The sequence below is a fragment of the Pleurodeles waltl genome, chromosome 12 (assembly GCF_031143425.1).
Source record: "Pleurodeles waltl isolate 20211129_DDA chromosome 12, aPleWal1.hap1.20221129, whole genome shotgun sequence".
In the NCBI taxonomy this organism is placed as follows: Eukaryota; Metazoa; Chordata; class Amphibia; order Caudata; family Salamandridae; genus Pleurodeles; species Pleurodeles waltl.
The window spans coordinates 379,097,449-379,169,537 of NC_090451.1; positions in this window are offsets into that span (position 1 = coordinate 379,097,449).

A 72,089-nucleotide genomic window follows, 5' to 3' on the forward strand; every position below is an offset into this window, starting at 1 on the left:
CTGTTGGTGGGGTCTTGGTGTTGAAGCTGTCGTGGATGTCTGGGATCTTGCAATGAAAGAAGATGGCTAGGGAGTCGCAGAGGTCTTGCGAAGGTGGGATGTCATTAGTGCTTGAGCTGGGGATGGAGAGTTCCTTCAAGATGTTAACGAGCTCTTTGTTGTTGCATGCGTTGTTGTTGATGCGTTCTTTGAAGGAGGATCTCTTGGCGGTCCGGATGAGCTGGTGGTGCCTGCAGAGGGCGCTCTTGAAGGCCCTATGGGTGTCCGGTGTCTGTTCATGGCGCCATTTCTTCTCGAGTTTTCTGGCACGTCTGTTTGGAAGTCTGGAGGTCGGCGGTGAACCAGATGGCCTTTCTGTCGGAGCAATGGCACAGTCGTCGATCCATTGCCTGAGGTTGCGGGCAGCTGTGTCAGTGGTGTCGGCTGGTGGGGCTTGGGTGAGGGCAGAGATCAGCTGGTCTTTGGTGACCTTGTTCCAGCTGCTGCGGGGGATCCGTTACGGGTGATGGTGCGTGGTGTTTTTCTTGAATGTGAAGTGGATGCAGCGGTGGTCGGTCCAGTGGAGTTCGGTGGTATGGTTGAAGGTGACGTGGCTCCTGGCGGAGAAGATGGAGTCGAGCGTCTGTCCGGCGGCGTGGGTGGGTGACGTGATGAGCTGTTTGAGTCCAAGGATGGCGAGGTTGGCGAGCAGGGTGGTGGAGTTGCTGTCATTGGTGTTCTCGAGGTGGAATATCAGGTCTCCGAGGAGGATGTAGTCTGTACAGGCAAGGGCTTGTGTGCTGACTACGTCAGCGATAGAGTCGCTGAACTGCCGCCGAGGTCCGGGGGGGTCTGTAGACGAGGGTTCCTCTGAGGGTGGTCTTGGGATCGACGTTGATCTGGAAGTGCAGGTGTTCAGCGGTGCTGAGGGTGTCTTCGGAGTTGGTCGAGATTCTGATTGTGTTCCTGTGGACGATGGCGATCCCTCCTCCCGGTCTGTTGAATCAAATGCTACTAGTAGGCCTGCACCACTGGTTGTGCCACCCACATTAGTAGCCATGTAATCATGTCTCAGACGTGCCACTGCAGGGTCTGAGTGTGCAGTTTTAAACTGCCAGTTCAACTTGGCAAGTGTACCAACTTGCCAGGCCTAAACCTTCCCTTTTCTTACATGTGAGACACCCCTAAAGTAGGCCCTAGGTATCCCCATGGGCAGGGTGCAGTGTATGTATAAGGTAGGACATATACTAATGTGTTTTATATGTCCTAACAGCGAAATACTGCCAAATTAGTTTTTTACTGTTGCAAGGCCTATCCCTCTCATAGGTTAACATGGGGGCTGCCTTTAAAAATGATTAAAGCGTAGATTCCCTTTGGGAGCGGATAGACATGTGGAGTTTGGGGTCTCTGAGCTCACAATTTAAAAATACATCTTTTAGTAAAGGTGATTTTGAGATTGTGTGTTTGAAAATGCCGCTTTTAGAAAGTGAGCATTTTCTTTGACAGTTGTGCTATTGGCATGCTCTTTAGACAGTCAATCAATAAATCAATCAGATTATTTCTAAAGCACGCTACATACCCGTCAGGATTTCAAGGCGCTCGGGGGGAGGGGGAGCTGCTACTGCTCGAAGAGCCAGGTCTTGAGGTGTCTTCTGAAGGAGAGCAGGTCCTGGATCTGTCTTAGGTCAGACGGGAGGGTGTTCCAGGTCTTGGCGGCGAGGTAAGAGAAAGATCTGCCACCGGAGGATCTTCGTCAGATGCGGGGGACGGATGCGAGGGCGAAGTTGGCGGAGCAGAGCTACCGGGTGGAGGTGTAGAAGCTGAGTCTGCTGTTCAGGTAGGTTGGTCTGGTGTTCTGAAGTGCTTTGTGTGCGTGGGTGAGGAGCTTGAAGGTGATCCTCTTGTTGACGGGGAGCCAGTGATGGTCTCTAAGGTGGGGGGTGACGTGGCTGTGACGAGGGATGTTGAGGATGAGTCGGGCGGAGGCGTTTTGGATGCGTTGGAGGCGTTGCAGGTGTTTGGACGGGATGCCAGCATAGAGTACGTTGCCGTAGTCGAGTCTACTGGTGACGAGGGCCTGGGTTACTGTTTTTCTTGTCTCCGTTGGGATCCATTTGTAGATTCTGCGAAGCATGCGGAGGGTGTTGTAGCAGGAGGAGGAGATGGCGTTGACATGTTTTGACATGGAGAGGGATGAGTCGAGGATGAAGCCGAGGTTTCGTGCATGGTCGGTTGGTGTCGGTGGGGTGCCCAGCGAGGCTGGCCACCACAAGTCCTCCCAGGTGGAGGGGGTGGGCCCAAGGATGAGAATCTCAGTTTTGTCCGAGTTCAGTTTCAGCCGGCTGCTTCTCATCCAGTCGGTGACGGCTTTCAGGCCCTCATGGAGGTTGGTTTTGGCGGTGTGTGGGTCCTTGGTGAGGGAGATGATGAGTTGGGTGTCGTCGGTGTAGGAGATGATGTTGAGGTTGTGTTGATGGGCCACTTGTGCAAGGGGGGCCATGTAGATGTTGAAAAGTGTCGGGCTAAGGGAGGCGCCCTGGGGTACGCCGCAGATGATGTTGGAGGCTTTGGATAGGAACAGGGGAGGCAGACTCTCTGGGTTCTGCCGGAGAGGAAGGATGTGGTCCAGTCGAGGGCCTGGTCTTGGATCCCTGATCGAGGAGGCGGATTTTCAGAGTGTGGTGGCAGACAGTGTCGAAGGCGGCCGACAGGTCTAGGAGGATGAGGGCTGATGTTTCTCCATTGTCGAGATGGTTTCTGATGTCGTCTGTGGTGGCGAGGAGGGCAGTCTCGGTGCTGTGGTTTCTTCTGAAGCCGGATTGGGAGGGGTCGAGAATGTTGCTGTCTTCGAGGTATAGGGTGAGCTGTGCGTTGACGATTTTCTCAATGACCTTCGCCGGGAATGAAAGCAGGGAGATGGGCCGGAAGTTCTTCAGGTCTTTGGGGTCCGCCTTTGGTTTTTTGAGTAGTGCGTTGATTTCGGCATGTTTCCAACTTTCCGAGAATCTTGCAACTTCAAAGGAGATGTTGATGACCTTCCGTAGGTGTGGTGCGATGGCTGTGTCTGCTTTGTTGAATATGTGGTGTGGGCAGGGGTCTGATGGTGATCCGGAGTGAATAGAATTCATGGTCTTGCGGGTTTCGTCGTCGCTGATGCTGGTTCATGAGGTCAGGCGGCAGGAGCGGGTGGAGTTCGTGGAGCGCGGAGTGGGTGTGTCTGAGGTGTTGAAGCTGTCGTGGATGTCTGTGATTTTCCAGTGGAAGGCGGTGGCTAGGGCGTCGCATAGTTCTTGGGAGGGGGTGATGTCGTTGACAGTGGAGCTTGGGCTGGAGAGTTCCTTTACGATGTTTAAAAGTTCTTTGCAGTTGGGAGCGTTGTTTTCTAGGTGAGTTTTGAAGGAGGATCTTTTTTCTAGCCTGATGAGTTGGTGATGGTTGCGTGTGGCATCCTTAAATGCCGTATGGTTGTTTGGTGTGCGTTCGAGTAGCCATTTTTGCTTGAGTTTGCGACATTCGCGTTTCGAGTTTTGGAGGTCGTCGGTGAACTAGGTGGCTTTTTTGTTGGCTTGGTTGTTGGATGGTTTCCTGAGTGGAGCAAGGCTGTTGGCGCAGTCGTTGATCCATAGCTTGAGGTTGTGGGCGGCGTAGTCAGGATCGGTGGGGTTGGAAGGTGGTTTCTGGGCTAGGGCGTTGGTTAGTTGATCTTCGGTGATTTTGCCCCAGCGACGGCGGGGGGGTTGCTTGTTGAGGTGGTGTTCAGTTTGTTTCTTGAAGGTGAAATGGATGCAGTGGTGGTCGGTCCAGTAGAGTTCGGTGGTGTGGTTGAAGGTGACGTGGTCGCTTGTGGAGAAGATGAGGTCAAGAGTGTGACCGGCTGAGTGGGTGGGTGCGTTGACGAGCTGTCTGAATCCGAGTTTGGCGAGGTTGGCGGTCAGGGTGGTGGAGTTGATGCCGTTGTTGTTTTCGAGGTGAAAGTTCAGGTCCCCGAGGAGGATGTAGTCCAAGGAGGTGAGGGCGTGGGTGCTGGCAAGGTCGGCGATGGCGTTGCTGAATGGTGCCCTGAGTCCCGGAGGTCTATAGATGAGCGTTCCTCTGAGGGTGGTGTTGGGGTCAGTGTGAATTTGAAAGTGCAGGAGTTCGGCGGAGCAGAGGGAGTCGTCCATGAGGGTCTTGACTTCGAGGGTGGCTTTGTGGATGATGGCTATGCCTCCTCCGGATCTGTTGGTGTGGTCTCTGCGAGAGACCTTGTACCCGTCAGGGATGGCTATGGCGATGTCGGGTGCTGAGGAGTCATTCCACCAGGTTTCGGTCAGGAAGGCCGTGTCTGGGGTGGTGGAGTCGAGCAGGTCCCAGAGCTCGATGGCGTGCTTGCGTGCTGAGCGGGTGTTGAGGAGTATACAGCAGAGGTGGTTTGTCTTGGTCCTAGGAGGTTTATGGGTGACACAAAGGGAGCTGGGGTGTAGCCTGCATATCCTGATGAGCCATCTGTGCTAGGAGGGAGGGAAGGAGTGGCCACTCACATCTGAAAGGGCTGTGCCTGCCCTCACACAATGCAGTCTCCATCCCCTGGTGTCTGTCTGGGGCCTGGCCTGGGCAAGGCAGGTTTTTCCAAAAAAGAGAGACTTTCCTTTGAAGTAAGCCTACTTCAAAGGCCAAAATGGGTATAAGAAGAGCACCCAAAACCAGAGACTTTAGATCACTTCTGGAAATCAAGAGGAACCTCTGCCTGGAGAAGAGCTGACGTTCTGAGAAGTGCTGCCCTGCCTGTGACTGTGCTTTGTAATTGTAATTGTAATTGTAATCGTATTTATATAGCGCTTACTACCCCTGACGAGGCGTTGAAGCGCTTTTCGATGAGTAGCACGCTACTCCGGAACCCAACAAGAATTAGTGATGGATTAGTATCGTTAAATAATGAGTACAGTTTTAGTATTATTATGAGTTAATTTGAGCCGCGGATATGAGAGTTTGTTAGTTAGACTGGAGTAATGGAGGGGTGGAGGAGGAAATAAATCCAGAGGTGTTAATTGGGAGTATATCCTTCATTTACTCAACCCAAAGGCTTGGGATGAGTAAAGGGGAGTGGAGGGGGAAGAGTATGTGGAAGGGTTAGGGAGAGCATAGTAGCAGGGTGAGATGAATGCAGGAGAATTTAGTAGGGTTGTGTGGGAGGTCACAGAGGTAGAGTGAGGTTTGGTGAGTTAGATGTGGAGGGAAGAGCTTAGGCAGAGATATTTAGGAGATGAAAGTGGTAGAAGGGATTTGGGATGAGTCAGAGTGAGAATGGAGGATAGTTTGATAGAGACATGACATAAGAGTGATGAGTAGATAATTGTGATAAGATGAGAGCAAGAATTCGTAGATATCTAGTATAACAACCCCCCAAAAAAAAAAAAACAGGAGCCATGCACTGATCCACGAACATGCCAAGCACAGAAACAACATATACACATATGTACATATATATATATATATATATATACACACACACACACACACATATGCACATACAATACATAATTAGAATCATGGGTAAAAAATACTTAGTCAGACAGGTTTAAAGAGTGTGTGTGTATTTTATTGTTATGACATAGTAGCAATACATATTTTCCAAAGAAACTATAAATAAATAGAAATATACATATAATCTGAAAATAATATTTATCCACATAGGCATATGCAGTTCATAGTTGTTTGAAAAAGATGGTTATGAAGGAAAGAGCCAACTCTTGAGTAGTTTTCTGAAGACAAGAAAGTTATCTGTGGCTCTTATAGTTGGGGGTAATGAATTCCATAGTTTGGCTGCTTGGACGGAGAAGGATGTACCACCTATAGTCTTTTTCTTGTGTGGTGGTGTTCTAAGGCGGGGTGCCAGTCTTGAGCGGAGGGTTCTTTGTTGGATGTATTTGGTCATTTTCTTTCTGATAAAAAGCGGTCCTGTTCCATGTATAGCTTTGTGGGTGATACAAAGCAGCTTGAAAGTGCATCTTCTGGCAACGGGTAACCAGTGTAGTGCTCTCAAGGCAGGGGAGATGTGGGCTTGCGGCTTTATATGCAGTAGTAGCCTGGCTGTGGAATTCTGGATACGTTGTAGTTTTTTCATAACAGATAGAGATGATCAATGGTAGAGGCTATTGGCATAATCCAGTTTGAATAGTACAAGTGAGATGGTAGCTTGCACCTTGTGTGGAAATCCGAGGTGGGGGAAGATGCGTCGTAAAGTCTTTAAGGTGATGAAGCTTGTGCGTGCTAATTTGTCTACTTGGGCATTCATAGTTAACTTGGAATCCATGGTGATTCCTAGGTTTTTAACTTCCTTGGATAATTGAGGAGGTGGTCCGAGATCGTCAGGCCAGACGCACAGAGGGTCATAACTTTTCCAGTCACCACATATGAGTATTTCTGTTTTGGAGGTATTTAGTTTGAGATGGCTCCAGGTCATCCACTGATCAACGGCTCTGGGGCAACTGAAGATTTGTGAGTTTTCAATGTTTTTGGGGTCTTCTTATTTAAGTAGTATTTGTGTGTCATCTGCATAGTTGTAGCATGTGAGATGGAAATCATTGATCAGTTCTGGTAAAGATATCATGTAGATGTTGAAAAACAAAGGTGAGATGATTGACCCTTGGGGGACCCCTGCTTTTGTAAGGTAGGGTTCAGACAAGAAGGGGGGCGAGTGGATGATATTTGCTCTTTTTTAAAGATAGGAAGTAATCCAGTCGAGAGCAATCCCTTGTATGCCGGCTTCATGGAGTCTTTGAGTTAGGGCGTCATGGTCAACCGTATCAAAGGCAGCCTGTATTCCTTCTGTTTCTTGTATATGAGACAATGATGTATTAAACTGTGTTGACATGCAGTTAGAAACAAACACATAAGGACCAGTGAAGGTTTAAAAGATTTGCAAGAATAACAAGATAGCTAGACTTCGGAAGGGGATGTCAAGTGAGACCTTTCACTAGATTTAAGAGCGCTTTTCACTGAGCCGAGTTTAAAAACAACCCTGAATAAAGCAGACTTCATCCAGGGTGTGAAAACATACCAAGGTCTGGCAGAGGCATTGTGCTATAGTTGCATGTATACAGTGCTTCAGGTCCTGTCGAGATTTTGGACTGGTAGCAGGCTATTTTGTGGGATTGTTATGTTTTTTTTTGTTTTTTTTTTTTGTTAGTGTTTTATAAAGGGAGAACCTTCTACTCTGTGTCTCCAGTAGCGGAAGATAGAACCCGCTCGTCACAGCCCAAGAGTTAGGGTGGCTTGTCCTTTCCAGAAGCTGAGCTTCAACTGGGGCACCTGCTACGTTTATATTTGTAAGTGCTTCCTGTTGAGGTTTAGTTTCTGTAAAATGAGCATCATGGCATACCCAACCGGAGTATTTTCTACCAGTAAGTCAGTAAGCGTTACCTAGCATGTTTTATATGCACCGTTTATATTGTACACTAAAGCTACGTGAATGGACCACAGTGAAAACGTCTCCAGCAACCCTGTGTGTCCTTGGCAATGTGATTGTTACAAGTGCATCTTTGTAGAGATGCCCTCGTGCTTCTGCGCATCAACAACGCACCACCTGAATCGGCGGTAAACGCAGTGGGGTAGTTTTGGAAAGCTGTCCATCATCCTGGTAAAAGCGGGAATTCCTTTGCCTACTTCGAGGGTGGACGGGGCGTGGCTCCAGGAGAGGACAATAGCACCCGCGCGTCACAGTCAGATACAGATTACGCTCCAGTACATCATCAATTCCCCCCCATGAAGGATTCTAGATCTTTTTCTGCTATGGAATCTCTGAGCGCACAGCCTTGCTTTAACTTTGCCAATCCCAAGAGTTAGGGTTGCTTGTCCTTTCCAGAAGCTGAGCTTCAACTGGGGCACCTGCTACGCTTATATTTGTAAGTGCTTCCTTTGAGGATTAGTTTCTGTAAAATGAGCATCATGGCCTACACAACCGAAGTATTTTCTAAGAGTAAGTCAGTAAGTGTTACCTAGCATGTTTTTTTTTTTTTTTTTTTTTTTTACGCCCTGTTTATATTGTACACTAAGGCTACGTGATGGGTCATGGGGGAAATGTCTCCAACAACCTTGTGTGCCTTTGGCAATGTGATTGTTAATAGTGCGTCTTTGTGGAGATGTCCTCATGCTTCTGCACATCAACAACGCACCATCTGAAATCGGGGTAAACGCAGTGGGGTCGTTTTGGAAAGCTGTCCATCATCCTGGTAAAAAGCGGGAATTCCTTTGCCTACTTCGAAGGTGGACGGGGCGTGGAGCTATCCTGTAGTTGCTTCTTCTGTCTGGTGAAAGGGGACAAAGACTGGACTGTTGTTGCATTCCTGCTTGTGAAGAAATCTCGAAGGGCTTGTCCTGAGCTTACCTCCTGTTGTTGAAGTGTCAAGGCCATCAAAGAATTCCCCTGCCAGCACCTGGACTCACTGCCGAGACTCCTGCCCTGCCAAGTGGTGCCCTCTCCAGTTCCTGGGGCCTTGACAGGTGAAGCTGGCAGAGCAAGATTGAAAATCCACACACTAACCGCCGTGTGGGGAAATTTCTGACGCAACTTCCGAGATGTGGCTGAAGAAACGACGCGCTGCCGGCTTTGCGTCTGAAATCAAGGGACAGCCTGCAGTGCGGCTGGAAGATCGACACACGCGGCTGGAGAGACGACGCACCACATTGCTAACGGAGGCTGGTGACATCGCAACCCACACAGCACAATTTTGCTAACGCCGTGCGGCAGGATTTTTGACGCACACCTTGCTGGGCGCTGAAAAATTATGCAACGCCTGCCCGGACCCGAGTGCTGCCCAGATCGATGCATCACTCTCCTGCGGAGAGGAAAAAAGATGCACGCCGACCCGAGCAGAGAAGGAGAAACGACGCACAGTCTCGCTTGTGGGTGAGAAATCAACGCACTGCTTAACTTTTTTGGTGCACACTTGCCCGTGCTTGTTATTCTGACGCTAACCAGATACTTTTCAACACTAACAGTGTTTTAACTGTTTACAAAAGGATTTAAGACTCTTTTGCTTTTAAAATTGATGTTGGATTTTTGTTGTTTTGGTTTTGTTTTGTTTAGATAAATATTTCCTATTATTCTAAACCTGGGTTGTGTCATTTTGTAGTGTTTTCATTAAGTTACTGTGTGTGTTGGTACAAATACTTTATACCTAGAACTCTGATGTTAAGCTGGCCTGCTCGTGCCAAGCTACCAAGGAGGTGAGATGGGGTTAGCTGAGGGTGATTCTCCTTTACCCTGACTAGAATGAGGGTCCTTGCATGGACAGGGGGTAACCTGGCTGCCAACCTAAGACCCCATTTCTAACAGTAACTGTCTTCATTTTTAGTCATTGGATTGAAGCTTATCCTGCATGTTAAAATGACAGCCTCACAGTAGCGAAATTGCTGCTTAGGGAACTGATACCACTGTTTGAGTTTCTGATCTCTTTACAATCAGATAGAGGAAGTCACATCAGCAATGAAGTTGTGAAATTACTATGCGGAGCCTAAACATTGAGCAGAAGTTGCATTGTAGTTACCGCCCTGAAGCATAAGGACTGGTGGAACAGAGGAATGGTACCTTGAAATCAAGAATGGCGAAAATGTGTGCATCTACGAATCTGAAATGGCCAGATGCACTACTGTTAGTTCTGATAACAATGAGAGACACACCCGACAGGAAGACACGGTTGTCACCGCATGAGATCCTCATGGGCAGAGCTATGAGGTTGCCAGCGGTTCCTACAAATGCTCTTTGAGCATAACGGATGATATGGTATTGGACTACTGCAAGGGTCTGGCTGATGTGGTTCGCTCTTTCTCTCATCAGGTGAAACCCACCATACTGCAACTGTCTTAAGATCAAGGACACAACCTGAGAGCAGGTGACTGGGATGTGAGGAAGACGTGTTTGGAGTCTCGGTGGAAAGGCCCTTTCCAAATAGTTTTGATCACAACCACGGCGGTAAAGTGCTCTGGAGTTCTGAACTGGATCCACGCAAGCCATATGAGAAAAGTGGCATGCCCCTTGGTCAACGAAGAGGAGTTGTTGACACTACCAATATCAATGACCAAATCAACCTCAGAGCTGGAAAGGGGAGAAAGAGGAACTGAGCTCCGATCTGAGCAAATTGAGAACGGTTCAGTGACTCCTATGAGAGACGAAGGAGAAGACCTACAGGAAGGTGAAAGCGAACCAATATCAATTGAGGCAGCAGGAGAGTCTAATCAGAGGAGGGCTCTCCCAGAAGTAGATGATTTTGAGAGACAAACAGAGCAAACGACAGACCCCGAGCGGGAAGGAGTTAAGGTGGATCAAAGCCAATGTGGTCTGACTCCTCCTGAACCAGTTGCAGGTCTGTCAAGAGAAAGTCCTGCCAAGCAAGTAGAAGTTACAAGTTCAACACTGAAAAGAGCTTTGACAAAAGGTCCACTGAAAGGAGATAAGTGGCCAGAGTCACAAGAAAAAAGAAAGGAAGCAGTTACAGTGACAACTATTGAGGAGGAAGTAGATACGACAAGGAGAGAAGACCTGACTGAAGGAGAGTTGAATGGAGATCAAAAGTTGAAAAGAAAGAAAATTGCAAGTCGAAGGTACGCTGGTACTGAATGGGCATATGCAACAACAAGTGAATGGCAAAGAGAATTTCTGTCTTTTTGTTTTGATCAAGACATTCCAGGTCAATATTTTGGCACTTGAAGGAAACCAATGAACTGAACTGTTGAAACTAAAAGCTGAGAAAAATACAAAAAAGAAAAAGAGACTGTTGAAAGTAACTGGAAAAGGCTTTTGATAACCTGATTTGACAAAGTAACCTGATTTGACAAGCTGCTAAACCGATTTTGACAAACAGATCCTGGGCAGTGGAATGCATGACGGGTGCTTCTGCACCCGCCCACCACATTGCAGCCGGCTCCATTAGGAGCCGGATGCACTGTTAAGGCCCTGATCACCGCAGAGCCAGCGGGCAGAAATTCTGTTTCCACCTGCCAGCCCTGCTGTTAACTCCTCATAGGGCCGGCAGGGTTCAGGTTGCCTGATGGCGGGACGAGATTGGCGCGCGGCCTCCACTGCCTGCAAACTCATAGTGAGGCCCTTTGTTTGTGGGAACAAGTGAATGTAGACATATGTTTGTGTTTCAGAGTAAGTGGACACTTATGTCGAATGGACAGGATCCTGCAATTCCTGGAATTTATTACATCTGTCAGCCAAATGCTGATTATTATCTTCCAAGAGGATGGTATGGCATATTACTTGGGGATAGTTTTTTCAAAGATATTTCGACTTGAGGACTTGAAAAGTTAACGAAAATGACTGAGTTACATCACGTTAAAAAAAAGAGAGAGTCTCCTAGTATAGTGGAAGATATATTTGGGGCAATGATTCCTTTAGTAGGAATTGTTCTGAATTCTATAAAAATTCAACAGTTGTCTACTATTGTGGATAACATGTTGACAAATGTTTCAGGAGTCATGATCCTAATGGATTCAGAAATGGCTGCAGTAAGATCTATGACTCTTCAGAACCGTCTTGCGTTAGACATTCTTTTTACGAAAGATGGCAGAGTTTGCAAAATGCTGAATTCAAAGCATTGTTGTTCATATATTCCTGATAATAGCAAAGCAATTAGAAGCTTATTTACTAATCTGACTAATGAAAGTGCTGATTCCAAAGAGCTGAAAGAACAGGTGTTTGGGAAAAAGTTGGCAAAGGGTTTGCTTCAGCGGGAAATTGGCTCAGCAACATTGGAAAAGGGATAATATTGAAAATAATACAAGGATTATTGATTATTGTGATTTGCATAATTGGAGCATGGGGAGTATGTAAATTGTATCATGTGATTAAATCAAAGAAAATGAAAAATTATGAAAGGAGGGAAGAGATAAAAATGAAAAATTTGTTTAGGGAAAATTCAAGGAGGGAAAGAAGATTAAAAGGGATAGAAATGGCAAATTTGAGCTGAAGTGAAAATTTGTGTGGGAAAATGTAAATGTGATGACATATTTAGTCATCAGAGGAGGGATTATTAATGCTGAAATTGTATTAATTAATATTTATGTATTCTGAGTTTTAAATCTGAATATAAAATGAGTTAACATAGAAACTAATACACACATTTGAAAGTAGGCCTATTGGAGTGACCACCAATAATCACGAAGTGTATTTATTATTAGCTTATTAGTGTAAAACATTGAGCTTATATTTGGATTAATGTAGTAGTATGTCATATTAATGATTATATATTATGCATTTGCTTTAATAATCATAGGCCTTTATTTAGCGAGGTCTTGAGCCTAGTTGCACGGCCTCATGTCAAGTTGCATTGCTTAGACAAATTATAAAATGGCTTCTTAGTGAATTAAATAGTGATTTTCCATTGCATTGACCGAATGCTAGTAGCAGAAATTAATTCCCACAAGAACTGCTTGCTAGAATATGTTGTGCTAGCTAAAGATACTTTGTATAATCTAGTGTGTGTAAAGGCGACGTTCCCAGGAACAGACAATGGATGCACTGACTGGAGTAGAAGCTGATATAAATTTGTTACCTGATGAGCCCAACGACAAGAACAACGACGGGAACAGGAGAAGAGGAGCCAATCATCGACATATATGAACATTGGTTTACTAAATTCTTAGATTTGAGGTTCTACTTCATTGGACTAAACGTAAACGTACAATTCTTTGACCATTAGCAACGTGGGAAGTCATTTTAGGGAATCTAACTTAGCCAGACTGCAATGAGAAGAGAGAGGCCATTCTCCTCATACTTTCCTAACGGTCCTGAGAGGATAGTTATTATTCTTTCTGAACTGCATGATGAGACATTTCCTATCTTGACCTTTAATGCTCAATTCAGTTGCTTTGCTGATCGAACAGATGTCCAGTTGACGAAGACAGTTACAGCTTGCTGAACCATACTGAGGCAAGGCATAAGACGATGTTACTGATTATTATGTCTATTTGCTTTTGTCCTTAGGTACCAACTGCTAATTTTGATAGAGCCACAGATAGATGTTTTCCAAATTTGTGTTGACTAAATTGTTTTGCATGAAGCCCAAACATGCTATTCTAATCAGGTTAGTTAGGATACTCACTGATTGATGCCTGCTAAATATTAACAACAGTTGAAGTCTTTTCTTTCCTGACTCTAAATGTCTGTCATTTATTCTTGCTATTAGTTTGTACCGTGACTCTAGAATGTGTAGTGATCCAAGCTATGATTAAATTGAGATTCTTTAGAAGATTCAGTCAACCTGTATTGTTTCTGTGTGCTTATCATTTGATTTTGAGACTAAGTTATGTGACATTAGCACTGTTAATATAGGCAATTAAACTTTCTAGCCTTTATACAAAGGTGTGGTTATTCATGGCCAAGGGGTCATGGTGCGTGGAAATTATAAACTCCTAAGATTATTGATGTTACTGATTGTTATTGTCACTGATTTGTACCCTCATTAAAACCTACGCCAAAGTCAACTCGTCTTGCAGCTGTGACTCCAAAAACCTGGGAGGACTGCCTGCCATCAATAAAGATTCAAAACCTCCCGTGAATAAAAGACCTGTTCTCCCAAAGCCTCCAAAGAAGAGACTCTGAAGCCTCGGGAACCACCAAGACCTGACACCTGAAGTCACCCCTGACCTGAGGTGAAGTGGACCACCAGTGCAGACAATGTTCCCCAGGTCTCCAGAGTCTGAGACCATCATGGTTTCATCCCTCCTGGACGCCCCGAAGTCACCTGGGGCCTCTCCACGCAGGCCTCCCATCCCATGGCTTCTGGGGTGAGAAAAACCTGATGCCTAAAACAATCACTGCACCTGTCGCCTCTGGCCCAAGTTGAAGTGGATCACTGGTGTCAATTATGTCTTCCAGCCCTCTTGAGGTCAAGTTCACTGTGGTTTCACCCCTCCTGGACTCCCCAGTAATGCCTGCAGCCTCAGACTACAGAACACATCAACTGCAAGTGCTCTTGGACACAGAAACCCGACACAGAAGGACACCTCTGCACCCATCGCCCAGTCCCAGTGAGAAGAGGACCACAAAGTGCACCTATATCCCTGAGCACCCCATGTTTGTAACATACCTGTTGGGTGTCCTCGACTGACCTCCTAGCCCGAGCCTGCAGCCTTTTTCTACAGAGACCGAGTCCCATTGAAATATATTGGGCAGCCAACACTTGATTATACCTCAGCACCCAACTGCCCCAGTGCAGTATGGTGTGGTCCTGACCCTTGCCCAGGTCTCACCTTAAGCCTTGTAGATTGGTCCTGTAAGTCATCAAACAGTACATGATTTCAGAACTTGTAAGATAACAGTTCAGAACTCAGAAATTGCACTGTATACTTTTTCAAGTAAAAATAATTTCTATTTAAAAACTCACTCACCTAAACACTTTTCTCTGATGCTTAAACATAAATAAAGATAGCTGTTATTTTTATAATTTGGTGTGGATCTCCTTCTTGAGTCAAGTTTCTCATGTATTAACAATTGTGTGTATTTGATGTGTCTTACACTCCTCTGTGTTAAGCCTAAGTTCGCTCGACCACATTACCCATAAATAGAGCACTTTTGGATTGGTTAGCAAGCCCTTTCCACTAAATGGAGGACACCTGGACATCTTACCACATAAAGGGCCATCTTCCTACAAGTGGTTGTCCCTGTCCTCACCTAGTAGAATCTTTTTTAAATCCCAAACAAGTTCTGCTAGTGTTGCTGCCTTGAGGAAAATTCTTGAGGTATTTAAGAATGGATCCTTATATACCAGACTACTTTTTTCGGGTTTGAGGAGGATTACCTGACTCTGCTTTTAAGTCCACTAGAAGTTATCCAGTTCCAATTTGTCCATAGGAAGGTTTCTGGGCAAACAATAGCTTGTTCTGTCTAGGGACCTTCTACACTCTCCATGCTCAGGCATTGTACACTAGCAAACAGGAGAAATATATGTTTCAGTTGGAGCACTGGAGATCATCACAACACAATCCATTTTGCTGACTTTCAATCACTGGCTTCACTCTTCAGCCTTGCACACATGTTGCTATAATACCAGACAGCCAGTTTTTGCAATTTCTGAATAAAACACAAATTCCTTTAAGTTTTTCGCTGCTAAGCCTAACCCCCTGAATCCTTCCATGCTAATCCTTCTTTGGACATTTGGAGTAGTTTGCACTTAGGCCTCCATAACCATTTGTCCACATAAGCTGTCCACACCAAATGAGTGTACTTCTTTTCCAACATTCTGGGAATTCTAAAGGTAACGAGGGTTTGGGATTCCTTTAGAGGGCACTGAAAAATTAGGCAAAATAAAGCTACATTTTGTTTTGAGGGGGATAATCAGAAAAAGTGCTGTACCTGAAATTGTTTTTTTTCCTGCAAATGGCATCAACAAAAGGGTTTTGGTGCTAAGAGCACCACCTTCCCCGCTATCAGGAACAGGCAGTCTTGATTCAGAAAACCACATTTTTTACCACAGCTTTGGCATTTTACTGGGAGATAAGACAATTTTTCCTATTTTGTGTGCCTTCAACCTCCTTCCAGTTTATGGTAAAAATGGATGTAAACCTCATGGTGGATCCTGGAAAGCTATATGTTTCTGAAAACTAGTCAACATTTTGAATTCACAAGGGGTTATTTGTGCAGATCCTTCAAGGTTTTTCTAAAGAAACTTAGGGCCTGATTATGACCTTGGCAGATGGAATACTCTGTCACAAACGTAACGGATATCCTGGCCGCCGTTTTAGAAGTTTCTATAGGATATAATGCCCTAAGTGTTGAAAAAACAAATATTGAAAATTAGTAGCTAAAAATGGGCATTTGCGACAATGTTTTTATTTGTAACTTCTCATCACAGTTGCTGATTTACAAAATCAATATACCATTACATCTGCTAATCCCTTCTGATTGTGGGGATATATAGGGTTAATGGGTTTTCCAAGAACTCAAGGTACCCGGGGCCAACAACTAAGCTGCACCTTGCAATGGGTTTTCATTTCCTAAGTGGTATACTATAAATAGTGAAAAATAGGTATTGATTAAACCTATGTATTTCCAAAATGGGCATGCTGATCGTCATTTCAATGAAAAATCTAGAGTAGCTGCTTTTGCTGGGGAAGCTCTTCCTCAGCTCAGAGGCTATGTTTAGTTTATAGGAAATGGCACCAGAGGGATTTCCTGCGTCATGTATGAGGACGTCTTGGAGCTGTCCTCTGCACCAAAGTGGTTAAATAGAGTACACAAGACTGAACCTGTTCAGTGCACTACTCCAAATGTAACATCACAAGAAGTCCAAAACAATCCAATAAGGATATATGGTAACAAAAGTAGAATTTCTTACTGCTAGCAGTCCAAAATCCCATTTCAGACTTTAGCCTCCAGTGCTCTAGAGTTGTTATTTATTCCTGATATTCCTTCTGTACTATTCTGGAAGAAAACAATAATCTGCCCTACATAGCCTCCTCCAGATCATACTAATCCAGAGAGTCCTATGTATTCTAGCTCCCAACAAAGGTAGTTGGCCACAAAAAGGTGAGAGGAGGGCATTTAAGATAGACCAGCTACATATAGACATATTCTAATGCTTGTGATACCTTACTACATTTTCTCTGTGATAGCTTACTGCAGGGAATCTCCTTTGTGGAAGGGACTTCCAGATACATCTACAATCTGGAACAATTGACAGGGTGCCCTTGCTTGACCTTTGTCTGTGGAAGTGATGGGAGAGGGTAAAAGGTATTTTCCCATAGAAACCTCCAACCTGCTAACCATGAAATTAATAGCAAAATAGGAATAGGGGACACTTGAACAATGTATCAGTACGTTGTGTACCTTTTCGACAATGAAGACATAGACATTTAGAGGGACATTTATCACCACTTTGCACCAGGTTTGTGTCAGCACAAAATGCTGTTTGTGGATTTGCTTTCCAATACAAATCCTCATTAGTGCTGGAAACTTGCCTAAAGTAAAACAATGTATCGCTTTGTACTACTTTGCATCAAGCGGGTGTTCCATGCACATGGGCATTCCAAAACAAACCACCCATGGGTTTTGACACAAGTTCCTATCTATCAACATTAGTAGACATGGATTTGCTCCTAAAGCTTAGCCTTCTTGTGCCACTGTAACTTTTGAGAAAAGTTTTCTTTTCTCAAAGCTTTTCAAACTGTGTTTGTGTGCTGCAGTATACAGCACACATACAAAGTGGGAAAAGTATTACAGCATGGCTTTAGTACTGGAAGTTTCTTCTTCAGGTACAAAACCTATGCTTGGCAGAACACACACACCTTGGTACTATAGTGCCCACACTGGTGCATGGCAGCCACAAGAGTGTCAGAGCTGGGTAAGATAAAAATGGTCAACAATGACAAGGGAAGGGCAGTACAGAGAGAACCTGGGCAATAATTCTAACCAAAACACAAGGGCTCTCCTAGAGAATATCAAGTAAAAGTAAAACACTAATGAGTGTACAAAAGCACAATGGCCAATCAACACAGAAAATAGGATGCCTATTCAAGGAATTTGTTATCAATGAAGTCATTCATGGAAGCATTGAGCGCAGAAAACATATTTTTCAAAGAACATACATAGGGGGTCATTCTGACCTTGGCGGTCACCGACCACGGGAGCACCGCCAACAGGCTGGCCGTGCTCCCAAGGGCATTCTGACCGCGGCGGTTCAGCCGCGGCCAGAAAGGGTAAACCGGCGGTCTCCCGCCGGTTTACCACTGCCCTACAGAATCCTCCATGGCGGCGGAGCGCGCTCCGCCGCCATGGGGCTTCTGACACCCCCTACCGCCATCCTGTTCCTGGCGGGTCTCCCGCCAGGAACAGGATGGCGGTAGGGGGTGCCGCGGGGCCCCTGGCGGCCCCTGCAGTGCCCATGCCAATGGCATGGGCACTGCAGGGGCCCCCGTAAGAGGGCCCCACAAAGTATTTCAGTGTCTGCAAAGCAGACACTGAAATACGCGACGGGTGCAACTGCACCCGTCGCACCTTCCCACTACGCCGGCTCCACTCGGAGCCGGCGTCCTCGTGGGAAGGTAGATTTGCCCTGGGCTGGCGGGCGGCCTTTTGGCGGCCGCCCGCCAGCCCAGGGCAAATCTCAAAATACCCTCAGCGGTCTTGTGACCGCGGAGCGGTATTTTGACGGGGGAACATTGGCGGGCGGCCTCCGCCACCCGCCAATGTTAGAATCACCCCCATAATGTGCTCAGTGTGCCATGTGAGCAAAGAAGGACAACAAAAGTGAACATAATTAAAATTCACAAACAAACATATCTGTTTCCCATAAACCAAAAAACCTGCCAACAGCAGAGAGATAGTAATTGAAGGGGCCCATTGACAAGTTGAAGGCACCAATCAATTGGTTAGTTTTATATTTATATGTTGATGACACTTCAAACCCTTTAAACAATGAGGGGTCTCATCAGGAACAAGACAATTTAAGGACACCTAACGGTTAAAGGCACGCATAGGCCCTCATTACAACCCTGACAGTCGGTTATAAAGTGGCGGTAATACATTCAACAGGCCGGCAGTAATAAATATGGAATTATGACCACGGCGGAAACCGCTCAGAAAGACAGCCATCATCATTTAACTTTATTTGGGTAAGTGACAAACAAACCATTACAGTACAATACACAACAAAGAGAAAGCGAGCTTCTTAAAAGCAGGAGGGTACTAAAAAAGTAAAGTAAAAACACAGTTAAGAGAGACAAGGCAAGTTTAAAAAAAGCAGACAAAAAATAAACAACCAGATAAGCATCACTTAGTATAAAAGAAGGTCTACTCAACAAGGAAACTAGTTCCATGAATCAGTGATTGTTAAAGATATAATACACCAATATCTATATCCTAAAGAGTAACGACCAGAATCACGCGTCCAATTTGATAAATATACATAAGTAAGTCTAAAAGTTAATTCCCAAATCTTACTCCTTAAAATTGCTAATCTCAGATGTCAGAATAAAAAGATTTTACCATTAATAAAACTGTCTGGGTGGATGAATCACATTTTAAAATTGTCACAACATAAAATAAGTGATCAGTTCCATAGATCTATAAATAATCAATAATAAACCGAACCAATATCTATATCCTGTACAACAGAAACTACAATCATACATCCAAGTTTAATAAATATATATAGGTAAAACTAAACATTAACTACACGGTTCTGTTCCTTAAAATTGCTAATCTCAACCGCCAGATTGACTCAAGAAATCTTGCCACTGGTAGAGCTATCTGTACGGACGGATCGCATTTTAAAATTCTCTCAGCGTGAAAACAGGATCTAACCCCTAATTGTTTGCAAAGCGGGATGAGCCAAAGTGCTCTTTGTTTATGATACGCTTGACAGTGGAAGAAAACATGTGAAACGGTTTCTTCACTTTTACAACCCATCGGGCAATGTTTAGATCTATTAATTGAGCTGGACCATTTGTACATTAAACAGCACAAAGGAAGAGACCCGATCCTGAACCTAATGAAAAGGGCACGAGCAAATGGAGATAACTTTGCGTCCATAAAGGGCTCAAATTCATAATGACATTTAACAAGTAAAACATTTTTTGACATAGACAATGGGATAGAACTAGCAAATTGGCCAACCTGAACATTATGCCAGAAAGCATCCTTTAACAGCTGTGCAGCATTTTTAGGCATAGAAATAGTATCCTGCCAATAGGACCCTAAGCCAAGCCGAGAGAAAGATTGTTCAACAAAGACGCACCATTTAGTTTTAAAACTAGAATCGCGGCCCACCACATTGAGAAGGCCACAACGAAAAGGAGTTAGAGCGTCTGTTGTCCACAACCGAATACAAAACAGCAGGGGCCTTAAGGCAGCAATCTGTGAAATTGAGAAAAGATTTAGGTCCAGGCGAATGGGCAAGGATGGAGTACTCGATGGAACCTTTAGCATCATTTTTATAAACTGATTTTCCGCCCTTGCCAAATTCGCCAAATTACAGTGGCCCCAAAGTTCAGCTCCATATAAAGCTGCCCCCCCTAGCTTGCGCTTTGTATATTTCCAGGGCAGAGGATATTGCAAATTTTGGAGAACTAGAAGCAAATCTGACAATGCCACCCGCCCTCTGCTTCAGGCATGATAACGATTTTTGGCGTTGAGCATGCCAGAGATGTGAATCTTCCACTTTGATGCCTAAGTAATCAAAGGTACCCACCCTTTCCAAGGGAACACCTTCTAAATATACCGGCCTCTTCATTTTTTGCCTAATATCTCCAAAAACCATGTATTTTGTTTTTGCTGAATTAATTGATAACCCATGGTCAGTGCAAAACTTCAGAAATCTGGAGAGCACTCTAGAAAGGCCCATGGCAATACGTGATAACAGTAGGGTATCATCTGCAAACAGAAGACAAGGAATCTTCTGCCCGCCCAGACTAGGGGCATCACTTTGGCAGTCTAAGAGGTATGGCAAACAAGCATTGATAAACAAAAGAAACAAGGTAGGGGCCAAGACGCATCCTTGCCTCACACCCCGTGCAGTTGGAAAAGGATCGCCAATAGCACCCCAGCGGACTTTAGCACAGTTATCAGAATAAAGATCCTTAATGATGTTAATCATAGAGCCCGGAACACCGATGGTACTAAGGACCTCCCAAAGCTTGGCGCGCGGGACAAGGTCAAACGCAGATTTCGAATCAACAAAGGCCACAAATAAATGGCCTTTATCTGCGTCTACGGTCTTCCACTTAATGGTGGTAAATCGGAAGAGCTGATCGATGGTGCTGATCTTGTCCCTAAATCCTGCCTGAAGATGGCTTAAGACCTGATTTTTCGTTATCCATTGTTTTAATCTAGTTAGCAACTGGTACAAAAAGAAAATCTGCAAGTTGTCTAATAGACTAATAGGTCTATAATTCCCAGGGAAGCTCTTGTCTTCTTTTTTATGAACGGGGACAATGATCGCCATCTTCCACGAAACCGGATAGGATAGAGTTGCCATGGCAGTGTTCGATACCCTATTGATATATCGGGTCCATACAGGTAGGTCTGATTTATACAGATCCGAAGGAATACCATCTTGGCCAGGGGCCCTACCAGATCTTTGAGCACAAATTGCCATCTCTGTTTCTTTCAGGGTGAAGGGCGGCATTACGGACTGGCACAGTGCATAATCTGTAAAAGTACAATCAAAATCCGACTGAGAGCTATACAATTCACAAAAATAAGAGAACCAAGTTCCTGAGTCGATATGACATTCAGGAGTGGGTGACAGGGCTGGATCACTACGCGAAACCAAAGTCCAAAAGAGCTTAGCGTCTCGAGAACTAGCCGCCTTCGCCAGACACTCCCATAAATGTTCCTCATATTTGAGTTTCGATAGCGTGCGAGTAGACACATAGGGGGTCATTCTGACCCTGGCGGCCGGTGGCCGCCAGGGCCACCGACCACGGGAGCACCGCCAACAGGCTGGCGGTGCTCCCACGAGCATTCTGACCGCGGCGGTTCAGCCGCGGTCAGAAGCGGAAAGTCGGCGGTCTCCCACAGACTTCCCGCTGCTCGGGGGAATCCTCCATGGCTGCGGAGCGCGCTCCGCAGCCATGGGGATTCTGACACCCCCTACCACCATCCTGTTCCTGGCGGGTCTCCCGCCAGGAACAGGATGGCGGTAGGGGGTGCCGCGGGGCCCCTGGGGGCCCCTGCAGTGCCCATGCCAATGGCATGGGCACTGCAAGGCCCCCGTAAGAGGGCCCCACTGTGTATTTCAGTGTCTGCAATGCAGACACTGAAATACGCGACGGGTGCAAACTGCACCCGTCGCACCCCTGCAACTACGCCGGCTCAATTCTGAGCCGGCGTCCTCATTGCAGGGGCATTTCCTCTGGGCCGGCGGGCGCTCTTTTGGAGAGCGCCCGCCGGCCCAGAGGAAATGTCTGAATGGCCGCCGCGGTCTTATGACCGCAGTGCGGTCATTTGGCGGCTCCCTCCAGGCGGACGGCGCCCGCCGCCCGCCGGGCTCAGAATGAGCCCCATAGTTCTTTCTCGCATATATAATGTAATCCCGGTTCTTTGACTTTAAGGCTTCAGATAGCAGATGCTTGGCCACCCGGCACTCTTTGTCAAACCATTTGCACCTAGGAGCAGAAGATTTTAATTGGGATTTAGAAGGTTTAGTGAAAAGCTCCTTGAGTTCCGCAAAAAAACCCTCATCGGCGGACATAATTTCTGAGGAAGATAATACAATGGAGTCCTCAAAAAGTTGGTGACAGGACATCATGACGCCAAGCTTGTGATTCAGTAAGTTGGATTTCAAAAACGAGGGCCACTTTACCGCACGCCTATTAGTGGAGAATTTCAACAGATCATTTCGATCAACCAAACCAGTGGGTAGATCAAACAGGGCTATGTTATATGCAATTTGCAAGGGGTCATGGTCACTAGTACGAGGAAGACCCACCTCTATGTTAGTTATGAGATGCCAAACTCGCAAATCCAAAATGACATAATCCAAACAACTGCTATAATTTCCTCTAAAAAAAGTAGGCCTAGCAGGGTTATCGTTTGGAAATCGGCCATTTCCAAAACGGAGGCCGTATGTAAATGCAAGGTCTATTATCTGAGACACCCTAGGGGAAGGAATACGTGGCGTAGAATGAAATTGAAGTGGGGGAATGTTCCACACTACGTCCTCATCCTGAGTGGACTCAACAAAAGCTGAGCCAAGTTCAATTTGGGCGTTAAGATCACCAGCAATGATGACTCGATATTTAGAATGGAGTTCTGATAAAACATTATGCAAGCGATGAATAGTATCAGACTGTTGATTAAAAGGGCCTGGTCGGTTATAGATATTAATACACAGCACAGGGGTACCAGACCTAGGCTGAATTACTATGGCTAAAATATCACAAGAATCAACAGCAATTTCCTTGACCCTGCCCAACTCAGACAGCTTGACCCAGATACATAGACCCCGACCGCCCTTCCCCTAGGGGATTGGATTGCCTTTTTTATAAAAGAACGATAACCTTGCCTATACACACCATCCGTTGCCCAAGTTTCCTGGAACATGCAGATAGAATAAGATTCCACAAAAGCCCCCCACTCCGAATCAGGCAGTTTGCTCTTAATACCTGCCACATTCCAGGACAACAAGTATCCTGCAGAAGATGGAGTATTACAAGCAAGCGTGCCAGAATCAATGTCAGTAACTAAATTAAGATTTACTATTGGGATACAGAGTGAAGCACTTGAAATAGGACCACCTGGGCTGATTAAAGGACTTTGAGGTAATACAAGTGGACCACAGGGGATGCAAGGATTAGAGAAGCGTAGTCAATCCACATCAGATGTATCCCCTAAAGAAGCAGGGTCTTGAGTACCAATATGTTTAGGATTGTAAACCAAAGCAGCCCCATCTGCAGGGAAAGGCAACAAACCAGGTTTAGCAACAAAAACTGGAGCACTGCGAGGAATTTCCTTGGGCCTAAAAAAATGGGCGGGCAAGATCTTATGACCAATAACAGGCAGACGTTCGCTAAGGTGTATATCAAGGTCAGTTCTTAAAATGTTGCGGGCTTCCATCTGCAAAAGCCCCCTAACTAGTACAGAATTAATGAAGTTAATTTTAATGGTGTCACGTCCACCGGGACAGCCACGCACCCGAGAAGCAAAGACAAAATCAGAATGAATAATAGAAGCACAGCCCCTGGTGTGACGGATCCAAAATGCCACCTTGTTAACAAGAGAGGAAGTATCTTCTCTGATATGAGATGCAAGAGGGGGAACATTGCACAAAAAAATATAATTTGTATTAGACACATGAGTAGGAGGGGCCACAACTTGTCCAGAGTCAAAAAGGGAAGATGCAGAACGTGCTGTCGAAGTAGCCAGTTGTTTCCCATGGGTTGGCTTATTGGAGGGGGCCTTGTTAGGGTCCCCACTTGATGAAGAAATAACAGGCAGTACAACCGGACCCAGAGGGTAAGAAGATTGTGATGGCACAGGAATCAAAGTATGGTGAGGAGATGAGTCAGTTTTTTAAAGAGGTTTAAGAACCTCAAACAGTAGACCCTTTAACTCTCCGACTTCACGTTTTAAACTAGAGACTATTGTCAGCACGTCTTCTCCTTGTGGGTCACAGGAAGTGATAGCGGGTAGGGGGATCGAAGGTTGTTTGTCACCCACCAAGTCAGACTGGTCCAAAATGGAAAACCGATTAACACAAGGGATGCCACTAAGGATAGGATCAAGAGAAGTAGCATCCAAATTATCCACTAGACCAGGGGGAGATAAAGATTTAGATAAACCCAGCTGGCTAGATAAGGCAGAAACTTGCACAGGGGATTTCAAAGGCTGGGCAACAATAGAAAGGTTAGGGCCTGCTGTTAGGAATGGAAGTAAAGTCCCAGATTTCAGTCTCTTGCAGGCTTTGCCCTCTTTTTCCTTAAGAATAGATTCCACCTCCTCAATTAAGTTGTCAATTTCTCTTGAGACGCAATTTGAGTGGACTTGTGCTACTCGATTGAGTTTTAGGTTTTTAGATTTAACTCCTGCAGCATCAGGACTGGTGCGCGCCTTACGCTTCCCCATACTTGGAAAGGAAAATAAGGAAAAAAGGAAAGCCAAGAGGCTCTCACTACACTCTTGTAAGGCACAAGAAAAGAAATTTAAAAAAAACACCCAAGGGGGGTGGCCCAGCTTCGCCCGGGCACGTCCCGCGAAGCGGGCGCGCTCTTCACAGATTTAAAGGGCTCACGGCCCCGCCCTCAGGATTCCGGAGACCCGGCAGCAGTCCTCCTCCTTGAGTAAACAAACGTGTGACCCCTAGTAAACAAACAGACAGCCACTTTAACACACTGACCACCAGGGCGGAATCAACAAGCACCACAGCGGTAACCGCTAGCAGCCAGGCGGAAGACAATTTTCTGACCACTGTATCATGACCGGCCAATCTGCCACCTTTTCCAGGGCGATACCAATGACATCAAAAGCCTGGCAGAAACACTGCACAGAAGGGAAACGACTCACCTCTGGAGACTCAGGGAACAACCACGCCGCCATGGAGCCCGAGCTGCATGTCTTCCCCATGCTCGTCTACCTTCTGCTCCATTATGAACACCAACGCCAGCGAAGACGACCGCGGTGAATACTTCCACCTAGCACACAGGAGAGGGGGGAGGAAAAAGAGAGTGACACACACATGCAACACACACACCCCCAACACCATACACACAAGCAGATGCAGCAACATAACATATTTACCCCGTACCCCTCAGGAATAATGCAAAGGCAAAATGATTTGAAGAAAGTGAGTGTAATAAGATAAACTAGTATAAATGCGTGCATCCAAATCCAAATGTATATACATATTTACAAATGTAGGGACACTGCCCAGTCCTCAATGTCCATGAGCCACAGGACCACACCACATAGTCTAAGGCCCCACCTCACTGCTGCAACCCCACGGAGAGAACACTGCAGGGGCATCAGGTCGAAAATAGCCAAGCACGTCAGGGGGACAGGGAATGGGGGGCACCTCAGCCAGAAGATGGTACAACGCCACTGGTCCTGGAGGGGGCTACATGCCCTGTGCGCTGTCCTGGGGAGTGCAAGGCCACAGTCTCTCAAGTAGGTGGTTGCCCACTGCTTGGTCCTGGGGAGTGCAAGGCCACAGTCTCTGAAAAGGATGGTTTGCCCACTGCTTGGTCCTGGGGAGTGCAAGGCCACAGTCTCTCAAGTTGGTGAATAGTTCCACTGGTGCTGGAGGGGGCATTGTGCCCAGTGATAATCATCCTGGGAAGGATGGGGTGAGCGGATGGCTTTTCCAATGGTTCTGGAGGGGGCATTATGCCCAGTGAGCTTAATCCTGTAAAGGGTGGGGTGAATGGATGGCTTCTCCACTGTTTTTGGAGCGGGCATTGTGCCCTGTGATACAGATCTTGGGGAGTGCAAGGTCACAGTCTCTCAGCTGGGTGTCAGACGCAGGACTACACACTGTCTGCCAGCAGTGATGGCTGCTCAGTGGTGGCAGTGGTGGGGGAGACTCCAGGCCATCCCCTGCAGCTTCGGAAGGCTGCCCACTGGGGCTGCTGCTGCTGGCAGTGGTGCTGGTGGCGGTGCTGGCAGTGGTGGGGGTAGGCTCCAGCCCATCCCCTGCAGCTTCGGACGGATGCCCAATGGGGCTGCTGCTGCTGGCAGTGGTGCTGGTGGCTGTGCTGGCAGTGGTGGGGGGAGGCTCTAGCCCTTCCCCTGCAGCCTCGGACAGCTGAACCACCATGATTGGTGGTGCGGGCTCCGAATGAGTCCCAGCACCAGGCCTCTTGTCCTTCCTGGATGGCATTCACAATGGTTGACTGCCCAACAGAGATGGATCGCAGGAGATCAATAGCCTCCTCACTCAGGGCAGCAGGGCTAACTAGGGCATGGCCTGAGGTGCCCGTGGCGAAGGAGATGCCCATCCTCCTGGGTGAGCGGGCACGGGAAACTCGCTGAGGAGCTGCTGGGAGGACGGTTCTGGTACAGGGGGTGGCGGATGTACCTGTAGTTGGGGTGAGCACAGAGGTGTCCTCCACCACCAGGGAGCTTCCATCGGAGGAGGTATCACTGTCAGAACTGTCCCCTCCAGTCTCCGTTGTGGTGCTCCCCTTGCCCTCACCGGCGGTGGATTCGGCATTCTGGGTCCAGCGGGAGGCAGCTCCCTCCGTCGCCGGTGCCTCTGCTCCTCTGCCAGATAATGCTAATGCACAGATGGACAGGGTGACAAAACAAAAAGGGGGCAAAGAGACAATGGATACACTTGGTCAATTGGCATACACAACACACACACACAGGGAACAGTCCTATGCACTAGGCAATACACTACCAGTCACAATGCTAGTCACCAGCCCATGGGTAGGGACACTGAACGCCAATTGCAGCATACTTGAGACCCACAGACCCCTGCCCAGTAGTGGATGCCTGCTAGCTTGGTTGGAGGACTTTCACATCAGAACACAGTCCAACATTGGACCTACTCTGTAATGTCAGGCCTGGCCCAGGGGCACCCACAAGCCCACATCCCCCACCCGGATACCACCCCACCACGCACAAGTTGTATATTGGGGCACTGTAATCACCCACTTGTGGCTCTGTGATGCACCCAAGCGCCCATCCAGCTCTGGATAGGCCACCACCAGTATGTGGGCCATAAGGGGGGTCAGGGTTCGACTTGCATCTCTTCCTCGTTGGGAGGCCATCCCCAGCTGGGTCTCCGCCATCTTCCGTGCCAAGCATCTCAGGCCCTCCCACCATTTCCGACAGTGGGTGCTCCACCTGCCGTAGACCCCAAGGGTCCGCACGTCCTTGGTGATGGCACGCTATATACCCTTTTTCTGATGGGCGCTGACCTGCAGGGAAATGGACACAGGAAAAGGTATTAGTCTGACCGTCAGGACTGTTACACTCATGGCCCACCATGGCCCTTCCAATCCCCATAAGCACAGACATGACCCTCCATACATGATGCATGCTGCCCAGGGGACATCCATCCAACACCCCCTACATGAGGCCTTCACACACACCAATCCATGCAGTCATGCCCCATTCATTGTGCTCACAGTGTACTCACCTGTTGGTCTGGAGGCCCATACAGCAGTCCGTAGGGCGTAGGACCCCATCCACCAGTCGCTCCAACTCCACTGAGGTGAAGGCAGGGGCCCTTTCCCCAGTGACATGAGCCATGGTCGGTTCCAGACACAGGTCACAGCAGCACATGCAGTGTAGGTCCTGTCCTGTTGAAGGTCAGATAGCAAGTGAGTTAACAGATAGAAAATGGCAGTGACGTCCACGGCGGTGCGTACCGTCACCGCTGGTGTACATCACCATTGGCCACTGTACCCCACAGTGCCCAATGATAACCAGTGAGGAGCTGCACGGCGGTTCTCGACTGCCTCCTGCAACGGCGCACAACGTCAGTGGAATTACCTCATTTCCACATGTCCCTCCATACAGGACAGGCGGGCGCCATTTCAGGTGGGGTGCAGGCCATGGCTCCTAACTGCATCACAGTACACATATGCACAATTTAGCCCCTCACCAACAATATACTGTTACAATCATAATATGCAATGCAGTGTAGTGTTTGGAAATATGAGTTACTGACCAGCTGCTCACCGTTTTGCCCCGTAGATTGCAACCGCTGCGGATGAATAGGAGATTGAGACATCCCTCCCTGGACAGACCCCTGGTGGACTTGGCAACAATGGAGGACAGGCACATTATCCTCACTTATAGACTGGACAGGGCCACAATCACAGAGCTGTGCGCCCAATTGGAGCCTGACCTAATCTCTGCTATCCGTCGTCCCACCGGGATCCCCCCATTGTGCAGGTCCTATCTGTGCTCCATTTCCTGGCAACTTGCTCCTTCCAAGTGACAGTGGGCTTGGCAGCTGGAATGTCTCAGCCAATATTCTCAATAGTGCTGACCAGAGTGTTGTCTGCCCTGATTAAACACATGTGCAGCTACATTGTTTTCCCCCAGGTGGAGGAATTGGCCACAGTAAAAGCTGATTTCTATGCAATGGGACATATCCCCAACATTATTGGGGCAATTGATGGTACACATATTACATTTGTTTCCCCTCCCGGCGAAATGAACAGGTGACAGAAATCAAAAGAGCTTTCACTCCATGAATGTGCAGATAGTGTGCCTGGCGGACCAGTACATCTCCCATGCCAATGCAAAGAATCCTGGGTCTGTGCATGATGCCTTTATCCTGAGGAATAGCAGCATCCCATATGTGATGGCTCAACTCCAGAGGCACAGGGTGTGGATAATAGGTGAGCCCCGGTTCCCATCCAGTATATGTTGGTGTATGGGTATGGTGTGGGCCCTAAGGGCTAGTGTGTGGCTTACAGTTGTCCCTCGATATTTGCAGGTGACTCTGGTTACCCCAACCTCTCATGGCTACTGACCCATGTGAGGAATCCTAGGACAAGGGCAGAGGAACGTTACAATGAGGCACATGGGTGAACAAGAAGGATTAGAGAGGGGACATTGGGCCTCCTGAAGGCCAGGTTTCGGTACCTCCATCTAACAGGTGGTTCCCTGTGCTATTCATCCAAGAAGGTCTGCCAGATCATTGTGGCATGCTGTATGTTGCACAACCTTAATAATAATAAAGAAAAAGGAGGGACTGGGAGATTAACTGGTCCAGTGCATGTTCTCCCAATATACGTTGTGAATATAAACAAGTGCTCTGTTCCAGACAACGGGGGAGTGTACAACCCCTCTCACATAGGCACACACAATCAGAAGCAATAGCCCTCATGCATCATCATCGGGCTCTGCTCCACGCCAGACTGGCACTGCAAAGTCTGACGGGGTCCGATATGGGACCATCAAGCCATTGAGGGTCTCTTTGTGTCTCAGTGCAATTTTTTATTTTTTTTAAGTTACTGAGAGAACTGCTGGAGAGAAAAAAAGAAGATTAAAATTGGCTCGGGTACCTCCTCAGTATAAAAAAAAATATTTAATGAAAAGCGGGGACCCGGTCAAGGTTAAAAACATAGTAAAAGTGACAGGAAAATAATGATCCCACACTCTTGACATTTTCCAGGTCAAGTACATTGACTTCAACCTTACCACAAAGTCAACATGTTTCGCGCCTAAAACTTGTCCAACAGGATCTCACGGTGCTTCATCAGGACTAGAACGAAATTTCTTCTCCAGAACATCGCATGTATGAATACAATACTGTTCATAAAAAAAGAGAGCATTTATTACTCACTGCAGTTATGTGTTTACTAGCACAAAACTTGTGGAAACCATAGTCAGAAGAAGAAGTACCTCCACTGGGACTTATGGTAAAAATCAGTCAGGATATTCATGTGCTATCAAAATAAACCGCTACACCGCGTATCCCTTCCGTGTTCTGCACAACCTTGCCTTACGTCGCCAGGTCCCTTTTCTGCAGGAGGATGAGGCTAGAGATGGCCATGTGGCAGCAGTGGACCCTGTGGACAGTGATGACGAGGAGGCAGAGGATAAGGATGTGGACACCAGAAGTGCAATAATTTGTCAATACTTCCAATTACACACAGGTAAAACAGTGTAACTTCACATTTACTTGACAGTTTTGTGTTTGACATTGTCACTGGCAGCTTATTTTCCCACTTCTATGGCCAATCACTGCAACCTTTGGCATCTCTATTTGCAGATATTTGTGCCCCACTATGTCTCATAGTGTGGTGACTGCAGCCAACTACATGTCATTCCTATGTATACATTACTGTACAGTTGAATTGCAATGTTTAAACCTTGTTAAACAAATACGTAGTTAAAGCATTTGACATACTCCATACTTGTATTTTTTCAAAGGGTGTTTATTTAAGTGCTAAGAAGTAGATGGGGATGTGCAATGGGCTGGGGTGATGGTGGAGGAAAGTCCAGGATAGAGTCCAGTCTATTTGTATCACAGGTGCAGTGTCCAAAGGGGCATAGGAAGGGGAGCAACGGCAGTTCAAGGTGGACAGGGTCTTGGCAATAGTCTCTGGTTTCTGCCTGGGTCGCAGGGAACGTTTGCGGTGTGGTTCTCCTTCTGAGGGGGGATGGGTGCTGGTGGCCTGTTGGCCCTGTGGTGGGGCCTCCTGTCCACTATTGCAGGCGGAGGTGGAGGTCTGTTCATCGGTTTAGCTAGTGGTAGGGGCCCGGTGGTGTGCCACTGCTTCCCTCATAGTGTTGGCCATGTCTGCCAGCACCCCTGCAATGGTGACACGGGTGGTGTTGATGTCCTTTAAGTCCTCCCCGATCCCCAGGTACTGTCCCTCCTGCAGCCGCATGTTCTCCTGCAACTTGTCCAGTATCTGGCCCAGCGTATCCTGGGAATGTTGGTATGCTCCCAGAATCGCGGTGAGTGCCTCCTGGAAAGTCGGTTCCTTGGGCCTGTCCTCCCCCTGTTGCACAGCAGTCCTCCCAGCTTCCCTGTTGTCCTGTGCCTCTGTCCCCTTGACCATGTGCCCACTGCCACTGACCCCAGGTCCCTGATTGTGGGGTGGCCTGTGGTCCCTGTAGTGGTGGACACACTGCTGATTGTCATGACCTGGGAACAGAGGTATGGGCCCGCTGGGTGGGTGCTGTGGTGGTGTTTCCCAAGTAGGAAGGCTCTGTGGTGGTGTGTGACTGTGCCTGGGTAACCGACTGTCCAGAGATCCCTCATGGGCCAGGTTGGTCATCCAGATCCAGGTGTCCAGAGCTGCTGTCATCACTGTGGGCCTCTTCTGGAGGGGGGACTGGATGTTGCTGGCACCTCGTCTCCAGTGACATTGGCTGGGGGACCTGTGCGGATGTAAATGCAGTGTTATTGTTTCTGCATGTGACATATTGTGCATGGGTGTGTTGCCCTCTGTGGTTGTTGTTGCCCTGACAGATTAGCCTTTGTGCGAGTTGGTATTTGGTGGGTTTGGTGATTCTCTCCAGTTTGCATGCAGTGGTGATAGTTGCCCATGCAGGTCTGTGAGGGGTGTCCATGCATTGGTGTTGCATGCAGGGCTTGGTATTGGGATGAGTGGGTTGTGATGGTGGGGTGTGTGGGAGGTGGTGGAGTGATGGGAGTGAGGGTAAGGGTGAGGGTTTGTGATGGCATGCGAGAGGGGGGTGAAAGTAGTAAAGAGTTGACTTACCAGAGTCCAGTCCTCCTCCTACTCCTGCCAGGCCCTCAGGATGCATGATTGCCAAGACTTACCCCTCCCATTTTGTTGGTTGTGGGGGAGGAGGTAGGGGTCCACTGCCAGTCCTCTGTACAGCTATATGGTGTCTTTCTGCCACGGAACGCACCTTCCCCCGTAGGTCATTCCACCTCTTCCTGATGTCATCCCTTGTTCTGGGGTGCTGTCCCACGGCATTGACCCTGTCCACAATGCTCCGCCATAGTTCCATCTTACTAGCAATGGATGTCTGCTGCACCTGTGATCTGAATAGCTGTGGCTCTACCCGGATGATTTCCTCCACCATGACCCTTAGTTCCTCCTCTGAGAACCTGGGGTGTTGTTGTGGTGCCATGGGTGTAGTGTGAGTGGTGTGGGTGAGGGTGTGTGGGGTGATGTGTTGGGGTGTGTGATGTAAGGTGCGTGGATGGTGTATAGGTGATGGTGGTGTGTGGCTGTGGTCTTGTCTGTGGTCTTGCTATCTCTCTTGTGGCAATTGTATTTAGTCATAAAGGGTTGTGGGTAATGTGGGTGTGTGTTTTATAGTGGTGTGGATATGTGGGTGTGGTGTGTGTATGTGTGTCAGGTGTGTGTAGTTTGAATTGTCCAATGTGGTGTTGTTTTGTTAGTGTGTGCATTTTGAGCACAGTGGTATGTACCACCAATGATTTCGCACCAGTGAATGTCTGCCGTGGGGATTCGTGGGTCATAATGTTGTGGGCGTAGTTCTGTTGGTGTAATGGTGTGGGTTTGGATACCGCCAGTTTATCACCCATCTTTGGGCTGGCGGACTTGTGTGTATGGCTGTATAGTGACGGATTGCTATGTGTGTGTCATAAAATGCTTGGCAGGTATCTGCGGTGGAGGTGGTATGTTGGCGGCAGTCGGCATGGCGGTAAGTGGTACTTACCGCCAATGTTATAGTGAGGGCCATAGTCACTATAGGGTAGTAGTAATTGATTCACGTCAATTGAATATGTATTTTTGACTTGTTACCTTTTTCATTACCAGAACTGATCAATGATTTTTATCTCACATGCTACAACTATGCAGATGACACACAAATACTACCTAAATTAGAATGCCCCAAAAAATTAAAATCTCAGAAATCTTCAGTTGCCTCAGAGCCGTTGATCAGTGGATGGCTTGGAGCCATCTCAAACTAAATGCCTCCAAAACAGAAATACTCATATGTGGTGATTGGAAAAATTATGACCCAATGTGCGCCTGGCCTGTTGATCTCGGACCGCCACCTCAATTATCCAAAGAAGTTAAAAACCTTGGAATCACCATGGACTCCAAGTTAACAATGAATTCCCAAGTGGATAAATTAGCACAAACAAGCTTCATCACCTTGAAGACTCTACGACACATCTTCCCCCACCTCGGATTTCCACACAAGGTGCAAGCTACTATCTTGCTTGTACTATCCAAACTGGATTATGCCAATGGCCTCTACCATGGATAATTTCTATCTATTATGAAAAACTACAACGTATTCAGAACTCCCCAGCCAGGCTACTATTACATGTAAAGCCACAAGCCGCCCACAACTCCCCTACCTTGAGAGCACTACACTGGTTAAGCACCGTCAAGCTCCTCTGTGTCACCCACAAAGCTATACATGGAACAGGACCGCTTCTTATGAGAAACAAAATAACCAAATACATTCAACAAAGAAACCTCGACTCAAGATTGGCACCCCGCCTCAGAACACCACCATACAAGAAAAAACTATAGGTGGTACATCCTTCTCCCTTCAAGCAGCCAAACTATGGAATTCATTACCCCCAACTCTTAAGAGCCACAGATAACTATCTTGTCTTTAGAAAACTACTCAAGAGTTGGCTCTTTCCCTCATTACCACCATATGCAAACAGCTATGGACTGCATATGCCTATGTTGCTGAATATTTTTTATCTGATTATGTGTATATTATAGTTATATATAGTTGTTTAGAAAATATGTATCGCTCCTATGTCATAACAATAAACTACACACATACTCTTTAAACCTGTTTAACTAATGTATATTTAATCATGGTTTAAATATGTATATGTATGTACATATATGTGTGCATATGTGTGTGTATTCATGTATGTGTATGTTATTTTATGCCTAACATGTTCATAGGTAATTGCATAAGTCCTAGATAAGTTGTTATACCAGATACCTATGAATCCCTGCTCTCGTTTTATATCACACTTTGTCTACCCATCACAATATGTCATGTCTCTATCAATCTATCCTCCATTCCCACTCTGACTCATCCCAAATCCATTCTACTACTTTCATCTCCAGAATAACCTTGCCTAAGCTCTTCTCTCCTCTTCCACATCTAACTCACCCAAACCTCACTTTACTAAGATGATCTCCCAAAGAACCCTACTAAATTCTCCCTCATTTATCTCACCCTGCTACTATGATCTCCATAACCCTTTCCACAGACTCTTCCCTCCTCCATCCCCCCCTTTACTCATCCCACAACTAAATCCTATTACCATAAACTCCCAATTAACACTTCTGGATTCTTCCCTCCTCTACCTCTCCATTACTACAGTCAATCCAACTAACAAACTCTCATATCCGCTGGTCAAATTAATTCATAATAATACTAATAATACTAACACTGTACTCATATTTCCCTATACTAATCCACCACTAATTCCTTTTGGGTTCTGGAGTAGCGTGCTACTCGCCGAAAAGCGCTTCGACTCCCCATCAGGGGTAGTAAGTGTGCTATATAAATACTATCACAATACAATACAATACAATACCTGAAGGAGCCAGAATCACCAAGAGGAAATACGTGCAAACCCGATGAGTGACCGATGAGTAACTGAATAAAACATTAAGGGTAAAATTAAGTATCTTAACTGAAAGGAGCACAATGAAAGTAAATAAACTAGTGATTTATAAAGACTCACCCCCATGAGGAATCGATATTAAAGATGAATCTCACTGATTGATTCCACAGTCAAGGTCACTGGAAGAGTTGTCTTTAATTGAATCTGTCATTGGCTTAGAAACAATAACATTTTATGTCCCTGTCAATACTCCTTTAGGGAACGGCTAGATACTTTGGAACAATGCATAGACCTTAAAATGTTAATAAGTAAATACACACTGTCGTAGTTTGACTTGTCTAGGCAAGACTGCTGGTTTAAGGATGACAGTACTTATGTTTGTAGGTGACTATGCCAGTCCTACAGCAAGTCGCAACTGTCATCCCAACCCTCCTGGCTCACAAGCAGCACCTCACCAAAAACCCAAACAGTAAAAGGTGATTTGTGGCAGCACTTACGCATGGACTCAAGAGTGTGGCATCTCAGGGAGTGTCATGGTTAAACGGAGAATACCCCTTTCTCACCTAAACAACATGTCTCAATCAAACACAGGCAATGAACGGGATGCAGTAAAGTTTTTAATAGATTTTATTTAACAAAACTCCAATCTTCGATAAGTTGCATGGGCTGCAATGATTAAGATAATGAACAATGCAAGAAACAGAATGGTAAAGACAAGAGTCATTAATACAAAGAACCCCACTATCTTGCAATGACATGAAATATTTTTGGTAGCTGTTTCTCCTGGTCCAAAAATGGAATCTTTTGGACATGCTGACGTATAGCCAGTGCTACCGCTTCCCCTTTAATGTTACTGAGTATTATTGAGGAGACTGTGTCAAAGTTACTCATTAGTTTCATTTCCAAATCTAGGGCTGATGCAGACCCGTGCTCATTCTGAATTTGTTCCAACACTTCCTTAAATTTGAAAGTGTTGGGGTCCCATGTGTGGTAGTGTAAATTGCAGCGAAGACTGTACCCCATGTGGCACAGTCATCCACCGAGGGAACCATCCCAAAGGGCAAGCACATTGTGAGAATTCTATGTTTCTCCTGTGGTCCCATATGGGGAAACACAGCTTCTTGCTGATTTGTTTTTTGGGCTATCCAGAACGGAATTTTCTCTTCTTACGTGAGTACCTTACCCATGATAGTATGTTCCGTTTGTGGATTAATCCCAGTAGCCAATTGGTATCCAGCAGATGCTGGTTGTGCTGGATGCTCTGGTGCATTACGAACTGAACAAGTCATCTATATGGTGTTACTATTTCAATGTATAGATTTTGTAGGTCTGCTACCTGCATGTTTTCTTTACCTGGGTGAGGTGTGTATGTGGCAAACATGGGCCACGTTGGTCCGTCATTACCTAAGGGACCTAGTCTCATGGGTTGTATTACATGTGGTAGGGCTCCATTAAACCAGTTCTGGTGTTCTTGAAAAGTAATCTGTATTTTAAGATACTGGTATGCTTGGTACCGTTGAGGTATGTTTGCAATTTTGTATGTGTGGAATGTGAATGATCTTTGGTCTTCCTCAGGAAAGGTGACCCAAAAGTAGAATGTTTCTCTTTGATAAGCTTCACTAGCTTCTACTATGAATGTAACATCCTCGCCCTCATCTGTTGAGCCATACGCTACTAGATGTAATGTTAATGCTTGTCTTTCATTCTCAGGAATGTCTATGGTGTAAGCCATATTGTATAATGGGTAAAGAGATGGAACACCAAACGGGGAGAAAAGTCCTTTTAATTGTTCAAGCTCGAAAAACCTACAGCCTAATTAGGTGTTCCCTGTTCAGCTGAGGAGGATCTTCCCCAAGACCACAGACGTCTCCGTATAGTGGTACTCAGGGTACCTGCTGTATGTGAGACAGTGATAGTTAGGGCATCCGTAAATTAGTGCTAAACACCATCGTTGGTGGCGACATGTCATAGTTTGACTCTTGTTCTAGGCAAGACTGCTGGTTTAAGGGTGACAGTACTTATGTTTGTAGGCGACTATGCCAGTCCTACAACAAATTGGAACTGTCGTCCCAAGCCTCCCGGCTCACAAGCAGCTCCTCACCAAAAACCCAAACAGTAAAAGGTGATTTGTGGCAGCCTTCACGCATGGACTCAAGAGTGTGACTTCTCAGGGAGTGTCGTGATGAAACGGAGATAACCCCTTTGTCACATGAACAACATGTCTCAATCAAACACAGGCAATGAAGGAGATGCAGTAAAGTTTTCAATAGATTTTATTTAACAAAACTGCAATCTACGATAAGTTGCATGGGCTGCAATGATTAGTATAATGAACAATGCAAGAAACAGAATGGTAAAGACAAGAGTCATTAATAGAAATACCCCCACCATCTTGCAATGACATGAAATTACATGAGTTGTGAAATATGTCTTAATACCCTAATAATGTAAACCTAATCTCTAACCTAAAGAGAGCTAGGTAATTAGACCTAATCTGCCAATGCCATGTTCATGAGAAGAGCCCCCCAACTGTTATTACCTTAGAATGAGGTCTCTAGTTCAGACTTTTTAAAGACACGAAGACTCGGTCAGCGTCAATGGGACGTGCAGCATTGATAGCAGCGATGGCATCTGGTCGGAATCCCTCTGACTATCTGTCTAAATGAGGTGCATTTATGCAGATCTGCTGGGACCCGTGACGTAGGTCTGTTCCCAAACAATAGATAACAAGACATGCTTGGGCGGCAATTTATGTAAACAATTCCCTCGAAGGCATGAAGAGGGAAAGTACCTCATGTGAACACCTACAGTTTGTTTACCTTTGTCGCTTGATAATGACACCTTAGCATAGTGGCATTGATAGAGTGAAACTAAAACACTGGCTTAACTAGAAATAAGGCAGCCATCTTCAAAGATATAATTAAATAAAAGAGTTAAAACAGGGCAAAGTAAGTAGGGTAAAAGTCACTAGGTGACAAGGGCAAGGGTCAATAACAAAGGTACACTGTTCCTAACTCTAGGGTGAACAGTTAAAGTTTAGGAGCTAGAACCCTCACACACCCGAAAGGGGTGTCATGCTTCATCATCGGGAAGCTCCTCGTCAGACCGGCTGGTGCAATGTCTGACGGGCTCCCCTTTCGGGGGCTCTTTGCCGGAGATCTTTTTTATATGTGGTGGCTGCCGTTGAATTATGAAGGTCAGGCACTCTATATGGCAGGAGAGTGGAAAAATTAAGATTGATTAGAAACCCCTGAACTTGTTCTGTTTAATATCTATCCAGAGGGGTTACGATCAAGATTAAAAAAACATAATTAAGTGGAAAATGAGAATGATGCTCAACCACTTTAAAAGGCCTGGAGTACTGGGAAATTGTCACCTGCCCCCTAGGGTCTGGTCAACATGTTTCGCGTAATATTGGTCGTGAAAGATCCTCTAACGCTTCATCAGGACCTACATCAAACTAGACTTCTCCTGGCTGTATACGAAAGAAAACACTATCTAATTGTGTGTGTGAGAGATAAATAACAGTCACTTACATTTGTGTGAACTGTCTCGTCAGTAGTCTGAAACAAAAAAGTCGCCCGCCCTCTTCGTGTGGGGGGCCCCTTAGGGAGTAGCACGTTCCAGCCTATAGCTTTTTTCTATAGGCGTCCTCAATTTGAGACACCTACCCACAGGCGTGCTCACCCTGGAAGGGCAAGGGTCTGCATGCCAATTGCTAAGCTAACTCCTGTTTCCCATTAAAACAAACTAGGATTCACTACACCCTCTCCATTGCCGTAACAAGTAAGACGCCATTAGTTGACGCCATTGAAGGCGAATGAACCCAGTGCTAAAAAGTGCTCTGGATAAAAGCGAAAACCATAAAACTTAAGCAAAAATCAAATTTAAAAACCTGTTAAAAACCAAATAGGTAAAAATTATACAAAAATAAATAATGCCGGCCATGACAAGCACAGCAGGCCAAAGTAAGGGCAATAAATGCAAATTTAGAATTTGATATAAGAAGCCAATAATCAAATCTTCCTAAAAATAGTCACGAACTTGAAGAGCATCTTCGAAGCCTTCGAATGGAAAGGACCTAAAAAAAGAGGCCACATTGTCAGATGTTAGACTGATCACAGGATAGGCAGATGGATCCACGGAACAGTAGTGCATTGTAGTCTCTTGTGCAGGTCCACCTGCAGGAGTGGCACTCTCCATAGTGCCAAAAAGAGCCAGATCGTTCACCAAAGGCGGCTCATAAGTGGCCTCGCGAATCAGCCTTAGTCTCAATGGGCACGACCGTGAATGAACCCTCATCAGGGACATCAGCAAGGCTTGGTCCACAGGAGGCACTCGCATAACAGCAAGACACACTGTAGGCAACTGTTCGAAGAGGCACCTCACGCAGCGAAAGACTGGTTGCACGCACCATAGGAGTGATCGGAATGACAATGACCAATCACACTCCAATTCCTCCAGCAACAGAGCATTAAAGACCTGAGCCATGCTTTCACAGCACAGTTGAGCTGGTGGCAGTGGCTCCAGTGCTTCACGTAGCTGGAAAGACACAACCACTGTGAATCCGAAGAAATAGCAGCAGTATTCCGCCTATCAATGCCAAAATTATAGGGAACCCGCCAAACACACTTGAAAAGAGTGAATGGATGGCCAATGGAATTAGTCCGAAGACAGTCTGGAAGATTGACACAAATAAAGACCCAACAGCCTTAAAGAATTGAACAATCCCAGTAGTGCTCGAGGCATTAAGAATTCTGGATACCAGCTCTCCAAAGTACTTGGGAAGTTGGCATTTAATAGGCATTGTATTTCGGCTGATGATCTCTCAATCTGGAGAGCATACAACTCTGTAGCATATGGTAATGTGATTTGTTTTTAGAACAGTAGCACCTTTAGTCTGCTCAGCCTTTCATGATTTATACATTAACAGTATCAATGTGCGGCCACGTTTCTGATATGCAGGTGGGGAGGAATAAAACTTGTCCACAACACGTCACGACCTTAGAGACTGAAATTGCATAGGCAATTCCTGGTTGCATACCGCAACAGCTTTGGTCGCTCAGCACCACATAACTTCCATTTGAAAGTACATGAAATGCTGGTTAAATCAAAGGGACGGGAGTGACCTTCAAAAAACAGGCCAAGTTCGCAACCCCTGCATTGCAAAGGTCATGAAGAGACCCCTGCTTGCAGATCATTGATTGACTAACAGTAGTCTTGCATTCTCTTCTGCTAAGAAAGAACTCTGTTTCGCCCTTCAGACATTTGCATTCAAAGGGTAACTCCCACTCTTCTTTAATATAGCTATCACCTAGTCGCTCATAGTTGCCCACGGCAAGATGTTTCAGGCATTTCAAAAAATGAAAAGTGGAATGGGCAGATTAATACTGCCATGTAGGAGCCAGACTGTTGAAGGACTCTCTGCCACTGTGAAAGGAAACTTTTCTAACTTCTTTATGTGAAGCATGGTGAAACTTGCTTCCTTTTTAGCCATTGTCTGTTGTTCCTTGGATAAATTAAAAGCAGTAAACAAGTCACTCCCATTAATGTATTTCCATGGAACTTTGCCATTTTTCAAAATTTGTAATGTCCAACCTAACTGCATAATGGAACGCAGCTGATTTTGCCCATGATATAAAAGGGACATGTCTGTCTGAAAGACATCTATCGCAGACGATACTATGTTTCTCAGGGAATAAATCCTGTTGGACAGAGTGTTCATGCCATTGTCGACAACAACTAAAAAGCCTTTTCTACGTTTTCCTTGCCTATTTGCCTGAAAAGTGCAGCAGTTTCTTTCTGGGGAAACTTCCAGATCTCATTATACACAGAATAGATGAATCTTTTAGAGCGTGGCTTCCTAGGACCTAACAAAAAGTCCTGCAAGTCTATATCTTCAGAAATAGCGTTAAGATGTTTCTTAACTGTAGCTCCCATGTTAGTCTGTATCCATTGTTGGCACAGTTTACCCGCACTGTATGTTGTAACTATACCTGTGTGCTGACCTGAGACAAAGTGAGGATCTGGCTGGCTAATCTTGAAACCCCCTGAGGAATTCACAAAATGTGCCTGACACCCATTTGTTTCTACTGCCCATAATAACCACATACTGGGAATGGAAAGTGAAGAATTATAGATACCATCCTGAACCTTTGCATCTATCTCTTCCTCAGTGACATTCAGGAGGAATTGTCAATTATTCAACTTTGCTGGTGCGGGGATACTGGGCATGTGTTCATTTCTTTTAATTTCGCTAACCCTAGACACTATGTCCCTCATTATGACATTGGCGGTGACTGTTAAAGTGGCGGTAATACCGCCAACAGGCTGGCGGTAATTACCCCCAAATTACGACCATGGCGGTGATAACTCCCATAGACAGCCAAGGTTCCACACCATCCGCCAGAGCGTTAACACCACGCACCACAGCGATAGCCATCAACAGCCAGGTGAATATAAGGTACCAACCATCATATCATGATACTGCAATCCGCCACGATTTCTGGGGTGGTACCAACACCATCAAAAGTCTGGCGGAAACACATCACAGAAGACCAAAGACTCACCAACAGAGACACAGAGAAGATCAACGCCGCCATGGAACCGGAACTTCAAGTCTTCCCGATGCTCTTCTATTCCATGCTCCACCTGGAACACCAACGCTGACAAAGATGATGACGGCTAGCACACAAGGGAGGGAGGGAGGAAAAGGAGAGTGACACACACACACATGACACACACCATGCTGTGTCTCAGCTGGAGGTGAGGGCTCCATGACAACTGGTGATAGTGGTACCCTGCCAGCCTCTGCTGGACGGGATTGCTGCTGTGTCTCAGCTGGGGAAGGTGCCTCCTGGGCAGCCTCTGCTGGAGGTGAGGGGTGCTGTGTCTCAGCTGGAGGTGAGGGCTCTGTGATCACTGGTGGTGGTGGTTCCCTGCCAGCCTCTACTGGATGTGAGGGTTGCAGTCTCTCAGCTTGGGAAGGTGCTTCCTGGGCAGCCTCTGCTGAGGTGAGGGCTGCATTGTCTCCGCTGGGGGAGGTGTCTCCTGGGCAGCCTTTGCTGGAGGTGAGGGCTGCTGTGCCCCAGCTGGAGGTGAGGGCTTCTTGCCTGTCATTGGTGTTTGAGTGGGAACCTTTTCTTACATTGGTGGTTGAGTTGAGACCTTTTCTTCATTGGTGGTTGAGTGGGAACCTTTTGGTGGTTGAGTGGGAACCTTTTCTTGCATCAGTGGTTGAGTGGGAACCTTTTCTTGCATTGGTGGTTGAGTGGGAACCTTTTCTTGCATTGGTGGTTGAGTGGGAACCTTACCCCTCCTGGCTGGTGGAGTGGGATCCTTCCCTTTCCTGGCTGGTGGAGGGGGATCCTTCACTGTTTTGCCTCCACCACTAGGAGGTGCCTCCACTCTCCCTGTGGACTGTTTGGCTGAGGTGCTGGGCTGGGTCATTGGGACCCTGCTCTTACGGGCAGGATGGGGGGAGGGGGAGGTAAGAGGTCAAGTTGGGCAAGGAAAATCTTTTTAGTGACAGTTGGGTAGGATGAGGGAGGAGGGATGGGAGTGGAGGTTGAGGGAGTGGTTGTCGGAGGAGTACGTCTGCTAGACTTGGGTGAGGTGCATGGGCAGTGTGTTGATGTGAGGTGGATGGCTGTTGGGTGTCTGAGTGCCTGTGATTGTGTCCTTTAGGAGGGGGGGACAGAGAGGAGTGGGAGAGGACACAGGGGACGTGTGGATGGATGTTATGAAGGTGTCTGCTGGTGAGGTGTGTGTGCTGCTCGGTGTGGTGATGCTGGTGGTGGTTGATGAAGCAGTGCATGCAGGTGTGAGTGTAGACCTGACTATAAGGGAGGTCGAGGAGGGGGAGACAGTAGAGGCAGTGGATGTGGATGTGTGTGCAACCGTCTGGTGTTTGTGTGAGTGCTTGTGGACTGAAGTGTGGTGCCTGTGTTTGACTGTGCCACTCTTGTGTGATGTCTTGTGTGCATGCTCATCTGTATGTGTGCATGGGATGGGTTCGGGATGAGAAGACTGAGACTCGGAAGTGGTAGTTGGAGGGAGGACTACAGACATAGTGACAATGGCTGCCATCGAAAGGAGGCCAGAGCCTGAATCAATCTCTGTTGGGCCGCCATTCCACCGTGGATGCCCTCCAGTAATTCCAGTAATGCATTGCATTGCTGCATCTGGAATGATAGCCCCTGGATGGCATTCACAATGGTTGATTGCCCTACACAGATGGATCTCAGTAGATCAATAGCATTCTCACTCAGGGCAGCTGGGCTCACTAGGGCAGGGTCTGAGGTGCCTGGGGCGAAGGAGATGCCCACCCTCCTGGGTGAGTGGGCACAGGCAACTCATTGTGGGGCTACTGGGAGGGCAGTGCTGGTACGGGGTGGCGCTGAATCTGTAGCTGGGGTGGTCACAGAGGTGTCTGCCACCACCAGGGAGCTTCCATCGGAGGACGAATCAGAGTCAGTGTTGTCACCTCCTGTCACCGCTGTGGTGCTCCCCTCACCCTCCATTCCACTGGTTCCCTTCGCGTCAGTGGACTCTGCCTCCTGGGTCCTGAGGGATGCAGCTCCCTTTGTCACTGGTGCCCACTGCTCCTCTGCCAGATGAAGCTAATGCACACATGAACAGGATGACAGAAGGAGAAAGGGGGAGGGATAGAAAGGGAGCACTGGGTCAATTACAGCACTAACACCACAGTTGGCATACACAGTACCGTCACACACAGGGATCAGGAATGAGCACTAGGCATTGCACTGGCATTCAATTGGCTAGATGCCACAGCAAGATGAAGGCCAACCACCGCCAACTGCACCCCTCCTGGGACCCACAAAGCCTGACTGACATGGAATGCAACTGAGCTAGGTTACCTGAATTTGCTAGACACCCATTACCCTTGAGCTGGATCACGCTGCAAACTCTGAGCTGGCATTAAGGGGCACCCACTAACTCACACCCACCACCCGGATCCCATGCCACCTACCAATTATTGCAGTAACGCCCACTGTACTCATCCCCTTGTGGCTGCTGTAATGCCCTCAAGCGCCCATCCAGCTCTGGGTGGGCCACCACCAGTTTGTGGGCCATCAGGGGGGTCAGGTTCTGATGGGCACCCTTTCCTTATTGGGAGGCCATCCCCAGCTGGACCTCCACAGTCTTCTGGGCCCAGCGTCTCAGGTCCTCCCACCGTTTCCTGCGGTGGGTGCTCCACCTGCTGTAGACCCCCAGGGTCCGCACGTCCTTGGCGATGGCATGCCACAATCCCTTCTTTTGATGGGCGCTGAGCTGCAGAGGTGATATGGACAGGAGGACACCATTACACGTACAATCCAGCCTGTCACACATATGGCCCACAAATCCCGTTTCCACATCCATTGGCACACACATCGCCCGGCGCACACCATGTACACTACCAACAGACACCCCACCAAATGACAAGATGCCTGCACACACATCTCCATAAAACCTTCCTACATGCATTGTGCCCAAGGTGTGCTCACCTGTTGCTCTGGAAGCCCTTACAGATGTCCATACTGGGGGAGGACCCCATCTGCCAAGTGCTCCAGCTCTTCCGAAGTGATGGCAGGGGCCCTTTTGCCGGTCACACAGGCCATGGTAGGTTCCAGCCACAGGTCACAGCTACACAAGCAGTGTAGATGTTCTCCTGTGGAAAGTCAGGAATCAATTTAGGTTATAGACAGAAAATGGCGGTCACGTCTGCGGCAGTCTACACCATCACCACCACCGCTGATCCCCATTGGCCACTGTACTCCATACAGCCCCATATTAGCCATTAGCCAATGAGGAATTGAACCGGTGGTTCAAGACCGCCTTCCGCCACGACGTCCAACGTCAGCAGAGTTGCCTCACTTTCACCTGTCCCTAGATACAGGACAGGCAGTCGCCATTTCATGGTGGTGGACTACGTACAGATCTTCCATAACTGCGTCATTGCTAAAAATTGCACATACATTGCCATTCCCACTGTCCCATCACAATAATGCTTTATGCACCCTGAGGTGGTGGTTCCATTGATCAAATTGTGATGGCCTACTCACTCTTGTGTCCCTTAGATACCTACTACTGTGGATGAATAGGAGGAGGAGACAAACCCCCGTGTACAGACTTCTTCTGGACTTGGCTACACTGGAGGACAGGCACATTATAGTCATTTATAAACTGGACAGGGCCACAATCACAGAGCTGTGTGCACAATTGGAACCTGACCTGATATCAGCTATCCATCATCCCACTGAGATCCCCCTTCTTGTGCAGGTTTTATCAGTGCTCCACTTCCTGGCAACTGGTTCTTTCCAAGTGACAGTGGGCTTGGCAGCAGGAATGTCACAGCCAATGTTCTCAATCATGCTGGCAAGGGTATTGTCTACCTTGGTGAAACACATGTGCAGCTATATTTATTTCCCACAGGTGAAAGATTTGGCTACTGTGAAGGCCAGATTCTATGCATTGGGACATATGCCCAATATTATTGGGGCCATTGATGGTACACATATTGTGTTTGTCCCCACCCCCCCCAGAATGAACAGGTGTTCAGGGATCAGAAGAGTTTTCACTCACTGAATGTGAAAATGGTGTGCCTGGTGGACCAGTACATCTCCAACGTCACTGCCAAGTATCTTGGGCCAGTGCATGACGCCTTTGTTCTGAGGAATAGCAGCATCCCAAATGTGATGGCCCAACTACAGAGGCACAGGGTTAACTAATAAGTGAGCCAGAGTCCCCACCAACTGTAGGTCAGTGTATGCCTTCAAGTGTTATCCCCATAGGATTGTGTAAGGCAAAATATTTGCAGATGACTCAATATTTGCAGATGACTCAATATTTTCAGATGACTCAAGCTACCCAAACCTATTGTGGTTCCTGACCTCTGTGAGGAATGCCAGGACAGGGACTGAGAACCGTTATAATGATGCACATGGGCGAACCAGGAGAATAATAGAGAGGACCTTCGGCCTCCTGAAGGCCAGGTTCAGATGCCTGCATGTGACAGGTGGATCCCTGTGCTACTCACCCGAGAAGGTCTGCCAGATAGTAGTGACATGCTGCTGCATGTTGCACAACCTGGCCCTCAGATGACATGTGCCTTCTCTGCAGGAGGAGGGGACTGGAAATTACCCTGTGGCAGCAGTGGACCCTGAGGACAGTGAGTATGAGGAGGCAGAGGATCAGGATGTGGGCAACAGAACATCAGTTATACGTCAATACTTTCAATGACACACAGGTGAGACAGTGCAACTGACCATTACTCTGACTATTGATGTTTTCTGTGTGGTTGTAGCATGAAGGCATTCTCGTCCTTTGCATCTCAACTTACTGTCACCTATGGCTTCTCCTTTTACAGATGTTGGTGATATGACAACAGTGTCCTGATGTGTTTACTGCAGACAGCTACAGGTCATTATTTGTATGCTATCACAGTGTTCAGATCATTTGCACTAGATGTGACTGTTCCCATAAATGAAAATTTTCAACACATAAAACAGTGTCACTCAAATTGTGTTCAAGGGTTTAATTGTAGTGCAAATAATTGTCTGAAAAGTGCAATGGAATGGGGTGATGGTAGAGGAAAGTTCAGAGTATTGTTCCTGTCTGTTTGTAGCACAGGTCCAGTGTCCAAGGGGCCATAGGAAGGGAAGCAAAGGCAGTTGAAAGTGGACAATGTGACAGGGTCGTACGCAAAGGGGACAATCAGGAGAGTCTCATTTCCTGGCGGTGGTCTTGGTCTTGGCAAGTGTCTCTGGCGTCTTTCTGGATCACAGGGAACGTTTGCGGGGTGAATCACCGTCTGCAGGGGGAGGGTTGCTGGTGGCCTGTGGGTCCTGTGGTGGGTCCTCCTGCCCACTAGCCACAACGGAAGTGGGGGGCTGGTCAATCGACTTGCTAGTGGTAGGGGCCCGCTGGTGTGCTGTCCATTCCCTCATGATGTTGGCCATGTCTGCCACCACCCCTGCTATGGAGATAATTGTGGTGTTGAGAGCCTGCAAGTCCTCCCTGATCTCCTGATGGTGTTCCTCCTGCAGCCGCTTATTCTCCTACATATTGTTAAGGATCTGGCTCATCGTGTCCTGGGATTGTTGGTAGGCCTCCAGGACATTGGTGAGTGCCTCCTGGAGAATCGGTTCCCTGGGCCTTCCTCCCCCTGGTACACAGCGGTCCTCCCAGAGTCCCTGTTGCCCTGTGCCTGTGTCCCCTGAACAGTGTGTCCACTGCCACTGATCCCAGGTCCCTGATTGTCTCGGGTCTGAGGTGTGGACTGGGGTCCCTATACAGGTGGGTACACTGCTGATTGACGTGTCCTGGGGACAGAGGTGTGGGGACCCTGGGTGGGTGCTGTGGTGTATACTGATGGGGGAGGCTCTGTGGTTGACTGGGAGTGGGCTGGATTGACCGACCAACCAGTGGTCCCTGATGGGCCAGGTAGTTCATCCAGATCCTGAAGTCCAGAGTTACAGTTATCACTGGGGGCATCTTCTGTTGGAGGACTGGTTAGTCGTGACACCTCCTCTCCGCTGAGATTGGCTGGGGCAACTGTGGGGATGTAAGTGATGTATTGTGCTTCATGTCTGTGACATATTGTACATCCCTAGCTTCCCCTCTGTCGTTGCTGTTTCCCTGCCACCTTTGTTTGTGCATGGTGATGTATTGTGGGATTGTTAGCTCTCCATACTGGCCATGCTTTTGTGATGGGTGTCCATACAGGGCTAGGAGGGCTGTCCATGCATTAGTATGGCAAGCAGGGCTTGGCATTGGGGTTAGTCATATGTGTAGGTGCAGTGTGTGGGATGGAGTGGAGTGATTGGAGTAAGGGTGAGTGTGTGAGATGGCATGCAGGTATGGGGGGTGGTAAGTAATAAATGTTGACTCACCAGTGTCCAGTCCTCCGGCAATTCCAGTGAGTCTCTCAGGATGCAGTAATTCCAAGACTTGCTCCTCCCATGCTTTGAGCTGCGGGGGAGGAGGTGGGGGCCCACCGCCAGTCCTCTGTATGGCAAGCTGGTGCCTTGCTGCCACGGAACATACCTTCCCCCGTAGGTCATTCCCCCTCTTCCTGATATTGTCCCTTGTTCTTGGATGATGTCCCATGGCGTTCACCCTGTTAAGGATTCTCCACCATAGCTCCATCTTCCTGGCAATGGATATTTGCTGTACCTATGCTCCAAACAGCTGTGGCTCTACCCCGACTATTTCCACCACCATAACCGCAATTTCTCATCTGTGAAACGGGGGTGTCTTTGTGGGGACATGGGTGTTGTGTGGTGTGTGGAAGTGTGTGGGTGTTGGGTACTGTGGTTAAGTGTGTGAAGTGGGGTGCGTAAGGGATGTATGGGTGTTCATGTGGTGTGTGTCTAGTTGTCGCAGTAGTCTTGGTGTTAGTCTGGTGGCAATAATTTGTATTTATAAAGAGTTGTGGGTAATGTGTGTGTGTGTTTTATAGTGCTGTAGGTGGGTGGGTGTGTTGTGTGTATCAGTGTCAGGTGTGTGTGTATTTGCTATTGGCCAATGTTGTGTAGTTTAGTATTTGGGTGGCCATTCTGAGCGCGCTCTGTGTACCGCCAATGGTTTACCGCTATTGAATGCCCGCTGTGGTGATTCGTGGGTCATGATGTGGTGGGCATTGTTCTGTTGGCGTAACGGTATGGGTGTTGGTACTGACACATTAGCACTGACCTTTGGGCTGGCAGATTTGTGTATGTGGCAGTATTCTGTCGGATTGGTGTGTGTCTGTCATAATATGGAGAATGGATATTCATCACCACGCGGTAAGTTGGCAGCTGTCACCACTGCGGTAAGCGACATTTACCACCAATGTCATAATGACCACCTATGTCTGTTGAATGGTGTCATTTAAAAAGATCATTTGCAAAGGAATCAGGCATGCTCTAAACAGAGCTTCCCTACCTTGTATTTGCCAATCTTGCATTCCCTATACACTCTTTAAATCAATAGTGTTCCTCCAGCATTCGTAACCTTCAACTGCAAGACGGGAAACAAAGGAACTGGAATAAATCAGTTTTGTATTGGTTAGCAAACATTTTCCTAATTTTTGAAGGAGGTGATTTAAAATAGTATGACTCTGGATGATTTGTCATGCCCAGAAAAATAAGTAAATTTATCTGAATAACGCTTCAGTCTCCCCACAGGCGGTGTTGAACAGTGTTCCCACTGTGTGTAGTTTAGTACTGGTATATGTCAAGTGGCACGGTGCAGGTAGTAATGTCCCCAGTTATTATAGCAGAACATTTCCCCATAATTCATTGTATGTGTATATACATTATCACCTTCAAATACTGAATAGTCCTTCATTTCAGTTAACATAGAATCAACTGTCTGGTCATCCCAATCATCAGATACAACACCAGGTGTAATTACATCAGTCATAGACATTTTAAAGACATATGAAATTTGAATGACCTCAGTGGGCCCATATATATCAAAAGGAACATTGTCCCACACAATCCCATCAGGAATAGCTACAGCTGATATGTTCACAGGGACAAAGAGGGTCATTCTGACCCTGGCGGCCGGTGGCCGCCAGGGCCACCGACCACGGGAGCACCGCCAACAGGCTGGCGGTGCTCCAACGAGCATTCTGACCGCGGCGGTTCAGCCGCGGTCAGAAGCGGAAAGTCAGCGGTCTCCCGCTGACTTTCCGCTGCTCGTGTGAATCCTCCATGGCTGCGGAGCGCGCTCCGCAGCCATGAGGATTCCGACCCCCCCTACCGCCATCCTGTTCATGGCGGGAAAGCCGCCATGAACAGGATGGCGGTAGGGGGGGTCGCGGGGCCCCTGGGGGCCCCTGCCGTGCCCATGCCAATGGCATGGGCACGGCAGGGGCCCCCGTAAGAGGGCCCCGCAAAGTATTTCAGTGTCTGCCTTGCAGACACTGAAATACGCGATGGGTGCCACTGCACCCGTCGCACCTTCCCACTCCGCCGGCTCGATTACGAGCCGGCATCCTCGTGGGAAGGTCGTTTTCCCCTGGGCTGGCGGGCGGTTTTTCAGCAACCGCCCGCCAGCCCAGGGGAAAACTTGTAATACCCGCTGCGGTCTTTTGACCGCGGCGCGGTATTTTGGAGGGGGGCATCCTGGCGGGCGGCCTCCGCCGCCCGCCAGGGTCGTAATGAGGCCCAAAGTCTCTTTGGACCTTATGTGAGGAATGATATGGAGTTAAGACTTCATCCACAGGCTCAACAGAGGAGCGTTCAGAAAGGTAATGGACATTTATAAGTAAAAAGAAAACAGCCATAAAATCAATCCATAGAAACAATGCAAAAAATGGCAAGCAGAACCATAAATAGTTCTATGGATGAATTAAATAGTTATTCTTAAGCCATAGGTACAGCTTATGTGTCTTTGAAACATTTTCAGTCGCAGGAGTGGATGAGTCTGAAGAAAAGTCATCAATATCGATGAAATAACCAGAAGCAGTCTCTACAAATGCAGGAGCAGGTGCATTACCGGTGGATAGCTTTACTTCGCGTGGAGGCTCATAGTAGACAGTTCTGTCAGTCTGTGTTGTGTTGGTGTAGAAAACAGCCAAATCTTGGACAGGTTCTGTAGTTGAAGAGGGAACTGGAATGAGCAAGAGCTAATTTTCCTCCCTCCCCGCGGTCGAGGAGGTATTTTGTAGCATCATTGGGCATGCTTGTGTAGTCAAAAGTAGTGTTGTTATTTCTGCTTTGAAGAGGTACATCCTGTTGGGTAGAGAGAGGGGAAAGGGAACTTCCCAAGGGACCTCTGGGTCTACTGTGCAGGATCGGCCATATGGTGAAGTTTGACGTCATCAATGGAAATTAATCTGTTTGCTTTGGAACCAGGCAGTGGTGGTAAGATATCAGTTCTAATATCTTGTACTCCCAGGACTGGGACTGGTGCTCTGTATGATGGACCAAATGTCTTCTTCACAACAATCTTCTCATGAACCAGATCCACGACTTTAGGAATGTAGCCAGTGGAACTTGTTGGTAAATCCCTTATTCCTAAGGCGGCAGCACTGGCTGATGATTTATCATCACAAAATTCCTGAAGCTCCTGTAAAACAGTGAGACGTTCATTTATGTCAAAAGGTGTGTCTGCTGCCACCAAACCAGGGCCATCAAGATCTGGGACATACATAGGTATCCCAAAGAGAACCTTGTAGGGAATGCCCCTCCAAGGACCATCTTGGCAGATTATTCAGTGCTCTCTGGACCAGATACAGGTGATGAAGCCAGCTGCAGCCAGAACCTAATACTCTAGCTGTTAAGGACTACTTTAGATCATGGTTTCTCCTCTCCACCATGGAATTTCCCTTGGGATGGTATGGTGAGGAGTAATGGAGTTCAACACCCATCGTCCCCATGGTGTCCCTGAATGCCTTAGAGGCAAAGGCAGGGCCCTGGTCCATATGGAAAGCTGCAACCGCATATGTACCAATAAAGATCAGCAAGTCTTATAACAGTTTGAGCGTCAACTGACCACTGTGGCCATACCCACATGAATCTAGAACAAAAATCTACAACGACTGAGATATACTTGTATGCACCATCAGGTTGAAGAAGGCCGCAATGGTCCAGGTACACACATTGCAGTGGCCTGTTGGACACTAAGAGGGATATCTGAGGTGGGCATTTGATGTTGGAGCCCTTGATTTGCTGGCAAATGTCACAAAAAAGGACGTATTGTTTTGTCTGTTTGTATAGACCTGGCCACCAAAAGTGTTTATGTAAGAGCGTTGCTGTGGTCGAAATGCCAGCATGAGCAGAAGCGACACCCTCATGCGCTGCTTGGACGGGATCTAATCTTTGGTCCTGGTTGGGGATCACTCGATCTCCAATCCCAGGAAGTGTTGCGTAGGCAACATTCTGTGCACTGATGTGGTAAGAGTATTTTGTAGGGTATGCTTTTGGGAGTGACTTGCCTTCAGCCAGAGCTTTCACAGCAGTCAATATTTAATTATCCAATCTCGTCTGAGAATGAGTCACTACAGCAACAGAAGCCGTAGCCACTGCAGATTTGGCTGCTTCATAAGCCAAAGTATTGCCAATAATGTGTACTCTTACACATTGGTGGCCCAATGCATGTACTACATGGACACAAGGTAGCTTATCCTTAAGATCAGCCACCCTCCCTCACAGAGTTTTGTGTGTTATATGGTGTTCCCTTTGGAGTCATTCACCAATAATTAAGACAATCTTTGTATGACTGGACGCAGTAGTATGAGTCACAGACAATTAAAGTCAGCAATCCTGGCTCTGTGTGTTCTAGCGCTAAGATAAGGGCTTTGAGTTGAGCCAGCTGAGTTGTGCAGTCCCCTAGGGTCTGCTTGTAGGCATTGTGAGGGTGGAAGACTCCATCCTTCATCACTCCACTCACGACTGCGCAAGCGGCTGAATATTGATGTTTGGTACCTACAGCTGGTTGTGCTGAACCATCAGTGTAAATGACAGTATGGGATCTGTCGAGTGGCAAAATATCTAGAGAAGCGAGGTGCTCCTGTTCGTATTGGAGAAATTCTTGTGTCTGAAGTTTTGGATCAAAGATGTAGTCAGCATTGGTGGCAATCAGGGAGGTTGCCCACTGAATCCAACGTGGATGTAATGCTTGAGCATTTGGTGTCGGCCTCTAAGACTGGTACTGGGGTCACGACAATAATGCGTTTCCCTTGGGCAAATGGCCTCTCCTTAATGACAGCCATCTGAACTGCAGTTAGAATTTCTTCTGTGGGTGCAAAGCGTTGTTCTGCATTGGAGTATAAATGTGATTTATATGCTATGGGCACAGTATCACCTTCATTAAAGGTGACATAAGTGAACCCAGTGGCACCAGCAATTATTTTGATGAGCGAATTTGTTTTGTTACCACAGGTGTGCAAGTGTTTTGCTTCTAGCATTTCCTGTTGCAATTCCCTAAGGATGCATGTGTGTTCAACTGTGAAAAATCAGGGCATATTAAGTCATAAAGAGGCTTGATACATTGTGCATAGTCAGGAATGTTTGTTCTGCCAAATTGAAGAAATCAAGTGAAGACTGTAGTTTCTTGAGAGTGTTAGGTGCGTGGAGTTGAGCAAATTTTTCTAGAAAGTGTGGGGCCAGGTTCTTCCCCTCATTTGATTACTCATATCCAAGGAACAATACGCTGAGAAAGTCTACGTTAGTTTTCCTAAAATTAGGTTTGTAGCCAAGGGCTGCAAATCCTAAAATGATCCGATCGACCCAGGCAAGATGAATGTTGAGGTCGTCATCTGTGAGATAGATATCATCCATGTAAGACAACGCCTCAGGATCAATATCATGTATTATTGATGTTACACGGGCTGAGAACAGCCCTGGGCTGTTCTTGTAGCCTTGGGGCAAATTGCAAAAGTGTTTTTTGAGCCAAATGAGAATGCACTCAGGTCCCGACTTTCCTGTGCTAAGTTTTGGCAGAAGAATCCGTTGTAGATATCCAACGTTGCTTTGCATTTTTTGCACACTATGTTGTTAAATAGTGCTGTGCTATGTGAATATTGTATAGCGTATGTAAGTGTATAACTGTTTAAGTTTCTATAATCTAAGACTATCCTATAAGAATGGTTGGGTTTTTCAACTGTGAATAGCGGGTTATTCATTGCAGAGACGCAGGGCTCAATCACTCCCTTGTACTCGAGCTGAGTAAGGATCTCCCTCACTGGAGCTTCGTGTTTAACAGGATATTGTGGCTGAGGCTGGGGTGTAGGCCTGATAGGTATTACATGGCATGACAATCCGTGTCCCAACCTACATGATTGCAGTACAACGGAGGTGCCTGCACTAAAGCCCAATTGACAGTGTAGGCTTGTTTTACCGCATCTGGAAAAAGATCAGAGAAAGAAGGCAAAATGACATCTTCCCCATATGGGAGCTTATGGACGTGCTCGGGTGGCCAGTCCCTCTCAGCCAGCAGGATATAACAACTAAGTTCATCCAAAAATCTCACACCAATGGTGCGGTCAACGTCTCCCTCAATTTGGACATTTAAATCATAAACCCTGTCGGGTGGAAGAACACGCCCGTCCACAGTTTCAACTGCTAGTTGCTGTTGCATCCAGATGATCTTTCAGACTCTGGTGACATATCGTGGCCTTTGCTGTGCTTTCCAGCAGTGTCACTGCCCACGTCTTGTTCTTCAGCAATGTTCTCAAGTTTTCTGGCATTTTTAATTGACAGTGCTGCCAGCTTTTTATTTTTAAACTGTGGCTGTTGTTGTGGGGACTTCTCTTCTTTCTTTTCTGAAGACTGTGGTAAGTCTTTCTTCGGTTTCACGTATTCAGGATGTCGATCAAGATGGCCCCTTCTCTCGCTACATCTATCCGGTGCATCCTGAAAGGAACGAGAGGGACGTGAATCAGTATATCTGTCAGGAGCTTTTATATTTTCTCTGTTTCTGAGAGTATATCTTCTGTCGTTCTGTAGTTCAAGCTTTTTCGGCTTGGCTCCCAAACTATCCCGTCCTATACTGGTAGAGGTGTCGGAAATAATTTTCGGTAGCTGTTTCTCCTGGTCAAAATATGGAATCTCTTGAAGACGCTGGTGTATAGCCAGTGCTACTGCTTCCCCTTTAATGTTACTGAGTATTATTGAGGAGACTGTGTCAAAGTTACGCATTAGTTTCATTCCCAAATCTAGGGCTGGTGCAGACCCGTGCTCATTCTGAATTTGTTCCAACACTTCCGGCAAATTTGAAAGTGTCGGGGTACCATGTGTGGGAGTATAAATTGCAGCGAAGACTGTACCCCATGTGGCACAGTCATTCCGCCGAGGGAACCATCCCGAAGGGCAAGCACATTGTGAGAATTCTGTTTCTCCTGTGGTTCCATATGGGGAAACACAGCTTCCTGCTGATTTGTCTTTTGGGCTATCCAAAACGTAATTTTCTCTTGTTCCGTGAGTACCTTACCCATGATAGTATGTTCTGTTTGTGGAATAATCCCAGTAGCCAATTGGTATCCAACAGATGCTGGTTGTGCTGGATGCGCTGGCGCATTACGAACTGAACAAGTCATCTATATAGTGTTACTATTTCAATGTAAAGATTTTGCAGGTCTGCTACCTGCATGTTTTGTATACCTGGGTGAGGTGTGTATGTGGCAAACATGGGCCACGTTGGTCCTTCATTACCTAAGGGACTTAGGGCCAGATGTACGAAAGGATTTTACCAATTCTGTGCCTATCGGAAAAAGCTTTCGTACATATAGCCCCTAGTCTCACGGGTTGTATTACGTGTGGTAGGGCTCCATTAAACCAGTTCTGGTGTTCTTGAAAAGTAATCTGTATTTCAAGATACTGGTATGCTTGGTACCGTTGAGGTACGTTTGCAATTCTGTATGTGAGGAATGTGAATGATCTTTGGTCTTCCTCAGGAAAGGTGACCCAAGAGTAGAATGTTTCTGTATGATAAGCTTCACTAGCTTCTACTATGAATGTAACATCCCCGCCCTCATCTGTTAAGCCATGCGCTACTAGATGTAATGTTAATGCTTGTCTTTCATTCTCAGGAATGTCTATGGTGTTAGCCATATTTTATAATGGGTAAAGAGATGGAACACCAAATGGGGAGAAAAGTCCTTTTAATTGTTCAAGCTCGAACAACCTACAGCCTAATTAGGTGTGCCCTGTTCAGCTGAGGAGGATCTTCCCCAAGACCACAGACGTCTCTGTATAGTGGTACTTAGGGTACCTGCTGTATGTGAGACAGTGATAGTCAGGGCATCCGTAAATTCGTGCTAAACACCATCGTTGGCGGCGCCATGTCATAGTTTGACTCTTGTTCTAGGCAAGACTGCTGGTATAAGGATGACAGTACTTATGTTTGTAGGTGACTATGCCAGTCCTACAACAAATGGGAACCGTCATCCCAACCCTCCCGGCTCACAATCAGCCCATCACCAAAAACCCAAACAGTAAAAGGTGATTTGTGGCAGCCTTTACGCATGGACTCAAGAGTGTGACTTCTCAGGGAGTATTGTGATGAAACTGAGATTACCCCTTTGTCACATGAACAACATGTCTCAATCAAACACAGGCAATGAAGGAGATGCAGTAAAGTTTTCAATAGATTTTATTTAACAAAACTGCAATCTACGATAAGTTGCATGGGCTGCAATGATTAGTATAATGAACAATGCAAGAAACAGAATGGTAAAGACAAGAGTCATTAATACAAAGACCCCCACCACCTTGTAATGACATGAAATGACATGTGTGAAATATGTCTTAATACCCGATAATGTAAACCTCACCTCTAACCTAAAGAGAGCTATGTATGTTAGACCTAATCTGCCAAAGTCATGTCCATGAGAAGAGCCCCCTAACCGTTGTTACCTTAGAATGAGGTCTCTAGCTCAGACTTCATAGGGATACGAAGACGGAGTCAGCATCAAGGTGACGTGCAGCATCAATAGCAGCAATGGCATCTGGTCGGAATCCCTCTGACTATCTATCTAAATGAGGTGCATTTATACAGATCTGCTCGACCCTTGACGTAGGTCTGTTCCCAAAATATAGATAACAAGACATGCTTGGGACGGCAATTTATGTAAACAATTCCCTTGAAGGTGTGAAGAGGGAAAGTACCTAATGTGAACACCTACAGTTTGTTTATCTTTGTCGCTTGATAATGATGCCTTAGCACAGTGGCACTGATAACGTGAAACTAAAACAGTGGTCTAACTAGAAATAAGGCAGCCATTTTAAAAGATATAATTAAATAAATGCGCTAAAACAGGGCAAAATAAGTAGGGTAAAATTCACTAGGTGACGGGGTCACAAGTCTGCAAGACATAGGCTGAGCTAGCTCCTGTGTCAAATTAAAACAAACTAGGATTCACTACAATACTAGCAAGGCGTTGTCCCCCATACCTATCTGTATGAACTTGTCTAGCGTATTTGACTGGGTAATGAGGGGAAATTATGATCCATTTATTAGAGATGGACTTCGAAGCAGCTATAGTGAGTTTCCTCTCTGCGATCTCTCCGCCAGGGTCAGATTTGGACATGATGAAGGGAAAAGTGAATTTTTCAGTCTGGAGCAGGGGGTTTGCAGGGTTAGGTCCTGGCCCCTCTCCTAATTATCTTATATATAACTAAATCCACATTTGGTTAACGGTTGCCAAGATGTGCCATTGTATCTCTGATACTATACCCGTGCTTTTATATATAGAGGACACGTTCTGTTGGCACACTCTACAAGGGCCTTAAGGACTCTGATAGCTCTTGTAGCCTTCACCAAATTCATGATTGATTTAGAACTAGACACAAACCTTTCAAAGTCACAGTTCACGTATTGCGTCCTCTGCAGTTCAGATCTGCAGTCGTTGTCAATTGGCAATAAAAAACTATAAAAGGTTGCTAACTTTCCACAGTTGGGGTAGCCTTTAATTTATCTTCAGTGTGGGGGACAAACATCTCAGTTGACGTCTACAATTCGGTCAAGCAATGTGTGCCCTGGTTACCTTCTTGTCATCCCTTTTTGCTAACCTTCCACTCCGTTATTAGAAACTTATAGGAAGTAATGCGTCTCAGTTGCAAGTTATTCACTTAATGGAGCGGGAGTTTGGGCGTATGGAAACTGCTCCTCTTTACAGGTGGAAATAAATGCTTTTGTTGTTACCTCCTTTCACTCCCACCTTGCACTTCACGCTATATTTATCAGGAGGAACTTCGACGTTACTAGTGACTGTCTGTTTTGTGATAGGTGGTTAAAAAAATCCCCTGGCTGAAATATATGGAATAGACACGAGAGGACTTGGGAAGGTCTTCCTCTTTTCCAGTGCTTAATTTGTAAATAAAAGCGTGCCAGTGCCCAAAGCCCTCCTCTTAAACACGCGGCTGCTGCATTTAAATGTGCGAGCACGGAATATTGAGGCAGCGAAATCCTGAAGCCTTCTCAGGCCTCTTCAATCCATTTAGAGCCATTCCCTGCCCCTTAAGCTCACTCTTGCAGCTTTCTGCTTTATACCTTTGTGAAGCTTTTTAGTTTTTCTCATCTTCCGTCTTTCCCATATGTGTCTTTTGCTCGCAGCAACTGCTTCAGGCAGAAGGCTAAGCGCCAGCACTTAAAAATAAGTGCTCAGCACCAGAAACAACAAGCACAAATTAAGCACTGCACTTTCCCCTGAGCAATAATGAAGGGATCTGCGCCAAACGCACCTTTTTGGAGAAGAGACTCCTTGCCCGGGAAGCTCTTGAATTACAAAGATCGCCTGTAAAACACTGTGGTACTGTGCAAAATGTAACAGGTTTTGAACCTGTCTGCTGAATGTACCCGCCCCCTGGGAACAGGCTTTACTTTTTAATTTTTCATCTACTACAAATATAATCTGTGTTCCTGTTAGGTCGAAATAGTTCTGTCTAGGTGCTGATTTTCTGATCAATCACTTTTGCACTCCTATTTTTCTGAAGATTTTATGAAAGGTGTATGGTGCAGTTTGCAGTGCCACTGGTTAAGAAAGTATAAGTTTACCAGCAGCTGTACAGTTGCTCTGTATTTTTCTACAACTATATAAGGATTATATTGTTTGTCTTACTCTAGGAGCATTTTTAAAAAGCTATTATGCACTGCCGAAATCCAGTGAACTTTTAACATCTTCTTTTTTTCTTTTTTTAATGTACTGTACATTTTATGATTATGATTTCTTAATTGAACTAAATGTTAGTGATGGAAGTATGTTACACTGCGCAGATTTAAATTAAACTCAATGTGCATTCATTATGCACTATCCATAGCATGTCTGCAACATCACAGTTATCACTGAATAGTGGATCTATTTTGCTTTCAATGCATTCCATTCCTTTGTTCGCAATTTTCTGCCAATCACACCACCTATCATTCCCTCCCAGTGCTTGCACTCTTAAAAGGTCAAAGGCTACTGTAGCAAAGTACTGCATAAAGAGATCTATTTCATGTGGAAATTAAATGAAATTGCTATTAAACTACCAAAGGTTTCAGAACTATTCTTCTACCACTGTAAATTATGGCTTAATGTTGTTAATGGCGACATTTAACTGATATTTTCTCATTTAGTTCAAATAATGATGACTTGTTAAAGGAAGTGCCTTTAAATAAAATTTTACTTTAAATGCAGAAATATATCTTCTGTCTTTCTGGAAAAGCGTTTTACAACTATGCTAAAGGCGTATATAGAGTCAGAGAAAATATTTTAACAGAATATAAAAACACAGTAGGGCGTATGCTTTGTCTCGAGAATTTGTCGAGAGGCAGTAGTGGCTCTTGTATGTTAGATTTTTGTAAAGACCACACACACCATTGCAATGTTTCTTGCAACAGAGTGAAAAGGCAGGCATGATGACTGTATGAGAGCATATACAGCACTATTCACAAAAGAAGTAGTAAAACTGCAAGCATCTATTTAAATCTACGTCCAAGTGTAATTTTGCTACGTTGTGCTGTTCACAGAGACCCATTGAAATCATCATGCAACACTTTACCTAATGCGGAGTCCCATGTAAAGGCGATTTAAAATCATATGATTTTCCACCTGGGATACTGTTCCCTCTGTAAGGAATTTTCCACGCCAGAGAACCCCACACATGGAGAATGGTATCCCTGGTACACTTATACAGTTTTATGTTTTTTTCCTCTGCATAGGGAGAATAGTTTCCCCATCAAGAAACCCCTACATTCGGACCAAATTTGGGGTGATCCATTCCGCCCCCCTCATTCTCCCCATTCCTGGAAAGAGATTTATGACAGCCTTTGGCAGAAATAAAAACACACCCCTTCCCTTTCAAGGGTGGAAAGTGAAATTTGAGGAGTATGTACATGTCCCAAATCTACTTGTTTGCAGGTGTTCACAAGCATCCAAGCGTCAGCACACCTTGGAACACCCAGAAAATCCCAGAACCCTATCCCTTGAATGAAGCTTATGGGAGACTTCTATACTCCTGATGTAGTTCTTCACACTTCTAAAATTGATTCGTGAATTCTTGGAACACTTAAATGAGGTAACTTTATCAGTAAAATTATGTTTACAGCTGACTGAAAAGCTATGTGAAAAGGACACATATTCTCCAAATTCTTTACAGAATCTGATGTGTTATGCTATCATAGAAAGGGGAGATAGGATAGTGCTACACAGTGTGCTAGGCTGAATGGCCATGCAGCTGCCACAAGTCCCGCTTTTGTTGAAACAAAGTTCATGCATGCTCCACGTTTTGGTTAAAATGAGATATTTAATCAGCAGGTATGGTCAGTGTCATGGCCACTTTGAGCAGATAGACATTTTGTGTAATATACAAAGGCCCTCATTTTGACTTCGGTGGTCTTTTTGGAAGACCGCTGAAGCCACTGCAGCCAACAGACCGCCAATGCTGACAGTCTGCTCACCGCCATATTAGGAGTCTTTGGAAGTCCGTCTCTGAACAGGCGGTTGCATCGCAGGCACCACCACGGCAGCAAGACTCCGCCTGCTGTATTACAAGCCGTAATACGGCTTGGTGGAGTCTTGCTGGGGTGGTGGTGCTGGCAATGCAAGACTGCCAGGACCCATCCCCTCCTGAACGACCTCCTTGATGGAGAAGGTAAGTGATCGTCTAAAAGGGGATGGGGAATGTTGAGTGCATGTGTGTGGTGTGTGCATGTAAGTGTTCGAATGATAGTGTATGAGTATGTGTATGTGAGCCAGTGAGTGGGGGTGTCTGTGTGCAAGTGTGCAGATGTGGGGGGGTGCGTAGGTGTGCGTGCAGGGGGGTGTCTGTGTGTGCGTGTCTGCGTATGTGAGTGCAAGTATGCGGAGGGGGTGTAGTATGAGTGCGTGTATGCGGGCGGAATGGGGATTCCTGTTGCCGGGTGCGTTTCCTCCAGGGTTTTTGCGGTGGGGTGACCGCCATGGAAAGCCTGGTGGTCTGCAGCTTCCTAATCTGGCCGGCAGGCTGAGGCCTGTCGCCAAGTTGGAGGTGCTCACCACCGGCTGCCACGGTGTGATCTCACCGACAGGCCAGGGGGCGCTGGGGAGGTTCGGCATCTGGGAAGCCCCACAACTCGTGATGTGATGGTCTTTACCAATGGGACCATGGTCTCGTAATGAGGCCCAAAGTCTGAAAATGCATTTTGGTGATGACTATGGTCCAAAATGAAAAAGCTTAAACAGGAGTGACTTAGTGACAATGTGGAGTCCCCCCTATAGATTGCTGATATTGTTTTCAGTTTCTTTGTGGCACATGTGGATAGCCCCAAGTGTATTTTATTGACATAGACAGTACAACAGTGCACTAACACCAGTACCATTTGAACCCTATAGCCCTGTAGGTGTGCTAATAATCTCTAAATCAAATAATTATAAATATTTCCTACATGCGCAGATGGAGGAGGAGCAAAAGGGTTCAGCTCTGCAGGAAGATTATCTAATACCATGTAGCACCAAAGCATATCTTTGCACATAACATCAAATTCAGCCCCTGCAGGTCGTCACCCAAACAGTACTGTCAAGAGGTTAAAAAGCAGATTAAAATAAAGTTCTTAATTTCTCTCAAGCTCAGGTATCCGTCATACCCACTGTAACATTTATTCCTATAACTATTTTATTCTGGGTTTCAAACATGGTAGAATGATTGATATATTAACATTAAAAAATAGATCCAACAGAATAGGGTTAAAAGAAAGTAGATACATGAAATTTATAGGCGACTTTCAAGAGGGTGCAATATGTGTTGAAAAATGGTGACAATTACATAAATCTGTACCTTAAGTAATGTTGAGGTAAAGCTTAAGGTTTGCATGAAAGTAGAAACAGGTGGAGCATAAAGAAGGGTTAATGAGAAATGTGAGAAATAAGGCTTGACAGAATAAAAGCTGCTAGTTAATATACATCTTTGAACACCATGCATTGTATTTAAATTGATAACAACTAAGGATCCACAGTATATAGAACAGATAATGGAAACAGACTAAAGACTAGGAAAACCAGTTTAGACAGAGGTATACTAAACTCTAACTAAAATTTGAGAAGAAAATAGGCAGGAAGACTACACAAATAGGCAGAAAGTAAATTAATGCCTTCTATCAGTGTAATTTTTGATGTTGAGTGGAAGCTGTGCTTTACACCTGTTCCCAAAGTTCCTCTTCTGAACAAGCAGCTGAATCGAATGACCCTAAGGAATTAGAACTCTCATAAGAATTATTATACATCTCTATCTGCATCAATTATAAACAAAAGTTGATCATTTAAATGATACTATTACTTCTAAATTGACAACGCACAGTGATATGAAAGCCATACTTTCTGTGGATTTTAAACTCATCTTAAAATCTCTCCATGGTGTTGATGTGATGACAGACAGGAAGGATGTATATTTACTGCTATTTCCCTAAGCGTTATGGACTAACTTGTTGGTTAAAGTTTTGTCAAAAATTGGAATTCATAAATGAAAGTTCTAAGCAATTCCTTGTCGTTGAATATACCATGCAACTACATGCATGTCTCTTAGTTGAATAAAGTTGTAACAGATTACGGGCCAGATGTAGCAAAAATTTGCGAGTTGCAAATGGCCCGAATCGCAATTTGCGACCCAGCAAAATCGGAAATGGGATGCAAAAACGCCATTTCTGAATCGCAAATTGAGACGCAAGCCATTACCGACTTGCAAATTCTGCGACCCCATTGTGCGACTCGCAGGTAGGGAGACGCAATTTGCGGGTCGCAAACCATATGAAAAAGCCACTCGCAAATTGCGACTAGTCGCAAAAAGCCCATTTTGCCCACCCAAATTACCACCAACTCAGAGCAGGTGGTAACCATAACCAAAGTATAAAAGGAGACCCAGAAGGCATCTGGGTTACTCAAGATGGCTGAGATATATGTAATAGCAAGGAGGAGGAGAGTCCACGCCGCACAGCAGAGGAGGAGGAGGAGCCAGAGACAGGAGAGGATATACAGAACCAGGCAGACACTTTTTCAACAAACAGAGGAGACACATGATAAATACAGACTCAGCAGTGCAGCAATATTAGAATTATTAGATCTACTCAATCTGCAGCTTCAACGCCAGACTGTGCGCGGCAGCGCCATCCCCACACATATGCAAGTGCTATGCTCACTGCACCTCTTGGCCTCGGGTAGCTATCGGGGGTCATTGCTGTGTCAGGTGGGTTATCCCAAAGTGCACTCTCACAGTTCTTCAGATGTTTCTTAGATGCCATACTCACACACATGTCCAGATACATATACCTACCCAGGAATGAGGCAGAAATCAACAGCACCAAGTTGGAATTCTACAGAATTGCCAACTTCCCTCATGTGATAGGGTGTGTAGACGGGACACATATACAAATATGCCCTCCTGCAAATCTGAAATATCTGTTTCGCAACCGGAAGTGTACCCACTCACTGAACATCCAGGTGGTATGTGACGCCCATTATGTCATCACTGACATGGTAGCCAAATTTCCAAGGGAGTACACATGACTCGTACATTTTCATGCACAGTGGGATACACCAACGCCTAGAACGTGGGGAGTTTGGAGACGGATATCTATTAGGTATTGCTGCAGACACCCTGAAGACATACACACAGGTCACTGTAGAAACCATCCATGCCCTGCTAACATTGTTCATTTTTGCCAAACAGGTGACAGTGCATATGCGCTACGACCATGGATACTTACCCTGTACCTAACACCCAGCAATGAGAATGAGAGGCGATTTAACAGTGCACACAGGAGGACCAGAAATGTCATAGAGAGGACCTTTGGACTGTTAAAGGCAAGATTCTGATGCCTCCACAGAAGTGGAGGTGCACTCCAGTATGCCCCAATAACAGCATTCAAGATAGTTGGCGCATGCGCTACACTGCACAACAATGCCCCCAGACGTGGGCAACATCTCACCCCTGAAGACCCAGATTCAAAGGATGAGGAGCAAGAGCTACCACATCGCCATCCTGGGGATAGAAGCATTGCAAATCAAGGCAGACAGAGACGGACCACATTGCAAACCAATACTTTGGAAGGTACGTGGTAACTGTCACCACACACACTAATGTCACACACAAAGAGCCCAGTTGTGAAGTGGAACAAACAAGAAGTTTTATTACGTGAACCTAATAAGTGAAGAACTGAACTTTTGTGAAGGGGCTGTAAATGTCCACCTGCAATGAGGACACATTCACTTCATGTGCCTCATGTGTCCTGCAGTGCATGGGCCTAACACCTCCGCCTGGGACGCCCAGCATGGCTAGTGCTCGGTGTGTCAGCAGACCCCTGACATGCACTGCCACTCCTCAAGTCACGTGTGTCTGTGGCAGATGCGCTGCTGACGGTGGACCCCTCCTCACTATCCTGAGGTGTCTCTGCCGTGCCCCTAGCCACCTGTCTAGCCTCCAGCATGTCCACAGCGTGGCTAATGTGAGCCAGTCCCCGAGCCACATCCCCTGCAAGTGGCCCAAGTCTACCTGCAAACTCACAATACGGCGTGACAGCCCTGTGGTGTTGACTGCGAGGCGGACGATGGATGCAGCCATGCGGTCCAATCTGTGTACCAGTTGCCGCTCGCGGCACCTTGCACTCTGTCTCTCTGACACTAGTTCTGTTACCAGTTGATGTATGGAGAGAGCAAGGTCACCGACATTATCGTTCAAACGTGTGAACTGTGTGTTCACTTGTGCCTGCCCAGTGGTGAAATTATGCTCCATCCGTTGCATTGCCCCAGATATGATTCTCATCTGCCTTGTTTGCAGGCGCTGACCAGATATGAGGGCTGCCTCCGCTGCGGATATGGATGAGTCACCTCCATCCTCCTGGGTCACTGCTTGGACATGGAGTCTGCGTCTGCGATGCAGTGGTGCTTCACGGTCCTGCTGTCTGACACTGTGGCTGGGACCAGGTGCTGTGTCTATTTCCACCATGTCCATTGGTTCAGCTGGAGGGAAATGTGGTGGTGTGGTGCTGGGCCCTGTAGTGGCTGCTTCAGACTCCTGTGCTGCCTGTTGGATGCTTTCTGCACCCTGGACGGACTGGCTGGTGGGGGTGTCTTGTGGGAGACCTGTGGGACATAGGGAACACACTGGCAGTATCTAACATTTGTTGTATGTCTCCTAATAAACAGTTGCCTATAAGCTGACTACTGTACTACATTGCCCATAATGTACCATTCTGGTGGTTGCAAGTCTGGAATGGAGCTAGGTTGGTTGTGCATGCTGCTGTGTACTGGGTGGGTGGGGGTATGGCAGTTATGGGTGTACATGCATGTTTCATGGTACTCACTTTTTGATGTCCCTGGCGCTGACGTGTCCAGTACTCCCATTCCTGCCACTGCCTCAGGCTCAAGGGTCTGTTCCACCAGTTCCTCCATGGGTATGGGTGGTGGGACGGTGGATGGGCCTCCTCCTGTGCCCCTCATCTCCCTGAGGCGCTCTGCCACCCTCTCCTTTGTCCTGGAGCGCAGGTCATACCACCTCTTTTTTATTTCTTCTATACTCCTGTGACTCACCCCTATGGCGTTGACCCTCTCCTGGATGTCTTGCCAGATCCTCCTCTTTTCCGTGTCTGGAACACTCAGGGCAGCCCTTCCAAACAGCTGGTCATGGTGCTGGCAGCATTCCTCTGTCAGCACCTCAAGTTCCTTTTCAGAGAACTTCAGTTTTCTCTTCCTGCCTGCACTGCCTGAGTCTTCCATTCTTGCTGCTGTTCCTCCAAGTGGTTGCTCAGAAGTTAGAAAAGGGTGTGGTCCTCCCTCCTCCCAGGTATATTTGATAACTTCCTGGCTGTGATGTCATGAGCAAGAGCCAGGAAGTGTTTTTCAGACTGTTTTGCTGCACCTGCATGCAATTTGCGGCACAGTCGCAATTTGCTACACCCACTCGCAATTTGCGAGTCTGTTTTTAGTGAGGTCGCAAAATGAAGTCGCTTTTTCTTGTTGGATACCATTTTGCGAGTTGGAAATTGCGAGTCGCAACAACTCGCAATTTTCGACTCGCAATTTTTTAGCTTCCTACATCTGGCCCTACATGTTTACACCAATACCCCTCTGCAAGTACTACAGGAACTTTAGAGTCTATTTTCTTCAAATTATGAATCTTGAAATCTTGATTGTGTTTAAGACACATGTAATGTTATTAAAGGCATTGCACAGAGGGAGAAGGTTAAATAGGCTTGATTCAGCCAACCAAGTATCTGATTGAAATTTCTTCTATTTTGTAAATGGCTTACAATGTCAATGGTAGAGCAATTGTTTAGACCTGGTTGTTGCATGTCTGTAGAAGCATACTGGGCAGACACAGAGAATTCCTGAGTCTAAGAAAAACATTTCGACAGTAAGGAGTTAATGACATATATGCCTGTGCTAACTGTCTACAAATTAGTTTAAAGCAAAAGATGAGCTGCTTATTCCTAGTGAGCAATCATCCAAAAAGTACCAGGACCATTTGATTGTTAGAAAGGCTTCCTGAGAGTCAGATTGGCATTTGCAGAAAATCAGTGGGCAATTATATATTCCATCTGAAGCAAAATGTAAAAAAAGGTTTTGGAACTACGTTCATGCCTTAGGTGATGATCATTTTAGTGCAGTAGGCAATCATTTTTCGTGATCCTTGTGGATCAAATCTACATATTTTCTATATGTGTACTTTATGGCCCTATATGATGCAGTCAGCACCATTGAGGTCCGTCAGGTACAATTAAATAAAGTTCACTAAGAGTTAAGAACAATAATGTGGATCGTAGAGCTTTATGTTCCCCAGGCCCTAATACTTCCATGGCTAAACTGTAGAAATCTGACTCAGTATAATTCCCCTTGTTCTCGCAAATTTTTGTTTTGAAATCTTTATCATCTTTGATCCATAGAGGGATTTTATGTAGTATCATCTCTACAAGAAGGGCAGAGCACCACAATTGAGTGCCTATCCCTTTATATGCCACGTAGATACTCAAGGTGTGTTTAACTGTATTGATCTGTATGGATTTTATTAATGAATTGCACTACGTGACTATTTATTCATTTTAATGAGAGCCACTTGTATAATTATTTGATTTATAATAAACTTACACATCATGAACAAAAATGCATGCTTTCTTTGAATTCTTTTTGATATGAACATGTATTCTAACTGTATTCAGTTAGAAATATGTTCTGAATCTAATGTTGGCCTAACCTGTAAACAGGACGTAGTGTACACATTACTTTTATGACATTGTTTGCAAGTGTACTGTTTTCTCTGTTCTGCAGGTGCCTTATCAATGGGCTTATTAAGTTAGAACAGACTTATTGTTCATATTGTCCAACTGGTTGGGGGGGGGGGTGATTTAAAAAAAATTAAATATTGGTCTTGGATATGGAGAATGAGCCAGTGGGAGAAACCATCCTGTATCAGGCAGACTGAATTCATGTTACATCCAAGGTCGTCTAGATCATTGCTTGTTGGTTGGAAGATGGGAAACTAGGGAATCAACCTACTCCTTGAAAGTACTATCTGTTGATTGGTTTGTTAAGTGGAAGATGATAAGGAAAGGTTTTCTACAATCTTCTTTCAATCTTTAATTTGTGCTCTTTAGAATAACAGGCCAGACCCTATCTTCACATTTGCTGAGGGAAGACGTCTTCTTGAGTCTGCTCTTTCCTTTGATCTGAGTGTTAATCTTCATGCTTGAATAGTCAGCTCTTTCCATTCAACTGTAAATATGGTTCAACTGATGCTAACACCTTTCTCATAGAATTTCACCTTATCACTTTTGATATGTTCTTTACAATAGCGAAGGTATTTTATGGAACCTGCCTGGGTCATATTTTGTTTGTTGTATGTAATATTATTTTGAATTTTCTTTCTCTTTTATAAATTCAGATCTTGTGATCTGTTTTCTTCAGTTCTGCTGATTGATTAATCCTGTAAATTCTGTGATTTAAATTGTTACTAAGGGCCTCATTACGACCCTGGCGGCCAGTGGTAAGCTGGCGGTAACACCGCCAACAGGCTGGCGGTGTTCTGCCAGCTATTATGACTGTGGCGCAATAGCCACGGCCATACCGCCAGCCCCTCCACTATACTGCCAGGCTTCTGCCTGGTGGTCATAATCCCCAGGGCAGAGTTGCAAGCAGCGCTGCCCTGGGGATTATGAGTCCCCAACCGCCAGCCTGGCCATGGCGGTAAACACCGCCATGGAAAGGTTGGCGGTAAGGGGGACTAGGGGTGCCCTTGGCGGCCCCTGCACTGCCCATGCACTTGCTGTGGGCAGTGCAGGGGCCCCCAGTGATAGCCCCATCGCGCATTTCACTGCCCACACGACGGGTGCTACTGCACCCGACGCAAATCAGCATTGCCGCCAGCTATGTTGATGTGACAGTCGAAATAGGAAGCCAGAAATACCGCCAGTACTGGTGGTATTCTGGTGCCCGCAGCCTCGGCGGTCTTCTGTGAAGACCGCCGAGGTTATAATGAGGGCCTAAATCCCTTAAGGTTTGGACACCATCCTCTTTATTGTTTCTGTGAAGCCACATTGGTTTCACTGTACATGAATTACATTGCTGTTGTTAGCTCCTTTCTCACACTTCAAGTCGACAATCAAAGTTCTACATGACCAGTGGGGAATTATGTTTAGTGACTTGACTAAGAGATTGAGATTCAAGAAACCTCTCTCTATCAAGTGGTAGAAACCATATTCTGGGAAATATCTAGCGCATGTTCAGGTCCAGTCCATTCCCCTGAAAAGGTAAGGCCCAATTTTGATGTTTGGCAGTTCTGAAGGTGTTTGCATTGGCTGAGGAGTGAGTGTAAATAGGGTTGCAGGAACCTATAATTGTTGTGTATGTATTAATAGTGACTTGTGTTGGTCGACCCTAATGTGCAGAGGAGAAACCACATGCAGTGATTTCCCGCTGAATGAGATCAGTTGTGCTCGTGCTAACACTAGAAAATGTCATAACCCCATGCGATCCTCTTTTGTTAGTAATACCTTTGAATTTTCTTAAATGAAGCAGATAAGATTTATTTGTGCTTGATATGGAATTTTTGTAGGTCATATTGAATGAGAGAAATTGTAAATGAAGTAGAGCCACTGCGGGGTGTTGATTCACGTCATGAGTGCTGCATCAAATCATTAACATTTAATAAAGCGCGCTACTCACCCGTGCGGGTCTCAAGGCGCTAGGGGAAAAGGGGGGGTTATCGCTGCTCGAACAGCCAGGTCTTTAGGAGTCTCCGGAAAGCGGAGTGGTCCTGGGTGGTCCTGAGGCTGGTGGGGAGGGAGTTCCAGGTCTTGGCCGCCAGGAAGGAGAAAGATCTCCCACCCGCCGTGGAGTGGCGGATGCGAGGGACAGCAGCGAGTTCGAGGCCAGAGGAGCGGAGGAGGCGGGTGGGGACGTAGAAGCTGAGGCGTCTGTTGAGGTATTCCAGTCCCTTGTCGTGGAGGGCTTTGTGTGCGTGGGTGAGAAGTCGGAAGGTGATCCTTTTGCTGACTGGGAGCCAATGCAGGTGTCTCAGGTGTGCGGAGATGTGGCTGCTGCGGGGTACGTCGAGGATGAGGCGGGCCGAGGCGTTTTGAATGCGTTGCAGGCGATTTTGGAGTTTGGCTGTGGTCCCGGCGTAGAGGGTGTTGCCGTAGTCCAGGCGGCTCATGACGAGGGCGTGGGTCACGGTTTTTCTGGTGTCGGCGGGGATCCAGCGGAAGATCTTGCGGAGCATGCGGAGGGTGAGGAAGCAGGCGGAGGACACGGCGTTGACTTGCTTGGTCATGGTGAGAAGAGGGTCCAAGATGAAGCCGAGGTTGCGGGCGTGGTCTGTGGGGGTCGGTGCGGTGCCGAGGGCCGTGTACAGTTTCTTGGTGAAGGTGCCACACTGGTGTTGGTTGCCGTGTCATTAAGTGATGCACTAGGATTGGACAGTTGCGCCGCTATGTATTCTACAGTGCTATGACAAAAAGTGCAGCTTGTTCTAAGTATCTGTCAATTCTTAAATTGTCAGAAACCTTGCTGTTATGAGAGTTGGTGAGGTGTGATGTGAGAGTTCCAGTCTGAGATGGTGTGGAAGCTCCACCGGAAGGCACTCTGGGGTACTGCGTGGCCATACATTTTGACTTCATACATGTATTTGGCTTAAACAATGGAACAAGAACATTAAGAAGGAAGGGTCCTTGCAGATTCCTAAATATGGTAATTCTGATGTAAACATAATTGAAAGTTTAAAATGATTGTTATATGACCCAAGCCAGACCAGCACAATATGAAGCCTTGAATGCTTTAGAGCATGCAGCCCGTGCAAATGGAAAGGAAAGCACCAGAATAGAGCAAAAGAGGCAATTAGTATTTGGGCAGGTGCTAAATACGATGCAGAACATTAAATGTGGAGAAGGGACATGACTGAGTGAGCTAAGTTACATCTGGTACTGATAAATGACAAATCCAAGAAGAAGAAAGACCGGGGAGACAAAGATAATGAGAGGCAGGAGAAGATGCACACTTATATGATTCTAGTTGTGACAGCTAGAGGACTTATTATGCTCTCAACTGCCATCTTATAATATTGCCCAGCCTGTCAGCGATTGTGGTGTTGCTCGTAATTGTAGTGGTGCTACTGCCACAGTTAGCCAAAATGTAACTCAGACAAGAGGACCTGTCCTGTCAGCCCCAGTTGTTATTATTCCAGCTCCAACAGCTTTTGTTATGACTGATCTGGTTAATAGTGTCCTAGTTGTACTCAGTGACGACTCCTGCTATTATGACCCAGACACTGAATGTTACCACTGTAACTGCCCATAAAACAGTGGCTCAAAGGCCTATAATTTCTAGAGAGGTTGCTAGAAATGTCTACCACTTTTACACCTACAACACTGAATTCGCAAGTGGCAATTTGAAGTCCCAACTAATTTGTCAGGCCTTTATGACAAGGTGGACTTTAGTGTTTACAACCCCAATTGACCAAGGTGTTGTGGGATAATTGGATTTTATAGTGATACCACAATTGTTTGGGGAATCCCGAAATAATGGAGAGACTGAGGTAGTCAAAAATAAACCATAGGTCCAGTCAAGTTTGAGACCTTTAGATATCTCCAGATTGAGGGTAGAGTTAGAGTATTTTATTAGAGAAGTCTCAATCTTACTCATGTGGACCAGTGTCAGGAGAAGGAACTTGTATTTTTGAGCAAAGATATTATTTGCTATGCTGCTCAAACAAAAGGCAAATTAACTGAATTGGCAATGAGTATGACATAAACCTTTGCTGAGGAGCTTTCAAGCTCAAATAAATGATGAAGCAGTTGTGAACTTGATGAACATTGGGATGAAGTTACAGGTTAAGGAATTAGTTGGATGAATATAGAATTGGAGTAGCCTAATTAGGAGACAGGTAGGCTAAAAAAGCGAGAAAAAGAGAGAAAAGGAAAAGGCTGGGGTATTAATAAAAATATCACTCGTACTCCCCATTAATTCTAGTACTAGTACTTACCTTGTAAGAGAGGTACATGGGGAGGAGATGTGCCCTGGAGTCAAGCTGCCCTTGCTAAGTTTGCAAATCAATTCTGTAAATTGACGGGGAAGTACTGACCTCTGGTACACTCAGGTGAGAGCTGGCCCTTGCTCCAATAGTGCACTGGACAGAAAGACATTTTAAAATGAGGCAGCAGCCTCTTTTCACCAGCCAGTTCCTGGCTGGTTACATCAAAGCATTGACTTCCTGCTGAGCACACATCTCCGCACCTTCCCTCAGCTATTCTGAATCACACACAATGCAACTCCCTTTGTTAGGCTGGTTCCAAGTAGTTTGCTGATTGGGGGGGAGGTGGTTGTGAGAAAGGGCCTCTTTTGACATGGTAGCCCCCATGTTTTGAATACAAAATTATGTAGTTTCAAACTGTAAGTGCCATGGGCCCCTGCTAAACAGGTTCCCAGGGCAAGATCTCATTCCCCAAAACTGTACCTTGTTTGACACTTCAGCCACCTTTGTAAGTCCTTAGTAAATGGAACCCCTGGTACCTAGGTCATAGGTACCCAAGAGGGCCCCGCAGAGCTGCAGCACCAATTGTGCCACTCTGAGAGACCCCACACCAGAACTCATGCAGACTGCCATAGCAAATGTGCATGACAAGGTGTATTCAAATTTGCAAACTTAACAGGGCATTCACCAAGAGTGCCATGTCCACTACCACTGCATGCAATATAGCTAAGTCACTCCTTTGGCAGGCCTTACAGACCTAAGGCAGGGTGCACTATAATTCATGTGAGGGCACATGTGTGCCTGAGCAAATATGCCCCTACTGTGTCTTTGTAAATTCTTAAGACATAGTAAGTGTACAGGGAAGCCATAGCAAATGCATGTGCTGGACACTGGTGATTATGAGTTACCCAGCTACATGATGCCCTCTCTGAACCCTGGGTTTGTTTGGTAAAAAACAACACATATTAATAATCCCACACTGATGCCATTGTTGGATTTATTATAAAATGTACCCAGAGGGACCTTAGAGGTGCCCCCTGCAAAACTTACAGCACTGGCATGGTTGCTGACTGATCCTAACCAGCCTTCCACCACCTGACACGATTCTGGACTCCTGGGGTGAGAGCCTGTGCTCTCAGGAACCAGAACACAAAGCCTTTTCCCAGGCGGAGATATCACTCCCCCTCCCCCAGGAAGGCATCCCCTACCAGCAGTCAGCTTCAATGGCTTTGTCGCCTATGAAATCTGACCTCCGTCTCTG